This window comes from Ictalurus punctatus, chromosome 9 (genome assembly GCF_001660625.3).
Source record: "Ictalurus punctatus breed USDA103 chromosome 9, Coco_2.0, whole genome shotgun sequence".
Taxonomy (NCBI): Eukaryota; Metazoa; Chordata; class Actinopteri; order Siluriformes; family Ictaluridae; genus Ictalurus; species Ictalurus punctatus.
This window is the reverse complement of record NC_030424.2, coordinates 19,264,739-19,322,408: the sequence shown is the minus strand read 5'-3', so window position 1 is coordinate 19,322,408 and position 57,670 is coordinate 19,264,739. Positions and strand designations below refer to the sequence as shown.

The following is a 57,670-nucleotide window of genomic DNA, read 5'->3' as shown; positions in this document are numbered from 1 at the left end:
TAAATCCTGTGACCTAATTAGGATTTATGCTGATTTATCAGGTTGGTATGGACCTGAGACGCGCACTCGAAAGATTGTAGACTGTGTAGGGTGATTATTATTGTTCTATCACTCAGTTTGATGTACAATTGTAGTTACATTTTCATATTAGACAATAGTTTAGTGCATCTATGGCTTGTTATCTGTTATTTTTTATTTTCTTTATTTTTCATGGTTCATGCAACACATTAACTGAGGAGATTACATTGTGTGATTGCTGTACACACATGCTGGATATGCCAATAAAGTAGATTTTGAATTTAAAGATTCATTAAGTGTAATTGGTGCTCTTGGTTAGTACATATTAAATAAAAATAAATTAGACTAATTAGACTCATTTTAGTTCCTCTCCAGATAACTGTCTCAAGTGTCACGTTGATTTCTTTCACATGAGTAAATAGCACATCTTGTCTGTTTTATGATTTTAGCTTAATTTTTTTTGTGTGCAAATGCAGTGTGTTGTCTATCGAAAACGATTCATTTTGCACCTTTGGCACCATTACTAAGCCTGAAAGTCATGTTAGGAACTGGGCAAATGAATACTTCCAGAAGATAAAGGCCTAAATAACCCTTTGGAAACTTGTTTCTGTCATTTATAGACATATTAGAAATAAGAAGATATTACAAATTAAGCATACCTTTTACCAAGTCTTAACAAGTATAAAGTTTATCTCAATTATGCCATAATTAAATAACCAGTTATTTTCCCCCAAATGATTACGTAATAGCTTTTTACCATGGTAAAGTTGGTTTAATATTAGATTCACTGTACAGTCTAACCCATTGCACGCATAAATTTATTCATTTTGGATGTTAATAAATCATGGCTTTATTTTATATGTATGATGTTGGATCCCTTGAGAAGCTGTTCCCTTTACAACAGACAGCCCTTGGGCTCTAAACTCTGTATCAGATTAGTGAAATGCGTGTCTGACAGAGCTTCAAAGCACATGTTCCCACGAGTCTCACAAATGCCTGCTTGAGTTTGTAATACAGTGGAAAATAATAAATGAAGTCTGAAAAATGGTCTCTTCTTATTATCATTTGAAAGTATTTTATGCTACTTCTGATCATTTATGTAATGTTTATTTATTGTTTTCTTTTTTCACTTAAATGAATTAACATTGACAGCTTTTTCTTCTAGCATTACCACTGAGCATGCCATAAAAGAGATATTTTAAGTACAATGTACAAAATCTTGGTATTACAAAACAGGTCTGAAATGTTGCTCTGACGTGTAATTAGGAGCACAGTAGCTGTGTTTAATGGAGGTAGCGGAGGGTCACTTTATTTTAAGGTGCAGAGGTTGTACCGGCTTTACAAGAGCTTACAGTAAGCCACTTTCTGTCAGTGTAGGAGTGACTTAACAGCAGCTAGACACACAAAAGAGAGCTACATTTAAAAGTACCAACAAACACAATGATATCTATTTAAATGTGTATGATTGTGGATATTAAACATTAATGGCAGTATTACTGTGATAACTAGGACTCTGCTAAAATCTGTTGCTATATTCTAACATAATCCTTTAGTATGTTGTAGAAATGTATATTCACCCCAAACTTAGTCCAAGCTTCTCTATGGAAACAGAAGTCTTATATTTATCTGCATGTAATGCTGTACACAAAACTCATAGTGAATGTACAGGTTGGAACAGAATTTCATGCCAGTTATGTTGCTTCTCTTCACCAGCAGCTAATGTACTTGCATTAATGTCACAGTGTTTTTCTTAACTGTGTGTGAATTTGAGAGAGTGGGTGTATGTTTAAAGGGTGAATGTCTGTCCTGGCAACCAGCTGCACTTAATTATCCATCGTAATAACACACGCTAAAGAAAGAAAAGCACAGAACATGCAGTTCTATTCATTTGAGAATACTTTTTTTTTTACTCACAGTTTTTCCTCACTGCCTAATCTGCTTGTTATTCTTTACACAATCTGGGCCTTCCTGGCATGTATCTAACGCTCGCCTAGACTTCAGAAATCTCAAGATGATTAAAGAAGCTTTGTACTCTATCCTTAGCTTCCAAAGGACATGCTTAATGTCTGCATCTTTAGTGGCAGGATTTTGAACATACACTACTGTGATGCTTACTGCACTTCAGCCAGCTAGATGCTACCTGAAACATTGTTTGTATTAAATTTGTTTTAGTTTTCTAAATATTTGAATTATTATAACATCAGTTTGGATCATGTGTCCTTTGAGTGTGAGTATATTTTCTATTTCTTTGTTTATAATAGTAGATGCTGATTCCATGCTGTTTATATCTGGGAGACATTTAGAAATTAGATTTGGTGTTAATTCGTGTTAGAAAAAAAATATTTTAGCCTAACCAATGACTTTTTCTGGTTTTATTCTGACAGACAGGGACATCAAGTGTAGGTAGATCTGAAGACTAAAAATAAGCACATTTTGGGTTGGGTAATCTATGGTTAATTGTTTTTAATATTATGATGACAATACAAACAATATGATATTACATATATACCCACATTTACATAACAGCTAAAAATCACCAAAACATCAGAAAGTCATCAATAGTTGCTTATTCATATTTACTGGCAGATATTCATCCTTCCCATCCTAATGCAATATAAGTGGCTTGATGAAATAAATACATGTTTCTCATTGCAATTAAATTATTATCAGCTTTGAAGATTAAACTGTGTTAGTAACAAGAGAATCATTTTCACTCTTTCACAATGAATAATTACATAACCATGAATTCTGTAATCCTTAAAACATTAGAGATCTTTTTATCAGTAAATACAGGCTTGTTTAAGACTAAGTGTAGAAACACTACACATTCTGAATCATATGGTGACTTACTTGTTTGGCCTGGGGTGCTGTTGTTTTTGTTGACAAAAACAAGTAGACTATTACTGATCCAGTATGGTTAAATTTATTATCTAACCATACAGGACGTTTCATTAAATCTTACAGTATATGCTATCTTATAGACACTAGATAGATTATTTATTTGTTTATTATATTTCTCTTAAATGCATCATGTAGTTATGTAATAGAATTTGTCTATTGTATGCAATGATTGCAAATTAAACTTTGTATTTTGTGATATTTTAAAGATAATGCACTGTAGACTGATCCTTTATTAAGAAGCATTTTGCAGTGTAAATGATACAGCATATCTCTCTCCAACAGTTTCGAGCAACTAGGAAGAATGCAGAGTGCAGGCTTCTCCAATGCAAGCTACCAGATTAGGAATGATTCCTTGTCTCATTTCTCCAGTGTGACCACTGCCACCCCAGCCAAGAGAATCACTTTCTACAAGAGTGGAGACACCCAGTTCAATGGTATCACGATGCCCATTAATAAGCGAAGTTTCAAATGCTTTGATGCCTTGCTGGATGACCTTTCTCAGAAAATGCCTTTGCCATTTGGTGTGCGGACGATAACTACACCAAGAGGAGCTCACGCTATTCAGAGTCTGGAGCAGTTACAGGATGGGGCCTGCTACCTGTGCTCTGATCGCCACTACGTTAAGCCAATCGATATGGAGGCTGCAGGGAAACGACCTGCTGTCTGGCATCACAATTATCCACTTAACACCCCAAGAAAGCCTTCCCGACCTGAAGAGCCACCTGCAAGATATTCTGGCCATCACTACCATCGACAACCAAAGAGGATTGTGCTGGTAAAAAACTATGATCCTGCAGTGAGAAGGTCCATTGTTTTGAGCAGAAAGAGGGCTCGAAGCCTTCGTGCCTTTATGGATGAGGTTTCAGAACTCATGCAGTGCAATGTCAGGAAGCTCTACACCTTGGAAGGACGAAAGGTCAGCCACTATTTCTGCTCTTGAGCCATAGTTTGCATTGGTAAAACTTCATGGAGCATAGAGTTTCTTGTTACATATAGATGCAGAGAGGTTATAACCAAAAATTGCCATCTTTAGTATGATCTGACCAGAATATTATGAAATGCTCTACTAGTCAAAAAGTCATGATTAGATTTTAAATATGCTTAGTTTTGAACCTTTTCTAATGTTTTTTTCTCACAATTAACTACCAGTCATTAGATTTTTTATTAAATATTTACTGTTATAAGATAACAATCAGGTTAGCTAAAGGGAATATGTTTCAAATGATAACCCAGATGGTGCTTATAGAATGAAAGAAATAACATGCAGAGTTTAAAGCTTAAAAAGTATATTTTTATTTATACCACCTATGTGCGGACTTTATATCTGGATTCCCACAGATTGATAGTATGCAGAGCCTGATGCAATGTCCCAGTGTGCTAGTGTGTGTGGGCCGAGAACCCTTCAAGCCCCTACTTCTGGAGAATCTGAGAAAGAACTCAGAGGAGAAGTTGCCTGGGATAGGTGCAAGGTCACACTCCAGCATCTTCAGTGAGGGCCATGATGGCAAGAAAAATGGTATTTCATGGAGATATATAAATTAATAATGTTTTTGAAAGAAGACAGTGCTCATTTATTTGAGGAGGATTTCTATTTTCGGTTCCATGTTTCTAACAATAATATAAAATCAAATCAAATCTTCATGTATTAATATGTTTCTTGCTTTGATTCTTGCTTGATTTATTAATATGATTTACATTCATACATAAACTAACAAATTGTACTGAATAAGTAGATATCGGTAACAAAGGATGAGACAATAAACTGTTTATTTGTTTCAAAATAAATTGTTCATTATGATTTATCATATTGTATTTACAGTGAACTTTGGACTTGAGACCAAGAAAAGTATCATCCATCCAAGGTCAGATTCAAGTAACAAATCTACAAGGTTCTCCCTATCATCAGAAAAATCTTACCCAAATGGATCAGGCATGACACCAAGGCAACTGGGTTGTGTTACAAAGGAAGTTTTAATGAATGATGACGTTGAAAAAAGGGTTTTCGTCAACAAAGATGGCAGTCTGTCTGTAGAAATGAAAGTTCGGTTCCGCCTAGTCAATGATGAAACTCTTCAGTGGTCCACTGAAATCAAGAAGTTGCCAACATCTACAAATGAATGTAGTTCTCTAGAGGAGGGAGACCCTCATTGTTTTCAAGGGAAAGTTGTATACTCTGAACCGGAGTCCAACACTGAATGTGAGGCTGAAGAGGCCTGTTCACCAAAATGTCATCAAGTGGACTTTATAGGATCCCACTGTCACAATTGCCGCAACCATAGTCAAGGGTATGACATTTGGAAAAACCCCTTACACAAGGATGATGGAACCAGTGGAACCAGGAGTTCCTCTAATTCTGCGGGATCATCCGACAAAATTATGCACCAAAAAGCATCTGTGGACAGTGTGTATACAGTTTCCAGGTCGAGTGAGGAATATACTGAACATGTTGTAAAGAAGGCATCTTGCTTCCACCAGACTATTGAGGAGGGGGACACAAGGATTGAATATTGCTCAATAAGTCGTTGTTGCAGTCGGAATGAGGTGTCAACCAGCACCACAAAGTGTAATATACCCAGTGACACATCTGAGAGTAATACTGGGAAAATATATCACCATAATGATAATAGAAAAACAGATTGTGTGGAATTGGATCATTTGAGCAAAGTCACAAAAGCAGCAGATTTGATTTCTGCTATCAGCAATTCATCCATCATCCAGTCATTCAAAAATGATGAGGGTGATGATTATGAAGACCTTTCCCCAAGAATTGCAAGAGCATCTCAATGGTGTTCTGAACAGGATAAACAGTTTACATGTGTACACTGCAATGGCAGTCAACGGTTGCACAATTTACAATCATCCTCCATACCACCTAAAGTCTCAAGCTGCTCTGCAGATGCAGTAAAATCCAAAATGTACAAGAGCATGTATGCAGCACCAGAAGTGCCCCAGGAGGGTCATGCAGACACTGATAGTAGGGACAGTGCCAGATCTTCAGTTTCAAATGTGTCCTCAAGGTCTCAATGCTGCTGCTGCAGCCAATGCATAGAAGCAATAACAGGCTTGATGGAATCTGATATGAAGAATGGTTTAAAAGAAGAGGTTCTGAATTCAATGTCTGATGACAGCAAAGTGTCTAATAAATCTCAAGCAAGAGCAAATTCACCAAGAAGAGCGATATCAGATGGTGGTGCTCAGAAAGCATGCAAGGAGGAAACAAAGAGTGGGAATAAATCTATAACTGCCATGTCGACAAACACATGTTTCTCAGTGATGTCCACAGTATGCCCTTGTTGTGGTGGCTGTGGAAGATTATCAACACTACCAGCAAATATTCAGGATATGCCAGTCCAGGTAGCTGAGGAAGATAGTGAAGTTAAGTCACTTCACGAGAGATCATCTAAGGCACGTGGGTCTGAGAGATCTAACAAATGCACACATTGTGAACCACAAAGAGATTATGCTATTTCAAACATACTTGAGAATACTGAACCTGTTCAAAATAATATAGCTGAGGAAGAGGTCAGGCATGCCAGCTCCCAAAGTGCATTGTTTGATTTATCAAATAATTCTGCCGCTTCAAAACAATCCAATAATTCAAACCAGCATGCATGTGGGAGATCATCTATTGCAGAAATGATTTCTGAAAATGCTGGAGTGGAGGATGTAGAAGGAAGGACCCAAAGTGCCAGGTCAATTAAATCAATTAGAACAGAAAAGTCAAACAGTGACATACCAGATGTAGTAACAATATCTGGACTAAAGAATCAAATTGATGAGGAAATTGGGGTTTTGTATATGGCCAAGGAAAATATACCAGAAATAGAGAATGTAATGCAAGCTTCTGATATGGACACTAAAGAAAGAGTCCCTAGCTCAATGTCAATTAAAACACACTCTTCTAAAGATTCTGACAAGTCCCACAAATCAAACAACATTCAAGACACTGCAACTGCCTCACCAGCAGTTTCTACAAGCCGTATTACAGACACACCTCATGAAAAAATACATTCACATAGGTCAACAACTGAACTGTCCAAGAGTGCCAAAGTTTCTGTGAAATCAAATGCATGCTCAGAGAGAGATTTAGAGTCATTGTTGAATCCCAATGATATGACTGCAGGGCAAGACACTAGACAAACAACAGATGATGCAAAGTGTAATGCACAGAAATCCTTACTAGTGACCTCTCCATCACCAAAGTCACCAATTACGATCGGAAATAATAATCAGGCATTAAGTGTAAAATCTGGTCATTCTAAAGCATCTTCAAAATCAACAAGATCTAACAAACGCCACTACACTTCAAGCAGATGTGTTCAAAGAGTGGCAAATAGTCCCTCAGGAAAATGCAAATGTACAATGTCTCCCACTCCAGCCTCGCATTTCCTGCTAGATGAACCATTAAGTCCAACATCAACAGCTTCTGTTTCTCTTGGACTTTGTGCAGAAGAGAGGTCTGAGGACCTCAATGAACGATCCATGAGCAACATATCACAAATCTTTGATGAACCTAGATGTTTGTCAGAGAAATATTCCCCTGAACCCTCTGCACTAGATCATGCTGTTCACAACTCAGTAATAACAGAAACAAAAGAGAGGGTCAAAACAACTGTGTCTATAAGTTCTTCAGTTTGGGATAAGTCAAAATTGTCTAATGATATGCAAGATTCATGCAAGAATCCTGAAGATATCTTTGGAACTGAATCTGAATGTATCATATCAGCCAAATCAAAGACAGAAAGCAAGGTAGTGGCCAAGCTTTTACAGAATGATTGTGATCATAGAGTTCCATCTGCATTGTCAGTGTCATCAGAGAAATCACAGCAGAACTCACTCAGTAAAAACACTGCAACCATAAAAATGTATACACATGGTACTCAAGCAATCAATACAAATACAAATAAGGGTGAGACAAACAAAGCTTTAACCATATCTGGAAGTTCTTCAAAATCCAGTCAAAATAAAATAACCTCGGGCAAGGCTTACACCCACGGAGCTGCTACATCGGATCAATGTACTACACAGAGCAAGGAAAGATCCTTCTCAAACCTTGAACCAAAAGAAGCCAGGAAAACTGATTCTAACAATGCTGAAAGTGTTATTTCTTTAAAAACATCCAAATCAGACAAGAAACCTCCAGCCAGGAATAAATATGTCACTAAGTCTGAATTGTCAGAAAACTGCACCACTCCAGATTCTAAAGGTGATAGTGTTTTGCCTCACAGTCCAGATCTATTAAGGGAAAATGATATCGATGCAAAACCAGACAGTAGAGGATCAAGATCAAACACATCAGACAAAAACTGTGTCCTTGAAGGGATGCAGCATATTGACAGTAACTGTAAAATAACCAGCTTTAAACAAAAGAAAATTAGCAGCACATCACAGGAAAGAACTGAGGATCATTCTAAGGAAGCACTGATGCCATCTTGTTTACCTAATGCATCTCCTACAGATGTTGTAAAGGACTGGCTTAAAAATATACCAATTGATGGTCCTATGTATGAAATGGAGGAAGAATTCAGTGAGCAACATGATGAAACTCTCCTTCAAATACCTGCTGTGAAAGAAGAAGGATATTTTCCAAATGAAATTGAAGAACAGTCTGAAAAGTCAATGACAATGAAAGAATCTCAAGAAGTATGTGGGTCTGAAGGTGCAGATCCTGTTACAGAAGATAAAAATACCATCTGTGATGTAACACTAGCATGTAATGAGACATTTCAAACAATTGCAGCCAACAGTGATTGCAATCATCTCAGCCCAAAATTAACTAAGAGAGAGGGTTTAACAAATAATTGTCAGTCCTCGATCCAGGTCATGAAGGTCCTCTTAAGCCCCAAATTGGACAGATGCAATAGTTTGCCTGAAGTTTCACCAACATATGGGAGAAAATTAAGCACATCAGCCAAAGGACTACTAGACTGCCTTGCTAATTTACAAGTGATTGACCCAGATCCAAAGATATATGACAAATATAGTGAAATTATAAGCACTCTCCAGTCACTATGGATTAACAGGCCCTCTGAAACTGTGCAAGATAAGCATGAAATAAAAGTTCATTCAGCAGAGGATGAATTTAACCCGAGGTCGTCCTCAGGGGTAGATGTAAGCAGTGGTTCCATAGGGTCTGGTAAAGGAAGCATCAGTGGTGGGCTTGAAAAATCAGAAGCAACACAAGGCAGAACAACATTAATTGCTGAACAGAAGTCCTTCCCACAGATTCAAGGAGATGCACCTACTGGGGGTGGATGTGACTCTTTATCTGCTACACCAGAAAACATACATACTTCACCTGTCTCTTCAGATCCTGTAACTCCAGACATTGCTGAGAGGGTCCGATGCAGTCCCGAACATGAAAAACTAAAGAAGGAAGCACAAAAAGATGAAGGCCTTAAAGCCACAGACGGTGTCCTTCAGGCTAATGAACATATAAAAGATCTTAAGGAAATAGCTTCAACATTCTCCATGAGGACCTCTGAGAATAATGGAGATGTTAAATCAGTGTCTGATAAAGAACAAAATCAACCAGAAAATATCAACTCAAGAACACTACCATCAGATCAGAAAGGTCAGTTAACTAAGAGAATTTCACAAGACCCAGATCCAGTCTGGGTTTTGAGCTTGTTAAAGAAACTGGAAACACAATTTATGTCTCACTATGCAAATGCAATAGCAGAGTTCAAAGTACGGTGGGATTTAGATGACAACGAGACACTTGATATAATGATCAGTGAACTTAAAGAAGAGGTTCATAAACGGATTCAGTCTACTATAAAACGAGAGCTCCAAAAAATCCAAAGTCGAGCTGGTAGAACACCAAGACCACCAATAAGCATGCTTTCTAGAGATTCTACAGTCCAAACTGAGCAACGGCGAAGACGTCTTAAAGGTATGCAGAATAAACTTTATAACCTTTCAAGAAGTGAAGACATAAACACTGCTTCAGGTACTGAATTCAGTGACCAGCGCAGTGAAGATGAATATTGTCCATGTGACACATGTGTGAAAAAGAAGATGGCATCAAGAGTTGTCCAGTGTACTAAAGCTTTGAACGTGGCTCCAGTTCTTAAGGATTTTGATCTTAGGCAAATCTTGCAAGCAAAGAAGGATCCCCATGTTGCTATGCCAGTACAGTTCAAACTGAATGAACAAAAAGATCAGATTAAGGGTACTGATAGTAGCCTTGACCAAGATAAAAATAATTTAGAAGTGGTTAATGAGGAGGCCAAAGTACATGTTATAAAAAGCCAAATAGGCGAAGATGATATTCTTATGGAGGAGGAGACTAAGGATGAAATCATAACAGAGCATGGGATTCAGGCCTGTGACAATGAAGATAAAGATGTAGGGATAATAAATAATGGAGGATGGAGAAAACTGAAGGAAGGACCATCTGATGATGAAGATGATGGGCAGCCAGCAGAAGAGAAAATGTTTGATAATAACACTGATGGAGCAGATGATGACGGAAGCAAACCAGAGAGGGAAAGACATGAAGTGACAGAGGATTTGGAGTACAAGAGCACAGGTAACAAGGACACTGAAGTAATGAATAGAGAAGATGAAGAGGCAGAAGAGGCAACAGTGGGAGATACAACAGCAGATGAAGAGGTAGCAATGGAAAAAGATCCAGCTGATGAAGTAGATGCAGAAAGAAAAGAAACAGAAAGCAGTGAAATTGAAGAGGGAGAAGGGAATCCAGTGGAGGAAAAGGAATCAAATGATGAAAGAGCTGAAGAGGCGGTGTCTGAAGGGGAAACAAATAAAGAGAGTGGAACTGGGGATGCTGAAGAGGAAAGAGACGAGACTGAAGAGAATGCAGAGATACCAGAAGAAGGTGAGGAAACAGAAAATAGAACAGGAGAAGAAACACAATCAGCCAAAGAAGGCAAGACATCCAGCGATGAATCAGGAGAAGCTGAGAATAGTAATGCGACAAGTGATGAGCGAACACATGATGATGTGCCTGCTGCTGCAGCTGACGCTGAGCCTAGAAAAAATGAAATAGGTGAAATCATAGAAAGTGAGAAAACAGAGGAAGATGGTACCACAAGAAAGAGTAAAGCTAATATGTCCACTGAAAATAGTGCAGATGAAAATCAAAGTGAATCTCCTGAGGCAGAAAATGAGGTTGAAAAGGAATCACATGAGAGCAAAGATAGGATATATATTCAGAAGCCAAGCAAAAAGAAAGATGGTAAATATGTAGCAGGACAGCTGGTCTCTGAGGAGGATGATGGTGACCAGGCAGACATGGATGATTGTGGAACTGATGAAAAGAGTCAAACTGACATGAGAGCAGAGAGTATTGAGAACCAAGCAGAGGATCCTGATCTTCCAAGTCCAATCTGTGGTGACGATTCTGACTGTAAACTTATTAGCCAGATAACAAAAACATCAATTGAATCCCAAACAGGATCACTGGAATACTCCAAAGATATGACAGTGAAAGAAAAGCTAAGGGACATTGTGAGTTTTATGGAAAGTTTGAATGATCAAGATTCATAGTTATTTATGAAATGTTTGAATAAATTATGAGGACACCAATGTGTTTCACCTAAGGGAATAAAACAGTAAGGGTCACTAAACAAAGAATGTTCAGAGAAATCCAAGTTAAAGTGGATGAACTGGAGTTTTAATCTATCACCTGACTTTAATTTATGCACTTTATTTTTTCAATGATATTTCTGCATTGAGACAATTGATTGAGATATTGGTTTCTGAAATGAAGTCAGAATACCTTAAAATGAAAATAATTGCTAAAACACATATTGTATATCCTTCTATTCGAATACATTTGAATTCCAATACTTACAGCATGTAGTAAGAAGTTATTAAAACTGAAACAGTTTAAAGGATTTTTTAATGAATGATTATAAAAATGCAAACAATATACAAACAATTTAAAGCAGACAAAATAAATTTATTATACAGTGTATTTTACAGCATAGAATACATATATACACTAAATTTCATAGACTTCTTTACTGTACATACTTTACTGACACATTGTTACTATCACATATTTAGCAGGGTGTTAAAATGTTTAAAGATTTACTTCATATGTGAATATATTCACATAAATATTTGTGTGTAAAAGGCAAGTGCATGAAAAAGTCAAGCGAGAATGATTATGGTTGTTGTTATTGTTAATAATGATAACAATACAATGGCACAATACAGTGCCACTACACTGAGAAGTTTGAGTACAAAAGGCAATTGGAAAACCATTAATGTGTGTTCTTTAATGATTTGTGTTTTATTTGTGGATAATATATTCTGATGCTGCTTCATGGTTGGCTTGGTACTGCATTTTACACCTTTAAGCCCCTTTAAGTGCATGGTACTTAAAGCATTTGACGTTTTGATGTAGTCTATTGTTACTGTACTGTATGTTTAATAAAATATAAAAATCATTTTACCTTTGCTGTAAACCTTACACCAAAGCAAATACTTTATACTTCAAGTGATTGTATACACGCAGGCTGCTCAGCTATGTATTGTTATGGGTTATTTGAAATTCTTAATGATGTTTTATTATATGTGCATCAAGATAGATGCGAGGCATGTGGCTTATGTTGAGGTCAGCAGCCAAACTAGTACTTGTGTCATGATAATCCCATCACCTATATAGTGTGAGTATCTTTAGATGGGAGAAAGGATGGTAACACTTTACAATAAGGGTACAAAATAAGCATATATTAATGAGTGAACTAATGCGTTCATGATGATCAATTAATACATGAGCTGTAATATTATTATTATTACATATAATAATAATAATAATAATAATAATAACAATAACAATAATAATAATTATTGTTATTATTATTATTATTATTATTATTATTATTATTACAAGTGTTTAATTAGCATATGCATTAATAGCTGTGATCTGAAAACCAATTAGCACATCATTCAAATTAATTTTAACCAGACTGTTACAACAGATTGTTGCATTCAGGTCATTAATTTAGCCAGTTTACTGTAGGCTAGGCTGAATTCAGATCATTTGGCACAATGTAAGTGCTGATGACAGGAAGCTGGTCAAATAGCATAACCTTATGCAATCACAGCAAAAATAGTTGTTGTCAATAAACCTTTAATAAATTGTCTCAGTAATTATTAACAAATACGTAAAGTGCTTTCCTAAATTTACACGTGAGAAAAATGTGGCATTGTGTATAAAACTATATATAAATTTGTTGGTAAATCGAAAATACAAAAAGGTCACAAATTACCATGAATTTACCAGACAGTCTAAAATTTGGGCTAGCCTACATTGTCAGTAGTTTCTGGTTTGTTTCTTTTGGCACAGCTACTAGCTGTTTACATGATCCGTAAAAGATTCTTGGTCTTTTTTGTGTGTGTGCCGTTATAACTAAAACAGACATCACTGCCAATGTATTAGTCATCCTCGATAGTCCGCTGTTTCAATGTGAACACAAAAATATTGATTCAAAAGGGAAATTGAAGACAAAAGCACATCTTGCATTTTTGCTTTAAAGAGAATGCTGGATGATCAAAAAGACTTTCTGTAGAAATACATTAGCATCACAACAGCTAATATCAATGTAGCAGCATTTTGTTTGAATAAATTTGTAGGTTTTATTTTTTTTACTGTATATATCATGTAGTATATATCTGTATGTCTGTATATATCATCAGCAAAGTTCTAATCAAGCACCACAGCGGGTTCAGGGATCAGAGTAGTTAACCTTTCCTGAAGTTCCATGAACGTGGGCCTTTCATCAGGGTCGGAATGCCAGCATAGCAACATGATATCATACAATGTTACTGGGCAGTCTTCTGGTTGTGGCATCCTGTAACCCCTCTGAATGGCCTGAACACAAGCTACATTGTCACGGTCTAAATTCAGAAAAGAAAGATGCACAGGGATAAACACAATCAGTAATAATTAATTAATAGTCCTCAATGCATTCTAATTCATTCTTTTCTGTTTACCTGGGTATGGATCATTTCCGTATGTGATCATTTCAGTCAAGAGGATCCCAAAAGACCAGACATCACACTTTTTTGTGTAGTCCTTTCCAGCGAAGATCTCAGGTGCCATCCATTTTACTGGGACTTTAACTATTATTCGGCGAACATTTACATAAATGCTTTCTTCAGTCTTTGAATTGTAATGATTACATTACTTTTTTATTTTTGATTGTCATACTTACTTGAAGATAATTGTTTCTCTTGGGACAAAGTATACTGAGCTAGTCCAAAATCTGCTATCTTGCAGGACAACATTTCAGTGAGTAGAATGTTATCAGCTCTCAAGTCTCTGTGAACAATGTTCTTGCTCTCCAAGTATGCCATCCCTTCTGTAATCTTAACATATGAGTGAACAATGAAGAAACATTAAACCTTATATCTAATTTCTTAAAATGGTTTGATGGTACCAAATGTATATTTTCTTTGTAAACATTATATATCTTGAAATTTAATAAACTAAATTATGATCCTTATTAATCAATATACCTGCACTGCAAAGTCCACCATGAGAGCAAACTCAATATTTCTCAACTCTTTGTGAACTGAAAGACAATGAAATGGATATAAACAATGTTTATATAAATCTTGAGTTTTATTTCATCATTTTGTTCACTGAAATTAACAGCATTACCACATTATTACACTCACTGATGAGATATTTCTTCAAGCTTCCATTTCTCATGAGCTCGGTGATAATACAGAAGGGCTCATGAACAGTGCACACAGCATATAGCCTGAGCAGGTGCTTATGCCGAAGCTCCTTCATGATCTTTATCTCTGTCTGAATATCTGGGCTGATGACTGTGAGAAAGGTCCAAAGTTGCTAACATGACATTTGATAATGAAGTATTTCAGGTGTAAAACAGATATATCACAAACACACCCTTTTTAGGATGGAACTGAAAATTGTAACGTGTCTGTGATGATCTTTTTACCTCGAAACTCTTTAATAGCCACGTCTATTACATTGTTCCATACCCCGTGCCACACTTCTCCAAATTCCCCACTGCCAAGCTTCTTCACTTTGGTCAGAGAGCTTCGGTCGATTTCCCATTGTTCCTCATAAGAGAGGCTGGGAAGGGATGGTTTGTCCAGCTAAAAATAAAGCATTATATAAAGGGAGTACATGGCATGGCATTTACCCTATTAAATGTGAAAGATAACACTTTATATTTTTGAAATACCTACCATAACACAAGGGAGGTTAAGGCGTGCACAAAGTCCATCCTGATCCTTGGAATATGATTGCACTAACTCAGGAAGGGTCTGAAATGTTTTCCGATTAACAAGGTAAAATCGTTTGTCAGATTCTCTTTCCCTAATTCTGTAATGCCGTGCATAGGGCCCATTCTTTACTGAAAACGAGACAAAGGATATGGGTTTTTTATTTAAGTTATTATTATTTTATTTTTTTTCAGATTGTAGGAAATTGTGATTACCTGAAAGGTAGTAGCAATTATTCTCTGTACTTCTCCACACAAGAAATGCACCCTCACTGTTTTCTGGTCTCAGCAAACATCTTTTGGCCTCAGTGCGCTTTGTGATGTTTTCAAAATACCATCTGTACATAAAATGCTTTTAGTTTGGGCGCAGTTATATTATCAGTACACCTTGACTTTCCCTAACACACAAAACACCTCTCAGGAGCAGTAGGAACTCGAGAAACCAGATCAGTGGCTACATTTCCTCCATGTTGAGTCACAGGACATTTACACATTATTCAGGCTTCCTACATAACTACAGGATAAATAGCAACAGGATTCTTTGCTGCAGCATGAGTCTGTACAAGGAAAGTACAAGTGCCTGTTGCACTCCATTCCAAGCTTTTAGCAAGAAAGTTAGCAATGTAGAATGTTAGTAATGTAGAAAGGTTTTCAAATACAGCTGACATATATATAAAATTTTTACTTGTATTTACCTAAAAAGTACTATGGAGTATAAACATAATTATATTACGCATTATGTAATTTATGGAACCCCACCCCCCAGTCAGTGTAAATACTCACGACTGTGCCTCCAAACTACCCACTGGTTTGAGAAAATCTCTCGGTACGTAGAGCTGTTCTTCAATAAATCCTTTCTTGGCACCCTTCACTGTGAATCTCTTTGCATACACCCAGTGTTGTCCTTCCTCCGTCACCTCCAAGAGATCACCCACTTTGAGCTTCTGATCACTCAGTGAATTACAAGCATATTCAGTGATCGATATGAACATTTGTTTGTTGATAACTGTATCTTTTTCCTCTGAACACAGCAAACGGCAACACTTACAGGAGCAGGCACTGTTGCCCATCTTTACCTACTATATTTAAGGACACCATCCCTGCTAGAGTAAACTGTAGTAGTGGACTGAAAGGCTAAGGGCGTCTTAAAATAACATGTAAGTAGTAGCAAAACTGGTTTGTTTAGATACTGACGTAGTTAAAAAGAAAAAAATCTTTATAGTCACCCATGTCTAAAATTCCTCTGATTATGTCTATGTTTTGGTAGTAAATTAACCTATTGTGAGGGGGAAAGATTTTACATACATACTTATATTTCATTGATTTAAATGAATCATTTAATTATACAACATACAGTCCTGTTAAGGAAAATGTCACCATTATTCCATAATTCTATTCCTTTTTTTGCTTATTTATTTCAGTGGGCTTTTTCTTTTTCTTTTCTTTGTTTGTGTAACTGTGTCTTTAATGATTTTATAGTCAAGTTCACAATGCAAGATACATCAGGCAAAGAGATTTCCTATAGAGTATAGACAAATACCAGGAAATAAATGGTAAAAGGAACAAATTGCTGTTGTTGATTGCTGTCAAATGTTCTATACATTAAGGGAAAACAAACAATCAATGTCATTACTCTTAGAATTGGTCAGTAAGGATATTTTTTTGATGGATGTAATTTTCTTCTAGTATTAAACTCGATTTTAATTTCTTCAAATAACATAAATGTAATCTCACTTAACAAAGTTGAAATATGAGTAAATCCCTTTAGCAACCACTTTGGAATTGAGAAGCATGTTGCTGCAGTCTTAAGTGCTCCTATATTAAAGCAACCTCTGGCAGGCAGCCACTGCATCCCGAATCACAGAATAAGCATCTAGGTAGGACTTGGCCTCAGCGATGGTGCCTCTAGACTGTAACATCACCAATGCAATGGGAACAACCTATCATAACAACAAATTCACAACATAGACAACACAGTCCTTTTAATATATACATATTGTATATACTGTATTAATATCTTCAGTTTTAGTGTAGTTATTAATAGGACAGAATTGAAACTGATGTAATGTGTTTTGCCACCATATGACAGCAGTGCTATTACAAATACTTCATCACACAAACACACACACACACACACACACACACACACACACACACACACACACACACATATATATATATTAGTCTGTCACATTTGCATGCATCCATATGCAACAGTCTGTGAACAAGCTCTTACACTGCCCCTTTCATTAGCCACCAGTGTGTGTTGTGTGACATTAGTCGAGCTCATCCCGTCACTCAGCTCTTCTATGCCATAGATAGCTCTTAGCAGAGCTGTCTCACAATATGCCTGGGTGCTGCCCGTGAACCTCTGAAGGTAAAGACATTGAATAAATTATACATTTAATTCATTATTTAAATCTGAAGCCAGGGTCATGTTGTCTTTGCAGTGCAATTACCCTGAACCAATGATGAATTAAAAGTCATTAATGAATTGTTCATTGGCCACATATGAAAAAACTAGGGCTGTTTGCAAACAGCACTCATTATAATATAGTTTCTTACCAATCCATGCTTACTAAATTATAATAAGGGGCAAGAGCATACAGGCTCTAATCAGACCTCGGCAGGTACCTTTCTGCTGAACATGTTGTTTGTGTATTGCACTAAGTAAAAATTACCTTTAATATATGAATGGCTCTTCTGTAGAGTTTGCTGTTAGTTACTCTGAGGTCTATCATGTAATTCATGTACACTTTGCCAGTAAGGACATGAGCCCCTGTGCTGATCGCATTGAGGCACCATTTAGTGGAAAGCTCGCAGTGCTGTTTCTGTATCAGAAAGAAAATAGCACAATTCAATGTATACCACTTACTTATATAATGTTTATAAGATGGGTAAATTGTGACCATAATGGGATGAATGTGGTCAGTACCAATACTCAGATGGGATGTGGCATTCAAATGATGTTTGACTGGTATGTTTGATGCCCAATGTGTGCCAATAAAACCCCAATAATTCCCCACACTATTACAATAAAATAATATAATAATACTCAAATCAATGTGTTGTGCATTCAGAGATGCTTTTCTGCTTGCCATGGTTGCAAACAGTTAACATAGCCTTCCTGTCAGTTTGAATCAGTCTGGCCATTCTCCTCTCACCTCTCTCATCAACAAGGCATTTCTGCACACAGAACCACTGCAGGAGATTTTCTGAAATACTCAAACCAGCTCATCTGGTACCAACAACCATGCCTCAGTCAAAGTCTAAGAATGCTGTTTAATATGACCATTAACTGAAGCTTGTTACATGTATCTGCATGATGGTATGCATTGTGATGCCACCACATGATTGGCTGATTGGATTTCATAAATGATCCGGAGTACATGAGTTCCAGTTAAAGTAGCTGGTGAGTGTATATTTCTATATATTTATATATCTGTCTTAGCTTACCATTAGGACAGGGTTGTACTTATGCAATGATGAGGGCCACTTAATAGTGAGGACTGCCATAAACTGACTTCTCATTCTATCCTGAAAGGTAGATATATTTTCACATCATTCATAAAAAAATTATCTCAAAACTATTATATAAAACATAATAGTATCTTAACATTATGACATATTTTTTTCAAAACACACATTTTACTCACAGGATCACTGAGTCCCGTAAGCTCATGGGCGATTGCATGAAGGTTTGAAGTGTGTTGTCTCACACTCTTGGCCAGTGCTGACACCTCATTCAGGTCATCTATGAAGGTATTTCAGCATCATGTGCACTGATAGAATGTGATAGTGCCAACACTACAGTGATCAGATTTGGCTCTAAATACTGCTTACCATTCTCGCTATAGAGAAATATCACTGTGTCATTGTCACTCAGATTGGGTAAAATGGTGTGGACAAAATCCTTGTGGTCAATAATGAAATGTGGTCCCTAGATAATGAGGATAGAAACAGAGAAAGAAAGGCAGAGATAGAAACAGAGATATAGACAGAGAGAGAGAGAAAATGAGAAAGCAAGGAACAAAGGAGCTTGACATTAACACAGGCAGTCTGTTTCATAGATGCTACCATTCATTATTCTACATGAATGCAAAGCCTTTCACTTACTAGAGATGACAGATCTCCCTCTTTGTTGTTCATCTCACTGAAGCCATTGCTAACAAAGCCTCTGATATCTTCAAAGCCTGGAAAAATACAAAATGCAGCTTTGGTTGAGTTTATATCATTAATATTACAATAGCCTGAATACTCTTCACACTTTAGAATGTATTTCTATATTATCATTAGTGATACCTGCTCCAAATGTTGGAATGCATTCACTAGCATCAATAATCCCGATAATGCCAAGAGTCTGCCATCCAAGGTAATACACATGCCCTTTCCGTCGGAGACTGTTTTTACAAATCATATATTATTCTTGTTTTATTTTTTATCCCATCAATTCTGAGAAGCCTTGGTTATTGTGGCCCATTGCAATACGTGCACAGAAATAGCAGGGTGAAAATAACAATGAAAGTAATGGTCTGGACTTTATATTCTGTATTGCACTCTCCAATGCAATCTACAGTATATAGCGTATAGGTGATAAAATTAGTGGTGTTGTTCATCTGAAAGCTGGACACAACTGGCATTGCTCAAGCAATTTATGTAAATACAACTTTCAAAATCATGAGATAAATCAACAACCTACCTTACTGCTGCTTTTTCAACCAGTGCTGCCAGTTCTTTCGTGTGTGAGTAAGTGATCTGATGAACTTTCTCAAACTTATTGAGTGAGTGCAGTATACCACTGGTAAAAGCAACATATACAGTAAGTGTTAATATATAAAAGGAAAGCTACTCTAGTATATATTCACAAAAGGAAAACACTCTTTGAAGACATACTTGAAGGTTATTGCTTTATTATTACATGCAGCTTCGTGGCCTGCCAAAAGAATAGTTTCCAGAATTACTTTTGTGGCGCTTCCTCCTTTCATTCTTGAAGATCCACTGATTGCCTCTGGCTTTGAGAAAAAAAATGCAGCAGAGATTATTATATATATTATTATATATGATATGCTCAAGGAACTGTCTGGTCTTCATAGATTACTCAGTATACAAATGCTGTATACTAGCATTTTAATGTCTTTTAAAGATGGAACCTATTTTAGTGAGGTAGAAAAGTTTATACCCCTACTGCTGGATTGAGCACGTAGGCCTTTTTCTGTTTCTGCAATTCATTCATTCTCTCTGCAATCTCCTTGAAGTGAAATGAACAGTTCTGAATTGGTTCAGTCCTATCAACATAACAGCAGAAATTTAAGATATTCTATTGTAATAACACATTTTTATTTTCCCTTCTAAGTTTATTAGTAAAAAAATAAACTCCTATTATGGTTTTATCTTCACTACCGTGCCATGTCCACAGGGTTAAATCCAATCAGCACTGGAGTAATGATCTTCAGATTCCTCAGACAAAAGTCAAGTTGGCCAGCAACAAATGGTGCCTTCAGAGTAAGAAAATATCACATAAGCGTTGTCAGTAAAGCATGATAATGAGCTTGGAGTGAAAAATTCAAATTCATTGCACAAATGAATGAAACTACTAGGGTGTTCATACAGACAAGCCACAGGATATTCCAATGAAGAGGACGTGCTTCTTTCCTACACAAGCCTGTTCATGTAAACAAAACAAAAGGGCTAAAACATGTTTGCTCCGGTAAATATGTTACATACTACAGTATCATTTCCTTGTTCAATGTTTTGGTCTTGTGCCACTGTAGCATGGCATGGGAGTGATTTACTGTACTGCAACAGGAAGCAAATGCTTACTTTTTGCTTCAATCTTTCCTTTCTCTGCCCTAGTATTCACCTTGTCCAGTGTGAGAGCTCCCAGAAATGGATCATCCTCTGGAGACTCCTGTGATGTTAGCAGGGCTCTTAAAAAAAAAACAGCTGCTGAAATACTGCAGTGTCATTTTCTATTGACATCCAGTGTAACAATTGAGCAGCCAGTGTTTACTCACTTGTCACCTCCAGCAATGATATATGAATAGATTTGCTTTTGATGATGAGAAGCAAGCCACCTATTAAGGGATGTCTAAAACCCAACCAGTGAGAGAAAATAAACATGACATGACACCACAAGTGAAATATAATAATGTGCAGAAATTCAGTAATGTGAAGGAAATTCTTCGGTAATTAGTTTTTACCGCCAAGAGAAATGCAATACGGCCTGAAGTCCCACAGCCACTCAGGACAATCAGACTGTCTTCTGGATCCTAATGTAATAAACCTTTTAAATTGCTTCCCCATTCTTATCTCACATTCTTATAATATACACTCACCAGCCACTTTATTAGGAACAGATGTACACCTGTCCATTTTTGCAATTGTACAAACAGCCAATCATGTGGAAGCAGCGCAATGCATAACATCATGCAGATACGTGTCAAGAGCTTCAGTTACTGTTCACATCAAACATCAAAATGGGGGGAGATGGGATTTCAGATGCCAGACGGGTTGGTTTGAATATTTCAAAACTTTGATCTCCTTGGATCCAGTGAGTGGTAGTTCTGCAGGTGGATATGCCTCATTGATGAGAGAGGTCAAAGAAGAATGGCAAGACAGGAAGACTATGGTAACTCAAATAACCACCTTTTGCAACCACGGTGAACAGAAAAGCATGTCACAATGCACCGCACAACATGTTGAACTTAGCGGTGGTTGGGCTACAACCACAGAAGACCACACTGGGTTCCACTCCTGTCAACCAAGAACTGATATCTGAGGCTACAGTGGGCACAGACTCAAAGAAACTGGACAGTTGAAGGTTGAAATTATTATTATTATTAATTTATTTATATATTTTATATTATTTATTTATTTATTTATTTATTTATTTTTACATTTTTTCCTTATAAAGTGGCTGGCGAGTGTATGTATAATAATTTTTCAGATACTTCTAACACAAAAGAAGTAACTTTGTATACACATTTCTGGTATCTACGATATAAACATACACATACCTTAAGAATCACTTCAACCCTCTTGGACACCTCAACTATTGTCTGCACCACAGATGAGCTGCACAGTGTCTATAAACATTAACAGCTTAGTGTTGATATACATCATTATTACATACAGAACACCTATAACACTATAGACATGTTTCAACAGAAACCTGATACATGGGATTTCCATGTGATGTTCTTTCAAATATTTCTGCATCACACTTTTGCAGCATTTGTACTATTTCTTCAGGGTTTGCTCTATCAATGTCTCTGGTGATTGGATTAGATTTCTCTGTGACTGGCAGGTAGGGCTCATAACTGGGTTGCTATTGGGGAAAGACAAAACAATCCACAACAACTAAGACATTACAGTGTAAGAATATCTGATTAAGCTAAATAAATAAATAAATAAATAAAACAGTTATGCAGGCTGCTAGAAAAAACATAACAGTGATTATCTACTTCCTACCATTCCTACCATACACTCTATCCTCTTACCTGCCAGTGTTGCATATCCTTTATTGTTTAATCAAATTTAGGTCCTTTTGTCTTTTATCTCGTAATCTACAGGAGCTCCTTCTGAATGTATTTCATGCATGCTAGTGTTATGCACTCAGCAGTACAGTTTGCTCAGGAATCATGCAGTGTAACTCACACTAGGCAGAAGGTAAAACGAGGGCTCATGTAAATGGACTTTGATATTGGGTGTAAACGTGTTTCTTTGCAGAACAGGCTGTAGCCTGCTGCTCAAAACAGGTAAAAACTAACTCAGACATTTAAGTAAAACAAACATTTAAATGGTTAGACCATGATCATTATAGGCACATTAATATCAAGCTCAAATACCATACACTTCAATTCTGTACATTTGACCTGTGTGTAAAACAATATATTAGTCTACTGGGCTGCTGTCGGGCAAAAAAAAACCAAAACAACACTGGCCTGCTAGCAGCTTCCTGCAGTAGCCAGTTATCATTTTACTCATAGGCAACAAAGCAATCCACTGCTAATTTGCTGCTTTGTTAAATCAATAATCCAGGACTTGTGCAACCTTGTATTGCAGTTTATGGCAACAAACTGCTACCTTTGCTCCCCAGTTATAAAAATTATTATGGATTTGGTCTAGAAGCAATATTTGCATAGACAATTAAGCATTCAATATCAGCCCAATGCTCATTTATGAGTATTGTCCAAAGGGGAAATGTAAATAATTAAACAAATAAGGAAAAGCGTCATTCCATTTAGTTCCATTTAACACCAAACTTGACAAGCAACCTATTTTTCAGTCATAATTTAGGTTACAACTATTAGGTTGAATGGTAATAATAATAGAAATAGAATCTTTCAAAATAGGCTCTTTCCACAGAAACCATCACAGAAATTCTAATGGTTTCCACTACAAATACCATTACAAACCATCAGCTAACCATTAAAACTATTACCGTTCCTTAACGGTATACACTAGACATAATATGCCACCAACAGAGGGAAAATTACCAGTAGAGACCCACGGGGACCATTACAGTTTCCATTAAAAACAATACAATTCCCATTATAACCATTAAAACCATTACAAATTCTATGATGGTTTCTGTTTTTTTTGTTTGTTTGTTTGTTTTTTGTTTTTGTTCAGTAGGGATGGTCTGTCTATCGCTGGCAAGTGGTCAGCTATCCAAGAGCCACTTTTCGACCTTGGCAGGTTTTCAAGCTTTGGGCTGGCATCCTGTTACCATGGTTAAACAAAACATGGTTAAACAAAAGCTGGTTTGCTGGGAATTTATTACGTCTCTCCGTGGTATAAAGCTAGGCAAATGTCGTTTTTAAATGGCAAAAACGTGCTTTAATGTCGGCACTGGAATGGACTAGGCTGTTATCTTGCAAATGGATTTTTTTTTTTTATCTTGGTCATAAAAGCTTGATTAACTCTATAGGTTGCTGTAGGAATAAAGCTTGATAATATAAGCTACAACACATTCCCTGATACCTATAAAGTAACGAAGCATATTCAATTCGTTTGAAACGGATTGGTTTGAAAGAGTCGATTCAGTGATTCTCTGTGCCTATCACTATTCAGAAGGCGAGAGCGCATAGACAGCCCACCACCACCTGTAGGTCATGCGCTTGTGTCGCAGCAGCGCAGATTTATTGGTATTCTTAAAGCGTAGCGACAAAGTGAGGACGCAAACATGAGCCATCTCTGCGCTGGACGCAATTCTGGACATACGTGTATGTTTCTTTTACCAGACATGTCCGGTATGAGTTCGATGAACTGGTGAGATTTGACAGATTTTGCTGTTTAGCTATAAGTATACGCTTCCGCGTAATTACGCATTTTAGCGCGTCGCTTATCATTAAAACAGTAGTATAATCTGTTTGCTTTAATGGTTACGGTGTAATTTATATAGGTGTTACACTGCTATACGATACTGGAGTGTAACAAATCGCTCTTACAACCGACGGATTGCATGCTGAAGGCGATGCTGGGGGCGAAAATGGTGGCGAGTTAAGTTCGTGTTAAATCTGTGAACGCAGACGCAGGAGTTCAGTTTTGACTGTGAAGTTTTGGCACCACTGATGTGACTGGAAGTGCCGACAAGTTGATGGGATTTTAACATTTTGGGCAACTTCAAGGAAGATATGAGTGCTCTCCTCCCTGCTCTCAGCTCTCTCCTGCTCCTGTTCTGCTGCCACATCTGCCTTAGCCAAGCAAGTGAGTGAATAGAGCATCTCATCACTGAGATCTCATCATCATCATCATCATCTTCATCATCATCATCTTCATCCTCATGTCAGAGTCCTGCGGTACAGGCTGGTCCTCCATGACTGATTTACACGCCACGGATCTTGCTCCAAATGCAGTGTTTGCTTTTGATGTTGTTTATTGGGTCAGCGGACTGAATTGAAAAGCCAGCACAAGCACACATTAGGGAAATTGTGTTTCCCCTGCTAGATTTAATAAGGACCTGGTGGGACTTAGGAAGGCCTGTTGTAGATCAAGTCAGTGAGAACTGAGTGGTAACCGGAGGGAATGGTGCATGATCTGGATATGTTAAATGTGTATGCATGTGGCTGCACAATATATCATTCACTGATAACGTTACTTGACCAGTACTGATAGACTGCAGTAAGTCCTCTAACCAGTCACAACATTCCAGTTTTATTGTGTGCTGCAAGCATGCTGACCAAAGATGCACACCGTTAGATGTTTCAGTAGATCACAGCAGTAGATCTTCTAAACAAATAAAATTTATTTGTACAAATAATTCCTCGAGGTTAACCATTTCATGAAGGATTTACCAGTTTCTTTTCAATATGGTGCAAGGTGTAACATTTGTAATAATAATTACTGTATACAAGGTTTTTTTCCCCCATAACACGCGACCCCATGTCACTCTGTATGATTAAAATAGCTGTTGTCTCGGCTATTTGCAAGCAAGAATTTGTTTCGTTATTTAAATAATTCTAATTTATTTCATTTAATTGTTCATATTAAATGCACCAGACCTCCAGACTAATCGATATAATATATGCAAATTGAAAAATATCTGCTGTCAAGCTTATTGCAGAGTATGTTTTTGGCTCAGATAGCACCGTATGATTCAGCTGTCTATAAGGTACATACAGTGTGTTGCCAAGTACATTGTGTCTGTATAATAAATGAGAAGGATCTTCTGGCCTCCATTTAAGTCTTGAACTAGGCATAAAATTCAAGCAGTAACTCATACTTAATTAGCCTCACAGCTGTTATCCTAATTTCTTTTCTCAATTCATGGAATTCATGGAACCATGCCCATACTGACTTCCAGCAATTTAATTTTTGCAGAGCATAACATAATCATTATTAATGCTTCTTTTTTCTTTTTCATTTTTTTTTGTTATGTAATACCATTATATCACTTTAGAGCTGGCAGTAATTGAGTTGTAACTAATTTTTCACAATCTGACTGTATTCATCTTTTACATTTTTACTTAATAAAAAATCTGTTGCAAACTGTGACATTTCTTTTTAAAATACAAACACAGTAATAGGTTACATGAATGCATTACTTCTAACTAAAGTTCTAATATATCTGTATGTGTGCTGAGGTTACAGGGATGAGCCAAGTTCAAGACAAGATAAGATAATACTTTATTAATCCCCAAATGGAGAAATTAGGGTGTCACAGCTGCAGCCAAAAAAAGACAAAAAGAAAAGAAAGAAGAGTTAAAAGAGATAGTAATGAGAACAATACAGGGATGTATAAAGAGTATATACAGGATGTTTAAATATGTATAGACATAAGCGCAAATTCTATATGCATTATATATATCTATATATATTATATATATATATATATATATATATATATATATATATATATATATATACATATATATATATATATATACACACACACATACATTTGAGCAGTATATACAGCAGACAACAATGTACAGTCCAACTATGCAAGGAACCCATGTACATATCGCATATGTACAATACTATATACATATTGCAGCTGTATGGTATGATCAGTGTGGACATATAAGAAAAGCTTTGAAGCAGTGATGTGATTTGTGAGCAGTGCAAAAAGTACAGTATGGTACCCATATGAAAACAGTGTAGTAATATATTTGTAGTGTAGTCAAAAGTAAGGTCAAGGGATAGGGTGGCTAAGTATTGTACAGCCTGATCTCTGTCGGCACAAAGGAACATCTGAACCGTTCCGACTTGCACCTGGGGGAGATGAGCCTGTGGCTGAAGGTGCTCTCCATCTGCCATAGCTCAGCATACAGTGGATGAAGAGGATTTCCCAAAATGGACCTGATTTTGTTTCTTATTCTCTTCTTCACCACTGTCTCCAGATTGTCCAGTTTGTGACCAACAACAGAGCTGGACTTCTTCACTCTCTTGTTGAGCTTGTCAGCCTCCCCAGCCTTAATTCCACCTCCCTAGCACGTCACAGCAAAGAACAGGGCACTGGCTACTACAGACTGATAGAGCATCTGCAGTAGCTAGCTGCTCACGTCAAACGACCTGAGGCACCTTAGAAAGAACAGTCTGCTCTGTCCCTTCTGGTAGAGAGCTTCAGTGTTTTCCGATCAGTCCGCTTGCTGTTGATGTGCACTCCCAGGAACTTGTACGAGTCCACCATCTCTATTTTCTCCCCCTGGATGATAATAGGTGTTGGGGGCTTTCTGTATCGGCGGAAGTCCACAATCAGTTCTTTGGTCTTGCCGATGTTGAGCTGTATGTGGTTATCCTCAGACCATCTGACAAAGCTCTCCACTACGCCTCTGTACTCCTCCTCCTTATCTTCACTGATGCAGCCCACGATGGAGGAGTCATCAGAGAATCTCTGGAGGTGGCATGCACCAGAGTTGTAGCTAAAGTCAGACGTGTATATGGTGAATAGAAAGGGTGAAAGCACAGTTCCTTGAGGTGCGCCAGTGTTGCACATCACCACATCTGACAGGCTGCCCTGCAGTCGGACGTACTGTGGTCTGCTGGTGAGATAGTCCATGATCCAGGCCACCATGTCGTGGTCTACCCGCATGCCCCAGAGCTTTTCTGCAAGCAGGGGGCCCGGATGGTGTTAAATGCACTTGAAAAATCGAAAAACATGATTCTCAATGTGCTTCCTGGCCTTTCCAGGTGTGAGTAAGCCCTATGCAGTAGGTAGATGATCACATCGTCCACGCTGATTTGGGTCCGGTATGCAAACTACAGTGGATCAAGGGAGTCACTTACGATCAGCTTCAGGTGCCTCAGGACCAGTCTCTCAAAGGTCTTCATGACATCTGACATCAGCACCACAGGTCTGTAGTCATTTGAGGTACTGGGATGACTTTTCTTGGGCACCGGAACAATGCAGGAGGCCTTCCACAGTTGGGGCACCTTTTTCAGCCTTAGAGAAAGATTGAAGAAGTGTTGAAACACACCTGTAGCTGTGTGGTACACACCTTGAGCAACCTGGGGTTGATGTTGTCTGGGCCCATAGATTTGTTGAGTGATTATAAAGATGATGGATTATAGCGATATTTGTCAACTAGCCTCTAATCCTCCCAACTATAGAAGAGAATGAAACTCAGAGTCAGAATACATGAGCATAATAACCCAGAAGAGAATTACAACTAACTACAGAAACTCATACATATTCATTCATTTATCTTTAGTAACCGCTTTGTCCTGATCAGGTTCACAGGAGCACTGGGCAATAATACACACTTGATTGGACATTGGACAGCAGTCTATAATTCTCTCACACACACACACACACACACACACACACACACACACACACACACACACACACACACACACACACACATACCTAGGGGCAATTTAGAGTAGCCATTCCACCACCAAACACAGTCCAGGCACAGAAACTCCACATAGACAGTAACCCAAACTTAGTCAAAGCTACCCGATGTGCCATACTGTCACCCTTGTAAACATTCATAAATGTAAAAAAAAAAATTGGCTGTTTATTCACAGTTAATAACAGCTGTTTAGCCAAACACAAACTCAGCAGGACATGGAAATCCATAAAAACACTTTACAGCGTTATGCACCATAATCACATATAACCTTTATTCATTTAAAAGAACATTACCAAATGAAGAGTATCACAGTACACAGCTATCACAGAGTACCAGGATTTATACCTTAATTTATTGAGCTTGTTGGAGGTAATCTTTCAAAGGTAGACTTGCATTGTTTTATGTTTTTACACAAGATGCACTATATGGCCAACATGAACATCCCATTCCAGATTTAGTCCCCCCATTGCTCTTATAATAACCTCCACTCTTCATGGAAAGGCTTTCCACTATATTTTGGAGTGTGGCTGTGGGAATTGTGCTCATTCAGCCACAAGAGCATTAGTGAGGTCGGATACTAATGTCAGGTGTGAAGGCCTGGGGTGGAGTCAGTATCCCAGTTCATCCCAAATGTGTTCAATGGGGTTGAGGTCAGGGCTTTGTACAGGTCACTTGAGCTTCCACCCCAACCGTAGCAAACCATGTCTTCATGGACCTCACTTTGTGCACAGGGGCATTGTCATGCTGGAACAGGTTTAGGCCTCTTAGTTCCAGTGAAGGGAAATTTAATGCTACAGCATACAAAGACATTCTATACAGTTGTGTGCATCTGTCTTTGTGGAAACAGTTTGGGGAAGGCCCACCTATTGGCCTGATAGTGAAGCATCCACAAACCTTTGGCCATATCGCTGTTGTGATTTTTTTAACTCACCATACTTTTATTTATTATTTTTTATTGAGTTTATATAGTTACTAAGTTGTTCATTCAGTTCAATGGGTTTCATTTAAACCCCAATAAATCAAATACAAGGAGGCCTATAAATAATGTCAACTTGAATCTGAACTGAATCTGAACTAAATCTGTTCTGTGAGAGGGAAGTTCAGGAGTAAAAAGCTCTGTGCCTTCAATACGTACTCAAACTATCATTGTACACATTCAAATAATTAGCTTAATATTTTGAATAGTTGGACTATGTTCATAAAAAAATTATTCAGCTTCCACAAAACAAAGTAAAGGGGTCCACGGATATTTATTTATTTATTTATTTTACAGTTGAAGGGGTCCCTGGCTTCAAAAACATTGAGAACCACAGATACATCACATTTAATTGACAAGTGTCAGCCAACGTGCTGCCCAGTGCGATCAAGTAATTAGAAATAAAATAAAATAAAACATTAATAAATGAATTGAACAAAAAAAGGGAATAAATGACAAAACCACCAAAGACAAGACAGGATAAATCAGATGACTACAGATTCTAGAGGCCTCAAATGCCTAGACAAATAAAAATGTTTTTGAGTTGGATTTTAAATGTCAGATGTGGGCGATGCTTTTATAAAATTGTTAAGCTGTTCCATAATCTCACGGCTAAAGAACAGCTTCTATTCTCGAGCTGCCAGGCTGCCCACTTCCACCCACTCCTCCACAGTGTGAGTGCTAACCTGGATACAACACAGCCATACACAGCCCAAAATTCATCAGAACTATTCATGCATGTTATACATATTGCACTACCACATCAACTCAATGATACATTTGCACAGTTACACTAGCCAACTGAACATAGTATGTTGTATTTAATGACTTATAGCCTGGACATGCATTAAGAAATTACCAAAAGGGGCCTGGGAACATTACTACACCTTTAACCACCTGTAAAATACACTATATGCCTAAGCTTTATTCATCATTAATGTTAACTAATTTACACAACACGCATTTCATTATGCTTACTTACAGTACATCAAGCAGCAAATCTAGAGAATTGTGATTTTCATTAAACTCCAGCTAGTCTTAAGTATTAGTTTTTTGTATGTAGTTAAACTTGAGAATTTTAATTGTTTTAATCCGGTTATATTGACTATCATATAATTTTTATACATTTGGATTTAAACTTAAAAAACAGTATAGTGCTGAAAAATATTTACTGTGGAAATCATTCAGATAGACTAAAAATGTTTGTGTGTAATTATTCATAGAGCATTCATTTTATTGTATAATGTTAATTTAATAACAGTGTATGATTAAATTTTGATCTTCTGCATTTTTGAGGAGATTGGTATGCAGTTAGCTTTTTAGTGATCTTGATCAATGATTTGCATTCATGACTATTCACAGATCGTCCTGCTGCTCCTGTCAATGTCTCTGTCAGTCACCTGAGAGCAAACTCAGCCACCGTATCCTGGAATGTCCAAGAGGGGGAGGCTGTAATTGGCTACGCCATCTCCCAGCAGGTTCTGCAAAGTTATTAAAATGATGCATAGCCCTAACGGAATCCATCATATCAGTTGAGAAAACCGTGCAGTTTATGGCTTCATTAACTATACAGCCACTCCTCTCCAATAAACCTTCTATTTAGGAAAATAAGTTTCATGTCTTTGTGTGTGTTTGATCTTGTATGTTTTGTCCTGTAGAGACAAGATGGCCTTATGCAGCGCTTCATCAGGGAAATTAACACCACCAGTCGTGCTTGTGTGCTATGGGACCTAGATGAAAACACAGACTATATTATTCAGGTGCAATCTATCGGGCTGCATGGGGAGAGCCAAGCCAGCAAGAGGGTTCATTTTCGAACCCTTGAAAAATCAGACCACTTCCAGTCTAACATGGTGGCTCAAGGTATTCTGAGACATTTTTTTTTAATCATTTCGACATACACACCCCAATAGTGAAAAGCGTTTCTTAAGATTTTTTCCAACATTAAAATGTAAGTGTTTGGCTCAATTCAATCCAAAAAATATGATGTTTCTTTTTCCAAATAACTGTTTTATATTGCAGAGATTGTATTTTGGCGATTTTGACCTAAAACTAATTGATTTTTAAATTAATTACATTTCTATCAAATCAAAAGTCCAACAATATGTCCATTACTAACTAATGATTGGCTTTGGATGTTCACTAATGAATGATGGATGTTCACAGTTCACTGATGTGTGTGTGTGTGTGTGTGTGTGTGTGTGTGTGTGTGTGTGTGTGTGTGTGTGTGTGTGTGTGTGTAGGTGACCCCTCAGTAGAAGGTCTTGATATTTCCAGGCACCTTCAGACCGGAGAGATGTTAATCATTACGACTGTGCTACTAATGTGGGCAGGTGACTATTCAAAAACAACAAATTTTAAAATACATAATAAAAAGTCCAGCACCCACAGCACACACTAGCCATAACGTTATATGATAATATGATTCATTTTATACTACTGTATTAGTATTGATGTGTTCATTTTTTTTTGTTGCTCAGAATGAAATTAAATTGCCATGCAGGCATTAAGAGCACATTTAGAGCTTGTGCTTGGTTTTGAATATAGCTCTTTTGGCCAGATGCCAGTGCTTAAGGGCAAAGGGATCTGATCCGCTTTCTAATCGGATGTATTTGTCTTGGTGCAGCGGTGATTGCTCTCTTCTGTAGGCAGTACGAGATCATCAAAGACAATGACTCAAACAACCACAGTAAGGAGAAAACCAAACCCCTCTCTGTGCACAGCACTCCTGATTACCATAATGGAGGGCTTCTAGGGAATAAGGTGAGCCCAATACTGCTGAAACAGATGGCTTTAATTTAATCACTGCAGTGTACAGACTCATGAGTCATGGACTCAAAAACAGTGACTTTTCAATTGTCAGTCACATTTATTTTATATGCAGCACTTGTGCAAAATAAAAAGAATATAGATGATAAACAATAATCATATATTAAAAACAAGATGATCATTTTTGTTTTATTTCATTACATCTATTGGTAGTTTGGCATTCTGTAGAGCTTTCCCTATAATTTTTGTGCTTTCTCTGCAACTGAGATTGTCCTGCGTATTTTGTTTTTTCCAGAGGACACCATCAGCAGTTAGCATCATTAAGGTCTGACCAGCACATCGATGCAGGAACTGGTCGATCTGCTCCTAGAGAGATCCACTAACTCATTGTTCAATAGTAATAACATCCAGCTCTGTGTAATACACTGTATTTCTGTACTACATTACAGTATGAAATAAGCAGTAGGACAATGTAAATGTAGTAGCATAGCAGTAGAAGAAGATTGATACAAATTAAACATCAATTACAATTTGTTTAATCATGATTAACAGGTTTAATTTATCAGTGAAAGAGGCATAACATAATCAGTGTTATGTCCTGGAATAAATATTAAATATTGAAATCTGTTCATAATGAACAAATATAAATTGTCTTTACTTCTGCTACCTATCCTCTATGCATATAAAAAATATGAAACCTGCAGTTAGTAGTAACTTTAATTGTGCAGAAATGAACTTATTTCCATAGCATCCCGAATAGGTTAAAATAAGATACAATTTTATTATCTTTACCAAAAAAAAGCTATTGACATGTTACACTTTTACTACACTTCTGCACTGCCAACAAAAATACCTTAAAAAATATATTTCTCACATAGTATTACCTACTACTTGATATACAGTATGACAACTTTATAACACGTCTGCTACGGCAATCTCCAGGTTTATAGATATAACTTGAGCTCAGTCTTGGACGAGAATAAATCTAGAAAGCCCACCTCTTAATGTTTAGCTGCACTGAAAAATAGCATTGTATTTCTGTTCTTTTGGGAGGTAGTGTGTAACCATAGTCCTACATTATATTACAAAATGTGTTGTATCTAATGAACATATGGACAACACATTAGAGACGCTGTTTTGATAGTATATGTTTGACAGTTGGAAAATAACGTTACAGTTGGCATTTTGAGAATGTTATTGATAGAGGAATATAGTAGAATCATGTTTAAACTGTTACAGTAGGGCACTAAGTCAGGATGCTTTCATTATCCCATAACATACAGCATTATAATACATAAGAGAATTCAATCAACTGTTGGCATAAACATTTATAATTTTATATCTACATAGTAGCCGACATTACTGCAAATGTGTCAAATTTGGATTACATTAAAAAAAAAAAACAACTATCAACTCTGAACTCTGCTTGCCTGTTTGACTGTACTCTGAATAAAATACAAATATGTCTTATGGTATCCTACTAGTAATTTACATATATGCAGACACAAACATCCATCCATTTATAGCTTTTCTGTAGTGCTTATCCTACACAGAGTTGTGGGGGAGCCAGGAGTCTATCCCAGGGAACTCGGGAACACCCTGGATTGGGTGCAACCCATCGCAGGAGACATTTGCACACGCATTCACACACAATGGACGATTTGGAAATAATGCATGGAGTACATGAATAACTGGAGTACTTGGAGGAAACCCCTGAGGAACGGCGAGAACATGCAGGTTCTGTGCATACAGGGCTGAGGCAGGAATCGAACCACCAACCCCTGTGGTGGGAGGCAAGTGTGCTAACCACTAAGCCAGCCATTTACAAAAACATTAATCATGATAATAAGTGTACATATTAATTGCTAATTATGAATAAGCTTTTCTGTGCACAAAAGACTACATGAACTTAAATATAGAACTGAAAAGATATAGCCACTAATGGGAAATAAGGCCCTATGTTTCTTGAGTTTTAAGATGTCAACTATAATTTTTAGACATAGCTTGTATTGTGGTGGAATTTAAGAAACTACAGATAGCTATGGGTTTACAACATTTGACCATAGTGATTTTAACTTTATGGTTTAAAACTGCAGTTGGGAAATCATATACCACAGAAGCTGAAACCAAAAACAAACTTTAACAAGTCAAAGTAATGAGAACACATTTTTGTGTAAAACACATCACTGTGTAAAAACAATTCACATGTCTGAAATATTTACAGTACTGTAGAATACTAAAGAAAAACTACTGAGACCCAGTGTTGCATAAATTCAATTCAATTTGATTTATATAGCACTTTTAACAACAGACATTGTCATAAAGTAATTTTACAGCAGTGGTTATGCAGATTTATATTTTGATCCCTTATGAGCAAGCCACAGGTGTCCGAGGCAAGAAAAAAACACTCTCTGAGAGGACATGAATAAGAAATCTTGATAGGAACCAGAATCAAAAGGGAACCCATCCTCTTTTCAGTGACACCAGATAGAGGGGTTATACATAAATACACGACACCTATTTCATACTACATGTGGAAAGGATGTCCAATACCAACATATTGTGAATAGGAGTCCTGAGATAAGCACAGGGCAGTTGTTTACAGCAGCAGTTCTTAAATTTCAAGTCTACATTACATAGGAGAGATTATAATCTGGAGCAATAGTGAGATTTGGGCATAAATTTGTTTTTGGAAAGCGTAAATCTTTAGGATATCCAAGTCAGACCATCCACAGCAATAAATACCAAATATAAAATATTAAAATATATATTGAACATAATTGAAATGTATAAAATATAAATAAGAAAGACGCTTATTTGGAAGATCAATTATCTTGTCAAATTTTGTCCAAGACAGAGTTATGGTATCAGTAGGAAGCAGTCATGTGAGATTCAAAAATCAGACTATTCCCGCTACAAACTTTACTGTGATATAGTTCAGAGTGTTGACTGATTCCAGTTACTTTTACATCCAAATTTAACACGGCGAAGATGTAAATAAAGCGTTTAAACCACTGCTGCATTTTTTTCACGAGGCTGATTGAACGATAAGGTTTTGATATTGTTCTTGATGGTTATGTTAACGTCCACTAGATGGCGCCTGCGCAACGGTCACAATGTTGGCGCATGCGCAAACAGTAGTATAGACGCTATAGTAGAAACGCTTGCAATGCATTGTTGTTAACATGAACTATTTCCTAATAGTAGGGCTGTGGATAGCTAAGCTAGCTGTTTGTCAAGCAGTACTAAAAGACTGTCAGCCGCTGGACAGGATTACTAACACCGATTGTCTTGTATTTCTCTCTCTGATATTTTAAATATTACAATTATCACCCTGACGCTTTTAACGTTATTCAACGGTGAACAGCTGAGCTAATGCTAGTGAGCTAGCTCCCAAGTTAGGCTACAGGCTATTTAGTTAGCTCTTTAGCTAGTTTGCTAATTTAGCAGGTCACTATCTCATGGAGTGGTGTTGAGAAATACACTTTTGTTATGCTGATGCGTTGTTGTGGTCTGTGGGACACATTATGAACTTCTCGCCCGCGTTAGGTCGATAACGGTTGGTCAAAAGTTTTCTCACTACAAATGTAAGTGTGTTAACGTGGTCCATTGGGCTGTTTATTTATCTACTTTGTTTGTTTGTTTGAGGTATCTAACGCTGGTTGACAGTTGAATAGAAAAGCTACCTAGATGGACAGACGTGTTTCCTTTTTAATTCTCAGTGGTACATAGTCTGTCAGCATTAGCTAATGAGGAAACCCGGATTAGAAACTGCGTATATGGTTTGATTAGGCGGTCTTTTATAATGTCCAAACAAGATCGTTTAGTTCGTATTCTATATGAAACCGTTTTAAGCCCAGTATGATTAATGTAACTGTGATCTGCTGCCGATTAAGATATGCTCAGTGAAGTTGAGAAAGAAATTTGAATGAGTTGATTAAACGGCTAGTCTTGGCTTTGTGTGGATCTGGAAGAGGAAGATGACAGTGTAGGAGGGGTGATGATTGAGAGTCGACCAGAAGAATCCTCGGAGACTGCTAGAAAATGCCCAGAAGAAAACAATCAAATCCACAGCCTGTCAAATGTAAGTTTTACTTTTACGTGTATGTGTGTGTGTATGTGTGTGTGTGTGTGTGTGTGTTGCTAGCTTGGTGAGTTTATCTGCAGGACAAAGTTCTGTCAAAAGTGGGACTGCAAACACACACACAGACCATGTCTTTCTGAATTATAGCTTGTCATCCTTTTATTTACAAATCCCACTTCTGTTATTTTATTAATATGCAATATTAGTCTTAAAATGCATATGTCGTATTGTCCCAACCCCACAACTATCTTGAAATGTTCTCTGCCTGTCTTTTCTTCTTCCGTTTCATTCTTTCCTAGCTTCATTTCCTTTTGAAATTAGTAGTTCTCTGTACCCCTCCCTGTCTTTATCTGTGTCCTTTCTACGGTTCCTTCCTCACTTTCCTCCTCCCTTTTCCTCTGTCGGTGCTGACTTCTCACCGCACTGTTAAGAAAACCTTTCTGTTATAGCCGGTCTTTTAGTTCCTGCCACTTCACTTGTTCCTTGAATAAAAGAACAGGCTTCGTGGCTCTGGACCGTTTTACATTTGATAGTACATTTTATCGGGAATGTAACACTCTTAGTAATTTGTTATTGTTTTTTATTTAGTGGGGCCTGAAGGTGATGCTGTTGGTGTTGGGAATCCAGAGAGTTTGGTTCTGGAGAGTGATTTCCTCCTTGAACAGGATTTTGGAGAGAATGACTACAGGATCATAGGATTTGACCATAGAGACTCTGGTTGTAATTTTAAATGTCACAGTATTTTAGTATACTTCAGTCTAAAAAAAAAAACAAATACACAACGTAGTACTTCCCATCCCTTTTCCAAAGGCTCATGAAACACATGTTCCGGCATTTCTTTTCAGATTCAGTAACTGCTGATATGGGAATTCCAGCATACGCCTTCAGCGACGAGGACTGCTCCAGTTACAACCGCCTCAGCATGGAAAGTGACTTTGAGGACCCCCGAGACACCGAAAGCGAACAGGAGGAGATGGGCGGAGACTCAGCCTTTGCCCCGTACCTCTCCTGCAGGCAGTGTGGCCAGCTCCTTGGTGATCCCCTTAGCGGGGCCCTAGACGTAGCAGGACTCTACTGCCTTCAGTGTGGTGGTGAAGAGAGAGGAGTAGAACAGAAACATGAACAGGGAAAGGAGGGTGTGTCTGCTCAGGGCTCCCAGCACAAAGGGCACAGGGCGAAGTCTACCCCGAACTCCTACAAAACCTACTCTTGTAAACTGTGCAGCTTTACCTCACGCTACTCCAACCACCTGAAGCGGCACATGAAAACACACAACGGCGAGAAGCCGTACCAGTGCCAGTACTGCGCGTACGCGTCAGTTCAGCTGGTTAACTTACAGAGACACGTGCGCACGCACACTGGGGAGAAGCCATACAAATGTGACTACTGTACATTCGCTTGCAACTCCCTAGGCAACCTAAAGAGGCATCGGCGCATGCACACTCAGGAGAAGCCCAACAAGTGTAGCCAGTGTGAATACCGTGCAAGTAGCAGCCACACCCTAAATCGACATATGATGGTACATAAGACGGATACATCCACAGCCGTGGTGGAAGGTATATGTATGTTCAGACAATGAACATATGAATTGAATTGTTAAATAGAAATGATTTGCAATTAAAACTATTGTAGATAGTTCTGAATTCTCTGCCTAAGAGTTAGTAATTGCATGTTTGTAGTTAGACAAAGAGGAACCACACATTGCACAGCATGCATTTAAACAGTAAGCATTTAAAATGTAAAGGGAAGTAAGCACAATCAAGTTCCTTAAACTGAACTTCCCCACAGAGAGGAAGAGGTTTATTCTGCCTCTGCCTCACAAAAAAAACCCTGCTTTTTCTGTGTGTCTTTTGCAGAGAGTGTAGGGTCTGATCTGAATCTGCACCTTAGTGCTGATCCAGACTTCCTGCAAAGTATTGGGAGCCTGCATGCTGATCGTCACCCTCCCAGTTTGCTGGAGGCTGAAGCACTAGGCCAGGAGTCGGAGCCTATGGCTGAGCTGCTTTTCCCCTTCGCATGTCGTGTATGTGGCTTGGCACTGGATGACGAGGAAGGCGAGGCCATGCACATCTGCAGCAAGTGCACTCTGGACATGCTAGCTAAGAGCTCTCCATCTAGCCCCGAGAAAGGTGACAAGCTTTTCTCATGCACTTCATGCCCCTTCATCACACAGTACCCCAACCACCTGGTGCGGCACATGAAGACTCACAGCGGGGAAAAGCCTTACAAATGTCCGCAGTGCAACTACGCCTCGGCCCACTTCGACAACCTGAAAAGGCACCACCGCGTGCACACGGGTGAGAAGCCCTACAAGTGCCACCTGTGCGACTACGCTTGCGGAAATCTGGCTAACCTGAAGCGACATGAACGCATCCACTCGGGTGCCAAGCCTTTCCAGTGTACCGTGTGCAGCTACAGCTGTAACCAGAGCATGAATCTGAAGCGCCACATGCTGCGCCACACTGGTGAGAAACCACTTAAGTGCCAGGAGTGTGCATACACCACGGGTCACTGGGACAACTACAAACGGCACCAAAAAAAGCACGGCCACTCCCCTGAAGAGTGGCTGAAGATGCCATTGCCAGAGAAGGAGGAGGAGGAAGAAGAAGGCGAGATGTAGCGTTGTGGGGTTTTTTTTTTTTTTTTATATGTAATTTTTTTATGGAGCTCTTTTCTCATGCTCTTAATACCTAGCAGACGTTGCCTTACTGTTTTAATATTGCAAAGGTGCATATGGCATTAGTGTCATACTATGTTTGACCCCCTAATTCAAATTGAATGCAGGTAATAGTAATGACAGTTATAAGACCACTATGAAATAATTTTATCAGCATCCTGAACAACAGAGAAGCAAGAATATCACTGCAAGCAGGCATGGGAGTTGGCTTTAAAGTTTAAGCTATGTTTGTTCTGTAGCACAAACCATTCATATCCGGTGTGTGGAAAGCGTTAGGCTTTTAAATTTAGACAGGGAACTGGAGAATTGTGGTTATACATCTGTTACTATAAAGCTGGTCTGATTAAGCTGACTTTAAGGCTGAAGTTTTAATAACATCTCCATTCGTATCAATTTTATCTGATTGAGTGAAAGAGAATTGCAATAAAGCCAATGAGTCATCTTTTTCTAGGTTGATACTATTTTTATTTCAAATTCTATATTGTGGATTTGATTACACTGAAAACCTCTGGTTGCTGCTAAATTATGTAGGATGTACAAATATGTAGGTGCTTTTCTGGATTTTACTGTAAAACAATTGTCAGCTGCCCCTGCACCAATGCTGCACTGATTGTGTGTGTGTGTGTGAGCGCACAGGGGTCTTCTGGGCCCTTAACACTCACTTTATTTCCGTGGGAAATGTGTGTGTGTTTGTGTGACTTTTTCTAAGTGACTTTGAAACAGTTTTTTTATTATTATTATTTAAGTTGTGTGGTGCCTACTGTGAAATTTCATATTTCATGACAAATAAACCCAAGAAAAGGGCTAAAGTTTGTTTGGAGAGGACCTCAATAGGGGGGAAAAAAGGAAAGAGACCACATCTGCTATTATTATTTTATTGACACATTCACAGACAGCACATTTCTCTGATTGTAGGTGTCTTAATGGTTGTGACGCTATGCTTTTTGTACAATATATTTTTTTTAAATAGTAAAATATATTTTGTACAGAAAGAGCACGACATTTATAAAACGGCCAAGATCATTAGTCATTCAGTGAAATCAGGGATTAAGTCAACATATTTTATGCACAATTATGGACGTGATGTTTGCTATATAAATATATATTGTCAAAATGATTATTTGTGTACTGTATGTTATTTTTGTGGTTTTCATTTGCTTTATTGTTGTGGGGACTTGTCAAGTGACCTTTGGCTTTGTAATAAAACAAGAGTTTTTTTTTTATTATTTAAAGGACATGTCTTGATATTTCTTTACGCTGAAAATATAGAAGGAATATTGGAGCTTCTCTCTAAGCATTTGAGGCCACTTGCCTCTAGAGATCAGTATAGAGCTTGTAAAAAAATGCCAAGCATTATTATTACTTCTATTATAAGGCTCTCTTCATTTTTAGAGAACTGAAACAGGTGTGAGTAGTACATGTGAACACACTGCTCTATAGATTGTGGATGAGAAACAGTACTTTTCAGTAACCCTACACAGAGCTGTGTTGCTGGCTGAAATCACGGCGCAGTAGCTGGTTGAAGGGGACCAAACCTCACTAAGACTCCTGACTTGGTTCCAGTTTACCAGCCACTAAGACGTGCTGCCCAGCAAAACATGTGGATGTGCTGCATTTCACACTTAATGCATTGAGGCAATGTGTGGAGAACCACATTCTTATTCGGTGATAATCTAATATCAGTACTATACACTCCCACAGAAGAACTGAATAATTTGATATAATAAATGAAATCTACTTCCATTGTATTAAGCTTATAAATATTTGTTGTTATATAAATTTGTTGACCCCACTAAGCAGAAAAGGATCCCCATGGACACCCCAGTCATAAAAAGTCTACAAGGATGTGTTGTGGTAACTGGCTTGAGAGTGGTTGGAAAATACGAAGGACTCTTTATCCCAAAGTTAGGGCTCCATCTGCTGTACAGAAGGTTTGTTGGTCTGCTTTATACTTTCATTGCATGTTTCCAAAAAACTCTTTTATTTTTTTATTTTATTTTATTTTTGTAATTTTTTTTTTTTTAATACTTCATTTGCTACCAAGACATTGAGAGTGTAAATAGAAGTGCCATTATGTCCTTATGGAAACAGCACACCCAAATTAGCTTCGTCGCACCTGTCCCTCTATTTATAAGAGTCAACACTTTAATGCACCTGTGCTCTGTCACTCAGCCTGTACCATCACTGGCTGAATAAGATGCTAGTCTACTAGCACAGCATGCATGTCATGCAGGGAACATATATACACATATAATATGATCTCCATGTGATGTCCATGTACTCTGTGACTTTGACGTATCCTGTCCACCGGTAATATGCATTTAATCATTTAGTCATAATTATACATGTGAAAAAGAAAGATGGATAAAAGAAGAAAATGGTTACACATTGAAGATAATTATTTACTCACTCTTTAATATATCAGAATGCCAGTGAATAAAATAATCGTTTACTTATTGACTCAAACTTGGCTTTTTTTATTTTGCATTCTTGGTACCTTGTTTTGTAAGGATGTATATGATGATGATGACAGTCCCCCTGAAACCACACACTTCCTTACATTCCATAGCTGAATGCAGTATATGGGGATATAAGGAAGTATGTTATCTCAGAGAGTAAATATGAATTCCTTTATCTGCCACATTGCCTCCAATTTATGGTGTAAAATATAGCATACAGATATCTACTAAGACAAAAAAAAGTATTTGCTTTCATAATTTAAGAATATTTATGATATTATAAACAAGTTTGACATTTAAGGAGAATTGGACACTTTATCGCCTAGCAAGTTAACATTAACTGACCTGGTAGAAATAGTTCTGTTCATTTTCATGCACACCAGAATATAAACACATTGTGAAGCAATTGGTCTCTCCTTCCCATTCTCACCACCAAAAGAAATCAATTGATTATTTCCTAGAAACCCTTAATGAGCTGAAATTGCCACTCTTATGCAGCAGTTATGAATCCAACTTCATGGTTCCCTGGAAACACGTTAAGACAAGCATAAGCCTCTGCACATTACTTGCCCAACCCTTGAAAGCTGGTCCCTCACTCGTAGTGGAGTTTGTCCACCTTGGCCTGTCCCTCTGTCCCCTGTGCTGCTCTCCCGTCCATATCCTCCTCCTCTGCAGTCGTACGCTGGACTGTATCCAGGCCAGGCTTGGCTTCTCAGCCTTTTCTATGAGCCGCCCTCCCCCTTGCTGTTGGCCTTCCACCTGTCAGTGTCCTTTAGAGGCCTGGGGCTCTCCTGCACCTCCTGTTCCCAGGCCTCAGCACTCTGACAGGGCCAGGCAGCCTGTGAAATCACACCTCTCAGCTGTTCACACTACACTCGAGACACCCTATACCCACTGCTCATTCTTCCACTGAATGTCAATGGCTCCTTAAAAAGGGAGTACTTTTGGGGGCAGGGATGACTGCGAGACAACTGCAAGGACTTTTTTTATTGGGACAGTAGAGCAGAAAAAAGGTTCCAGCAGCACAGCTGACTGTGGAGTTTGTAATTTTAGGTATGTCATATACAGGGACACATAGTCCAAATGTACCTTGTCTTCTCTGACCAAAAATGATCACTAAGCCTTAATCACATTTGATCACAACTGCATCTCAGGCATAAAGAGCCTGCAGTGAATTAATCACTTTTGTTGTAATGGCTTTTGATTTTTGAGATCAGCAGCAGTCAAGGTTTTGAACAATATACAGTGGGGTAGAAAATAGAGTATGGAAACATAGTAAGCAAAGCATGATTAGTATTCACCAGTGAGGCAAAAGCTGTCATGGTTAACATAACAGCATTTGGTCCATGGATTGGATTAAGTTCTTGTTTGACTGATCAACTGCATGTGAGCATGAAAACAGAATGCCCCTGATGAGCTCATATACATTTCCCTTTTTCCATTTCAGTGGCTGCGGGATCACAAATAGGGATCCCTTCCATGGCTGAAGCTGGAAACAGGACAGCACAGGGAAATGTGAACAGGGAAGCAAACACTTCATGGCCACTAAGGTCAACACCTGTGTTCTCAACTCAACCAGAGAGGCAGGGTAGTTATGAGACAAGCTCATACATATAAACACTGATAGTGAAGGACAACGATTGACACTATGTCAGTTCTACATGGGGTATGACAATCTGCCTGCTTTATTCTGTGTGTGCTTTATTTTGGCAGAGTGCCAGACACATGGTCTAGAAATAACTGATGAAGATCTGATTATGGCACTGACTCTGGGATACATCCCTCACTAAAGTATTTTTCCTTAACAATATTCATCTTCCTTAGTCAATAAATGCATTATATATATATATATATATATATATATATATATATATATATATATATATATATATATATAATGTATATATATGCTTCAAAACTGTCATCAATTCACAACTTTGTAAAGGACACACTTTAAAACACGACTTAAATTTGACTATGGACAATATACTAAGGGATTTTCAATCACAATATAACCTGCTCAACCTGATGAGTGTTTAAATGGCATGCTACAGAATGTAACTCATAATGGGGTCTACCAGCTTATTTTTAGATTGCTAAACACACTTCTGGTGGTGTAATAACTTTGTCCTCCATTCAAGAACTCCTTTATCTCCTTGTCATTACAACTACAGCTTACAATATATTCCTGTCCATTCAGTTATTCAGTTTAGCCTCTAATGGTGTGCATATGTTTTGTAAAATCACAAACGAATTCTTGACAATGTCTTTGTTTCAGATCATTTCTTTCATTTTTACAAAATTACATAATGAAATATCTAAGCATAAACAACAATACTTAGTGTTATTCCATAAAATCAATGTTCACTTGAGTTCAGTTAAAGAATCAGTTTGTATGAAATAATGGCTTATGCAAACAATGACTACTTAATTGCTTAATTGTACATTTATGCCCACTGTGTGACTCGGTACTACATCACGGCTTTGGCACAGAAAAGACTGATTCACAAACCCCTGCTGACTCATAAAGTCCTCAGCATTAAAAGAGGTGAAGTCCTAGTGTGTGCTTGCCAGTTGCCAAGCTTGAGGTGGATACAGCTGTTCACTAAGGGCCACACGACCAGTCTCTTAAAGGCCTGCCATTGTGTATCTTCCTATCCCAGAGGTCAAAGGTACTGTAATCAACAGCTAAAAAAAACAGGTGGTGATTCTGACTGAATGTAGCATGTGCTGTATTTCTACAGCAATTTACAAACTATATGGGATGTACTCATCGCCATGTGTGGCTTGGCTTTATAGCTGATGAAGAGTATAATCAATATTCCTTCACAGGGACAATGCTGAATGGGAGTACTTAAGAAATTCTCCTACCTGCCTGTGTTATTATTGTGAAACCATTAGTGTTGAGCCTTATAGCACAGAATCTCATCATAGGAATAAACCTATTATGCACACACATTGGAACACTCTCATTAAAGGACAGATGGGCACACCATTCATTATTGTTATATTTTTCAATCAAGTGTCTCAATTCAGTAATCATGCTGAGTTCTGTCATCACTTTGTGTAATTTGTACTTTGATTGGACAATATTTGTTGTGTGAATCTGCAGTCTGGACTAGAAATATTTTTGCCCCAGTGTCTACTTCATAACATTCTGTGATTATTTTTGTTTTTTTGTTTTTTAAAATTGATTTATATTGATTGTTTTTTCACTTACGACCATTGGTGGTGCTGTTGTTTTTGGTTGCAGAAAAAAGTCAAAAGTAATGCACTTTAAGCCATCAACAGCAAATCAGACGATGTAGATCTCAGAAAGTTAGCATTATTTTAACGTATTTTTTTCTTCAAAGAGAAGGATAGCTTAGCCCTGCTAATCCATTTTCATCAGCCATTCATGCTCCTGAATTATCTTTAATAAGTTGGACCCATAAATGTGTGCCCACTTTCAGTCCAATAACTAAATAAATAGAGGGCTTCACAGGGTTCAGCAAAATGAGGCAACATACAGTGTACTGAATATGCACAGAAAATCAGAAACTTATTCTGGCCACTGTGCTCCAAGGTAGGTCATGGGTGATTAAAGTTGAATTTCAACAAATAAGTTTATACAGTAACATGCCACAGTGCCTTGGGGACTAGCAAAATGCTAAAGGTATTTCGAGTCAAAAGGGAATCGACAGCTGACAGTTCTCTCTGGAGACATGAACAATAGACAGATCCAACTTTTCACAGACTGTCATGTATCTACCACAGGGAATCAGCTTAGAACATAGTGTTTGGAGACACTAGTTTTTTGAAGTTATTGATTAACAGTTGACAGGGCATAACAAAACCCCATTTTTAAATTGACACCGTTGCTTGCTCCCTCTTCCCTTACCACAGTTGAAAAGGCAGCTGGTGGTCTGCTTCGCACATACACACACACGCGCGCTCATACACACATTCACACACGAACCGAGGGCCTACACATGGTCCACACAGCAGGTGGAGTACGACCTGAGAACTTGCCTCCTCCAGCAATGTCACCTCTCTTCAAGGCCAGGCTTTTCAGCTGGGATACTGCCCATGTCTCATGTGCCCCATCGTTTAAGTTCCTGCGAGCTTGGCAGGGCAAGGAAGCAGCTATGCACATTTAGCACATTATCTAAATCTCTGGCATGCCATTCAAGGCCTACTGTGGTCTTCCCTGAATGTTTCATGACAGTTGTGAAGGCATTTGTTTTAAAACTCACATACATCATGCTTTGTGTGTCTGTTGAGAGATGAGAAAATTCGTGAAATATTAGATATTTTATACATATTTTATATAAGTATATAAAGCATACAAATAGCTAACATAAGGTCAGTCATTGGAGCCTCCAGGAATATTTCACCTAATCAATCTGAAACCCTAAAGCAGACTAATATAAATCAAAATAGTAGAAATTGTCCAAAAGTGTTCTCCATCTGAGAACAAGTGAAGTAATCCTGTCACTGAAAATGTTGATGACTTTGAGAGATCAATTCAATTCAACTATAGTTGAATAGCACTTTTAACAGTGGACACTGTCGCAAAGCAGCTGTACAGAAATCTGGATATAATTTTTTTATTTAAATTGTATCCCTAATGAGTAAGCCAGAGGCAACCACGGCAAGGAAAATCTCCCCAAGGCAACCAGAGGAAGAAACCTTGAGAGGAACCAGACTCGAAAGGGAATCCATCCTCATCTGTGTGACACTGGATAGTGTGATTATAAATCATTTCACTTTTGTAACTGTATACTATAAAGTCAAGCAGTGCTAAGTGTGTTCAAAGGAACCTGAGTATAAGCATCATTAGAGTTTTAAGTTTCTTGTATCAAACTGAAGTTATCAACCGTTCAGTGATTGAGACAACACACTTTCTTTGAGCAGACATTCTCACAGATATACTGTTAACAGCTGATACTGCTAAGGAAGCCCATGTATTTTTGTAACATCTTCAGGACGTTAGGCAACAAACTGCATATTGTTCCACTGTGCTCTACACATGCTCTGTCTCCTTCATCTTACCCTGTTTACCCACCCTTGGTTTGTAGGCTGTTCTAAGCAGTGGGAGGCCTACAGAATATTCCTACTGACTCCAAAACACTAATGCTTGTTACAATACCCAATACACAATAATCTTTCTGAAGTGATTGCTGTGTTTTGATATTGTCTGTTCAATTTTATGGCACATGAGTCACAAATTTTAGCTCTTACTATTCAGAGAGAACTTTGGCCAGTGTTTCATTTAATCTTATCTTCAAGAAGCCTTGTGGATGATTTGCATAGAGGTTTTTACCCACATGAATTCAACAAGCAGATGTTTCCTGATGAAATGAGAAGTTTAAGAAGACAAGAAGAGAAAGCGATACATATCTAGGGTCACTAGTTTCATGTGCTCTGGTATAGCTGCTATTCTCATAACCTTTGTCAGGTAAATATCTATACGATCTATGTTTTCTTAATTTTCTGCATTAATCACCTTGTTAAACTATTGTAAATGAATATATACCACCAATATTTCAGACTTTCTTAATTTCAGCAGCTTACCATAAACATCTAAGTTAAGGCAAAACGTACTCAGTGATGCATTCACGAAACAACAGATTAAGGCCATTAAGCCGTAGTTCCTGAGTGTCCCTCTTAAGAAACTATATAGTATTATTCGGTGTATGCTTTAAAAATTTATTATGTCTAGGATTCACATGAACGATCAGTGATGTTCAGTATTTGACAGTGGGTGGTGGGGAAACACCCTTTTGACTAATAAGAGCTGTTTTCTATGCTTCAGTACCTAAGTGCACCAGGAAAGTGCTTCTCTTCATCAGTAGCATTTGCCTCTGTAAAGAAATCAACCTCTTCAATGGGTCTGGTAAGCTACATTTTCAATATTAATGTAACTGTGGCTCACATTTCCTGGAAAGCGTCTCTAAATATGCATGATGAGATGTGTATATGTTTCAATTAAAAAGAATATAATGATTGATAATGTAAGTTTGATTTGTAAAGGTATATAAGGTTTTGTTTGCAAAAGTTTGTGTGTGTATGTGTGTGTATATATATCTATATCTATCTATCTATCTATCTATCTATATATATATATATATATATATATATATATATATATATATATATATATATATATATATATATATATACATACACACACACACACACACACACACACACACTACCGGTTAAAAGTTTGAAGACACTTGACTGAAATGTTTCTCATGATCTTTAAAACCTTTTGATGTGAAGGTGTATAGACAAAATCTAATATTAATTTCTTTCATTAGAAAACTAACATTTTATATACAAAAAACTATATTTTTTTTTAATGGATGACTTGGAGCAAAATATTCTGAAAAGCAGCCAATAAATGTCCAGCATTCGTGGGAACTGCTTTAATATGGTTTAAAAACCATCACAGAGAGATTCCTCAAGAAACTGGTTGAGAAAATGCCAATAATACATTCTTGGAAATTCTAGGCAAAAAGTGTGTCTACTTTGAAGATGCTAAAATACTAAATTATTTTAATCCAGAGTTTTTATGACTTTATGTACATATACCTTTACCTTTTATGTATATACATATGTTTATATGTATGCATATAAATGTAAGCATATAAATGTGTATACACACACAAACACACACATATATATATGTGTGTGTGTGTGTGTGTGTGTGTGTGTGTGTGTGAGTGTGTGTGTAACATATTTATAAAAGGTATATGTACACAATGTCATATAAACTCTGGATATTTATATATATATATATATATTTATACGAGAAAATGTACTTCTTATTTATCCTAATACCTTTCACATATAATATTGCTATTAGATTACTTAACTGACAATTATATAATAATTAATTCAATCCAGTAAGCCAGTTTAACTAATTCTGAGGAAAATGTTAAAGACACGCACCATATACACAGTAGGATGTAAAAGGTTTTCTGCAGAATAGGTATAATTTCTGTGTGAAATTGATCAGTTCACTGGTTTTCAGCATAATTCACACCCAAAGCTCTACCCTGGAGATATTCTTGAATTTCCTCGAAACAAGTACTTCTCCCAGTTTGGAGTTTACTATGGAGAAAGAGATGGTGTTCCCTATGTGGCACATTTAACATGCAGGGGTATGTTGTGGATATTATTTATACATACTGTATGTTGATAATTGGTTTATACAGCATTCTTAAAAAGAACCTTTCCATTTTAGACTCGGAGACAAAGTTTGTCCTCTTTGGTCGGGCTTTGAACGCCGCTATAAAGCTGGACCCAGTTGACGTAGTTGGGAAAAAATACAAAGTGAATAATTACCTGGATGAGAAGCACCCACCTCGAGACTTCTACTCCCACATCAAGGCAGAGATTGAAGAAGCCATGACTAAGCCCGTCACCTATGATATCCTGTTCCACAACAGTGAACATCAGGCAACACTCTTACGCTATGGAGTCAAAAAGTCAGAGCAAGTGAGAAATCAATTTTTCACTAATCATACAACGAATTAATCAGACTCATTGTTTTGCACTGTTACAATTTTGACATGTTTGTGTCTATGTTAAAAAAATCCCAACAAGCATTAAGTTTTCAGATTTTGTATTCTAGATGTAAAACTATACTGTTAAACAAATCATAGTTACAGTACTATGCAGGGACAATAATACTAATGAGTAGCAATATATTAACACCCAAATAACTACTAATAACTGTGAAATAATGTTGGGAAATTACTAGTTAAGTGATAATAATGTAATGCTTTGGCAGTTTATTATGAACTAAGCTATAATGACCAAGTCTTATATATGTCCTGGAAAAATGATTAATTACGAATCACATCAGTCTTACCTACTTTGGCCTAGAAATGAGACTCTTGCTATAACACTAGTGTCTTGTAAAATAGATCATTCTGTTCTGCGTGAGTATGTGCACAAGTGTCTGTGTTCCTTCTCAATAATCACCAACCACAAAGACATGGCTCACATAAATACATCACTGTATATCATACGTGCCTTACTGACATAGTTACTGAGATATCTTTTTCAAATATTACCCAGATGAGTTCTCCAGGACCTATATAAGACTTGATAATTATTGCTTAGTTCATAATTAACTACCAAACCATTATTTTATTATTACTTAGTGAGTAATTACCCGGTATTAATGCGTTATTGAACAGTATTGCTCCATAGGGTTTCCCAAATCTGTACCAATTACAGTTTATATGGTCAGATGTCTTACAGTAAATCTACAGATTTATATCAGGACATACTGCTAGACTATAATTAGGAATAAAGGAGGCCTTTCTTGTTTAATTGTGGTGTCATGTGGTTTTCAGATTGACAAAGTCTACGCAAAGATAGCTCAAACCTGGCGTGAACCATTTGTGAAGAAGAAATTTTGATTCAAGATCTCCAAATCTCCACTTGAGGGCAGAAAAGAGACAGTCAAAATTGTACAACAGAAGCATGGCATAAAATCAAAGTTAACATGTGATTCATTCTGTATTGTGTGTTTGGAGAAATCGTCCATGCTGTGGTACTGGCGAAGAGAGGAGAATTTGCCATTAGGACAAGGAATAGCAGCTTTCATAAAATGCCTGAAAAGGAAAATTGGTAATACGAATAACAGTACTTCAGTTTTCATATTCTGTTTTTAGTTGGAATAATATTTCTGTCCTAAGCCACCAGTTTACAGAACTACTATTTCACTATATTGTTTTTCCACCTTTCCACTCAATGCTGAAGTGAAACATTTCCCTTGCTCCAAACTCTCATCACAGTAAGCTATCATACACTGAGTTATTGGTCTGACATGGAAAACCCTTTTAAAGAAATATTTCAGATATATTTCATCAATAACCAGACAGAATTATTTCCAGTCCTTCTCTTTTGACATGTGAGTTATATCAGACTTTATGTAATTTGTACCCTTAGTACGGGGAAACCTCTACTCTTTCCATAATCTGAGGAGCCCTATTTTCTTTTTATGTCTTTAAATGTCTTTATGTCTTTACATAATGTTCTTTACGGAATTATATTCATAAGCTACATGTATATTAGAATATAGTTTGTACTCCACAATGCCAGCATAATATTCTTTTGGAATGTAATTTTTCTAAAGTTTTTGCTTTGTTTTTCGGCAATTTATACTGGGCAGACTTGGTAAATATTTTAATATGAGCAAAAGTTGGAACTGCAGTGTTTGCATTATCAGCAGTAAGAGAGATGTGCAGTAAGAGTAAGCAAATAGGCAACAAGAGAGATTGGCTAAATGTATTAGTCCTGATTAAACTGTTGTTCATCACCAACACTCAAGTGTAAAACTTTCTGACACTTAACTGAATAACTGTTCTGTGGTTCTGATTTCAACATTACCATTAAAGTTCACACATTAAGTTCTTACACTTTATTCATTTAAAATTCATCCAAAGTGATGCAAGCCAATTAAGAAACTGTTAAAGAAGTCTAATAGCATCCAGACAAAAATAATAGCTAATGTCTAAGCATTATTCAAAATATATAGAAAATTGTCCACAACTAATAAATGTGCAGTTAATCTGTCAGCATGTGACTCATTCTACAATACTATAATATTTCACTAGTATTTTCAAGATGACCAAGGTGTTCTGAAGAAAAAGCTAGCCCAACACCTTATTGCTGTTATCAAAATATTGATTACTATGCCCCTCATTTTAACCAGGTAAAGGACTTCTAGAGGAGGTTGGAATCAAGAGCTGTGTAATTTAGACCATGGATTCCAAACAGCAGGAAACAGGCAATAGATTTAAAGCAGTGACATTCAGACACTGAGTGATTATTGATCTCTCTGGTTTGTGATGTGGTCTCGCTTAGAGCTGCATAAGTCACAGGAGGTTTAAAGGTGATGTATGGCCTGATTATTTTGTAACATTAACATTTCATGTTTGCCTTTGTATTGCTTTCATTCTACTTCCTGGTTTCTCCAGTTCCACCCTGAGCTCCATCTTGGATCTTCTCCACATCCACTGACTGTTGTTTGCATCTGTGTCTGATTTGTTAATACCTTTTCTTTATTTATACATTCTACATTGTCTTGCTGCAGCTTGTTGACTCTAAATTTCATCCCAATTCTTTATTTTGTTTGTTTTGTGAAGTTTTTCACTTTTTTCAGCCTCTGACCAACTCCTGGCCGCCGTCATGGCCGCCTTTGATGCCTTATTAATGGTTTATGTTGAGAGTTTTTCTTTGTAGCTGTCTCTGCCTGACACCACAAACCAGAACGATCAATAATCTCACAATTCCTACTCTAACTCCTGGTGCTACCTTTCCCTGCCTCAGCACCTGGTCTTCCCAAATTATCCTATGGTGTGGTGTGTTTAAGCTCAATCACGGGGCCTGTTCCATTCCTGGTACCTCATCTCAGCCTCTCTTCCATCCCTTGTCTTAGTCACAGTGTCTAGGCCAGATTTTCTCAGCAGCAAGTATTTACAAGTGTTAAGCAAGACATACGCACCCTATAAAGACAAATGCTGCATCCCAATTCACGTTCTAGCTATCCTAAACAGTATCTGAGATTAGAATTAGTGTGTCCCAAATCATTGTATATTGAAATGAGTATTCCTAAGGTACCCAGATTGTCTACAATTTCTGGTAGATTTTCAAAGTGTTGATCCATGGACACTTTTTAATCTAATATTGCCCACAACTCCTTGTGCGAGGGAGGAGGAATTTTGTAATGGAGTGCTTCACCGAATTCAAGGATGCACATTAGAGAGGTGTACATGAAACGTGGAGAAATAAATCAAGGGAATGGTGAATTTAATTATATAGTATAAATTATATAAGGAACAATGAATTAAGAAAAGCTGCAACAAGGAGTGTGTTTACGGTGAAAGTGTGCGTAACTAGGTAACAACCTTCTGTTACATGACGTTTTAGTATATGTCCCAGCACTTGCATACTCTTTTGCTCCAAAAAGTGTGTACTCTTTCTTCACAAAAAGAGTACATACTGTACTTTTTAGTACAAGTATAAGTAGGCGAATTGAGACACAGCTGTTGCTGAGCAGAGCGCTGACCTAGGGTCCTTACATGGATGTGAAGTGCCCATAGGCTCCTGTGCATTTAAATGCTTTGAGGCATTCTGCAGAATATGGAGCAGGGTTGTGTATGAGGTAAACATATACACCAGGAAAACACAAATTTGCTAAGTTTTCTGCCACACATCACAGCCTTTTATTGACTTTGTTGATATGCTGTTTATTCTCCTTTAAAGTAAGGGGAGTGATTTTAACCATCATTCAATTTTGGTCCCAAATATGGTGACTACAAGAGCAAAATCAGGTGTCTGAGTTTACAAAGCTCTGCATGATCGTACTATATAATACCTGAGTAAACTCAGTCTATTATGATCTGCCATATCTGTTTCAAGAACAAAATGTTTTTATCAGTGGGTACAATAATGAAAATTACAGCAGAGGACAGCTTTTTTTCCCATACAAAAAGCCCCCCAGCTTTGAACTATCCTGTCTGTCTCTGAGAAGTCTATGCTGAAAACCAGCTTGTTTAATCTGGCATTTTGTTAACCGTTTTTACCCAAATAAAGGTGCAAATTAGGGCTGTTAATGCTAACCCTGGCACTCATACATATTCAGTATGGATAGCATTGGTGAGAATGGTTGCTGACATCTCAAGGTGTCCTCATGCCTGTACTACCTCCAGGTTGTTTTTTTTAGTTATGCTGTCATAACTAGACCTGTTGGAGGCCCTACTTGTTCTGTGATTATCATACACCATGTTGTGCATGCTTCCGTCATACGTAACAATCTGTTAAACCTGTCTTTTGAGTGTAATACTGCTGCAGGATACTGATACACTCCCTCTGTTGTGACTGCTCCTGTTTCTTTGAATGCAGTTCTTTGCACATACAGTTCAAATTCCTGCTGCAATTAATTCTCACCTGGATGCTCCAGAGACCTGTACTTCCCATGGCTGCTATCATAATTATAAGGTGTTGTGTGTGACCTGAACCTGTTTAATGCTATGGTCATGTTAACAATCTTTCTCACAATATTCCCAGATCATATATTTTATTAATTCATTCATCTTCAGTAACAGCTTTATCCTTATCAGGGCCATTGTTGATCCAGAGCCTATCCCAGCAACACTGGCCATGAGACTATGGACTACACCTTGACCGTCACAGATTCCTAGATCAGCCATTCTACGTATATATATTTTAAAGTACTTTTAGAAGTTAGAAGGTGAACTTAATGTTCACTATTCCTCTGTATGACCCAAGTACTGTTAAATAAGCTCAATAGCAAAAATCTTTTTATATGGTAAGGATTCTGAGTCTGGCGTCTCTTGAAGCTTCCTCCTTATGCCAGAAATGTAACTGAATCTGTCATTAGTCTTGCCGGGTCTCGTTTGTCTATATACATATGTCCCTTTGTTTCAAATGCATTATTGCATGTTGCTTGTGCTAAGTTTCTTAAAGCGTCTTTTTCTGATTCCCTGTTCCTTATTATTCTTGTTGTTTTGTTACTCGTTTTGACCTCTGACCTTCAATATGGATTTGCCCAATCTGACCCTGTCTCTGTGCATTGAACCCTTCAGTGGATATTAATAGTGATTTTTGGAAAGTCCCCTAATAAAAGAATACACACATACATACTACTTCTGGCTCCCATTGCTTGCAGTTTTTTGAAGAAGTGGATACACACACAATAAATAGCAACATTTTAGAAATAAAAACTACAGTTGAATTACTTACTGAATTGTGATTGCCGGTTACATATGCTAACATGTGCAGTATAGAAACATGCGTTAAAAACAAACATAACTCATAAGAAAACCACAAAACTTTGACATGCTACTTAATCTGAATTTGTTAGCAATAACAAAATATTAGCATAAAATTCCCTAACAGTGCCCTGTTTTACTGATGTTTCTGGCTTGAGATGGTTCAGGAGCTTATTCCATTTCAAAAGTTGCTCCAACTAAATAGGCACTTTATCATAATTTGCATAATTTGCTTAACTATGCTAAATCTCATTGCCATGTTGCAATTTAGGAAAGTTAATTGGTTTAGACACAGTCACTGTGCCAGTATATTTATAAGCCATCCTCTCTAATGAGTCTTCAGTAATGCAGCTGTCCTACTGTATTAAGTGTGACACTTCACAAAGCAGTAATTTTAGACCTATACAAAAACAAGTCTTCTCATCAACGCGCTTTATATTTTTATGCCCTGACCTGATCACCACTGATGGCATCAGAGGAAACAGTAAAACCCTCAGTCAATCAAAGACACAAACCAAGTTATCAGCCTGGTTTTTCTAGCTCATCTACCTTGTTTGTGTAAAAGCTAGGCCTAAATTGTAGATTTGCATACCTTTTTGAAAGTAAATCTTATTTAACATACATAAGAGATTATTTCCAATAAAGAGAGAGGGAAAAATCGCAACAGTAGAAGAAGAATTTCACCAGATGATGCTTTAAATTCTGTATGTAATTCAGTGGGTCAATTTATTTGTTTGTTTGTTTATATATATTTATGGAATCATGATAATAAGTTCATACATTGAGACTTGTTTGAGAATTTTCTAACAGAAATTTTTTTTTTATTTCATAAACACCAATTGAAAGACGTGTGAAAATGAAATTCAAATAGTAAACCATTCTAGATATGCACTTGTGCTTCTATGCTTCTTCATGTTTAAATAATAAAGTGTTTTTTCCCTGACACTGAAAAAAAAAGTCATTATATTCAGTCTGTATACAGCTCAAAGGCATAAAGCAATTGGTAGTCATGAGGGGAGATGTGAAATATAGAGTAGGGGCTACCAGAGATATCCAATAATGCAAAAAAATAAACAATTATTGTCTTACCAGAGAACCTAATTTAATCCTTGATGAAAAATCAGTTCGATGTTTAGTGTTTGGTAGGATTGTTGTAGTGTCTGCTCTATGATTGTGACACTAACTTTATTTATTTGTTTGTTTGTTTGTTTGTTTGTTTTAAAAATAGCAATAACCAACTGGATTTAATTAGGTGTATGCCTAGCAAGACCTCCCAGCAGTTGCAATGAGGAATTATAAAATTATACATATTAAGTCTCAACTAATGGTTTATAGACATATTATTTCGTCAATAACATTTTGCTGTTTGATTTCTATAATTATATCATTATCAAGTTATACTGGCCCAAGAAGCTGATTCACACAAGTGATTTTATTCAACCCATGTCCTACTTCCAAAAAGGGGCAATGGTTTCTCTCAAAGCACATTTACACATAAAACATAAAGAGGGAACCCATCATGCGAACACTGATGATATTACTTTTTATCCTTGCCTGAGTGAGTAACGAAGTATCATGCACCTCCCTGTATGGTAGCAGTAGGTCTGTCCTTACATGGATTTCTCAGCTAAATTGTCTTGGTACAGGATATGGTAAACATACATAAATTACTTTTGCTTTAAAAAGTTTTGGACTATGATTATGTTGTGAAAATACAGGAGGTATTTATTCATTCATTCATCTTAAGTAACCACTTTATCCTTGTCAGGGTCTCTGGATCCACCACAGGAGGTATGTTGATTGAAATTCTCAAGCTTGCTATAACAGACAGCATCTCTGATAATTGTATGTGCTACATTACACAATTAAATAATCAATTTATTAACTTGTGTTCATAATATTCAGTTATAGAGCATAAATTCATTGATTCATTCATTTGTTCATGTTTAGTACTGCATTATCCTGATCAGGGCTGTGTTAGACATGGACTGTATACTAAGAACACTGGAATTCACCCTGAATAGGACACTAAACCACTGCAGGGAAGCATGCACACACACATTTGCACACTCATTCACACCTGTGGGCAATTTAGAGTAGATAATATTAATTATATTATATAATATATATAATATTAAATTTGTAATATTCAATGATATGGAATTTAAATATCCAGCTGGATGTGAAAAAACATTGAAAATTGTGTCCTTATTAAAATGATTATGACATATACAGTCACCTCTGAAAGCATTAAAATGGCAAGGGCAATTCTTTTGTTTTTGCTATATACATTTGGGTTTGAGAAGAGAAGATGAGACGATAGATCAAAATTTCAGCTTTCAATTCTTATTTACATCTAGATGTGTTAAACAACTTAGAACATGGCACCTATGATGACAGACCACGCAATTTTTTTTTAACAAAAGAATAGGAACAGACAGTCTTAAAATACAGCCATGTGGAAAAAATAAATATAAAATATAAATATAAAAAATAAATATTTTTTGACATATTTGGACAAGCAAACATTTGATCCTCTTTGAAAAAGTGCCTATTAATAAAGTTGATACACTCTATCAAATTACACATACAATTGGCATTTTGTAGTCATTTCAATTAACATTAACAAAAAACAGATCAGTCACATGGAAAAAGTAAGTACATCCCTACATTTATCACACCTTCATATCCATAAAATTAGAATCAGGTGTTCGAAATTTGGTGCCAATGATTAGAACCTGCTTACGGACTGCAGGAGGAACTGGAGGTCTTATTTATACCTCTCTCATATCTAGTGTGTGGTGTTCCCTTTGCCATGGTGGTGTGTGGTGTCATAATATGTATGTATGGTTGCACTACTTGTATTGTTCTCTGCTTGATATATCGCTTTGCTTGTATTTTCTCATTTGTAAGTCACTTTGAATAAAAGCGTCTGCTAAATGAATAAATGTAATGTAAACGTAAATAATGTCAAGATCTAAAGAGTTCTATAAGGCCTTCAGAAAAAAGGTTGTGGATGCCTATGAGTATGGCAAGGGATTTAAAAAGATCTCCAAATTATCATCCCACTGTAAATAAAATCATCTACAAGTGCCACAGATTTCAAACGACTGACAATTTGTCCAGAACTGACCTTCCCTGCAAATTCAGCCCATGAGCGGACCGTCTGATGCAGAAAGAAGTCTCCAAGAACCCCAAAATTGAATCACAGGATCTGCTAGTAAGTTTTGCAACTGTTGATGTCAAAGTGCATGCTTCTACAATCAGAAGGAGAGAGTGCACAAATTGGACCTGCGTGGGAGGCATGCCAGGAAAAAGCCTTTGCAAGACTACAGTTTGCCAATGACCATATAGTCAAAGACCGGGCCTTTTGGAATAATGTGCTCATGACAGACAAATAAAAGATAGAGTTGTTTGAAATTGGTCTCTGTAAGCAGATAAACATGTTG

At 37.3% G+C, this 57,670-nt stretch overlaps 6 protein-coding genes across 10 annotated transcripts; 4 read left to right on the top strand and 2 right to left on the bottom strand.

Moving 5' to 3' along the window:
* Positions 1–3,218: 3,218 nt before the first annotated feature.
* Positions 3,219–11,798, top strand: rp1l1a (rp1 like 1a). Its single transcript, XM_047157748.2, has 3 exons — positions 3,219–3,835; positions 4,258–4,435; positions 4,739–11,798. Exons 1-3 carry the CDS (start codon positions 3,221–3,223, stop codon positions 11,431–11,433), a joined length of 7,488 nt encoding a protein of 2,495 aa, XP_047013704.2. The 5' UTR covers positions 3,219–3,220; the 3' UTR covers positions 11,434–11,798.
* On the bottom strand, positions 11,772–16,231 carry si:ch73-340m8.2 (tyrosine-protein kinase SRK3). Its single transcript, XM_017476645.3, has 9 exons — positions 15,936–16,231; positions 15,369–15,490; positions 15,118–15,284; positions 14,865–15,024; positions 14,578–14,730; positions 14,416–14,471; positions 14,112–14,265; positions 13,891–14,019; positions 11,772–13,794 (listed from the first exon to the last, which is right to left on the bottom strand). The coding sequence occupies exons 1-9, from the start codon at positions 16,220–16,222 to the stop codon at positions 13,601–13,603; spliced, it is 1,422 nt and encodes a 473-aa protein (XP_017332134.1). The 5' UTR covers positions 16,223–16,231; the 3' UTR covers positions 11,772–13,600.
* Positions 16,232–16,951: 720 nt separating this feature from the next.
* Positions 16,952–22,828, bottom strand: gckr (glucokinase (hexokinase 4) regulator). 2 transcript variants are annotated; one of them, XM_047157749.2, is made up of 19 exons: positions 22,652–22,828; positions 22,324–22,479; positions 22,169–22,237; positions 21,353–21,421; positions 21,167–21,240; positions 21,013–21,079; positions 20,761–20,814; positions 20,553–20,647; positions 20,332–20,401; positions 20,046–20,164; positions 19,852–19,950; positions 19,455–19,552; positions 19,269–19,345; positions 18,996–19,092; positions 18,809–18,906; positions 18,609–18,689; positions 17,834–17,983; positions 17,389–17,523; positions 16,952–17,092 (listed from the first exon to the last, which is right to left on the bottom strand). In XM_047157749.2, the coding sequence occupies exons 1-19, from the start codon at positions 22,664–22,666 to the stop codon at positions 16,973–16,975; spliced, it is 1,743 nt and encodes a 580-aa protein (XP_047013705.1). In that variant the 5' UTR covers positions 22,667–22,828; the 3' UTR covers positions 16,952–16,972. The 2 variants fall into 2 exon arrangements, with proteins under 2 accessions (XP_047013705.1, XP_017332133.1); XM_017476644.3 differs by having other exon boundaries at positions 20,332–20,437; positions 22,652–22,827.
* Positions 22,829–24,243: 1,415 nt separating this feature from the next.
* On the top strand, positions 24,244–33,662 carry fndc4b (fibronectin type III domain containing 4b). Of its 2 annotated transcripts, none has more exons than XM_017475442.3 (7): positions 24,244–24,379; positions 24,686–24,863; positions 30,795–30,910; positions 31,091–31,295; positions 31,676–31,765; positions 32,059–32,195; positions 32,497–33,662. In XM_017475442.3, the coding sequence occupies exons 2-7, from the start codon at positions 24,791–24,793 to the stop codon at positions 32,530–32,532; spliced, it is 657 nt and encodes a 218-aa protein (XP_017330931.1). In that variant the 5' UTR covers positions 24,244–24,379; positions 24,686–24,790; the 3' UTR covers positions 32,533–33,662. The 2 variants fall into 2 exon arrangements, with proteins under 2 accessions (XP_017330931.1, XP_053538502.1); XM_053682527.1 differs by having other exon boundaries at positions 24,244–24,425; positions 24,559–24,863.
* A 1,684-nt stretch (positions 33,663–35,346) lies between these two features.
* On the top strand, positions 35,347–40,194 carry LOC108270311 (zinc finger protein 513). The gene is made up of 4 exons (XM_017476872.3): positions 35,347–36,285; positions 36,874–37,002; positions 37,131–37,841; positions 38,142–40,194. The coding sequence occupies exons 1-4, from the start codon at positions 36,246–36,248 to the stop codon at positions 38,903–38,905; spliced, it is 1,644 nt and encodes a 547-aa protein (XP_017332361.1). The 5' UTR covers positions 35,347–36,245; the 3' UTR covers positions 38,906–40,194.
* Positions 40,195–43,990: 3,796 nt separating this feature from the next.
* On the top strand, positions 43,991–54,095 carry plaat1l (phospholipase A and acyltransferase 1-like). 3 transcript variants are annotated; one of them, XM_047157747.2, is made up of 5 exons: positions 43,991–44,093; positions 47,219–47,299; positions 48,443–48,572; positions 48,656–48,909; positions 49,776–54,095. In XM_047157747.2, exons 2-5 carry the CDS (start codon positions 47,291–47,293, stop codon positions 49,839–49,841), a joined length of 459 nt encoding a protein of 152 aa, XP_047013703.1. In that variant the 5' UTR covers positions 43,991–44,093; positions 47,219–47,290; the 3' UTR covers positions 49,842–54,095. The 3 variants fall into 3 exon arrangements, with proteins under 3 accessions (XP_047013703.1, XP_017332706.1, XP_017332705.1); XM_017477217.3 differs by lacking the exon at positions 43,991–44,093 and adding an exon at positions 46,712–46,861; XM_017477216.3 differs by lacking the exon at positions 43,991–44,093 and having other exon boundaries at positions 47,132–47,299.
* The last annotated feature ends 3,575 nt before the right edge of the window (positions 54,096–57,670 follow it).

Excerpts from the sequence above, each read along its gene's own strand:
- rp1l1a (XM_047157748.2), top strand. The coding sequence starts at position 3,221 with ATGCAGAGTGCAGGCTTCTCCAATGCAAGCTACCAGATTAGGAATGAT. Across the intron at positions 3,836-4,257 it reads ACACCTTGGAAGGACGAAAG|ATTGATAGTATGCAGAGCCT; the intron begins GTCAGCCACTAT and ends GGATTCCCACAG. Across the intron at positions 4,436-4,738 it reads CCATGATGGCAAGAAAAATG|TGAACTTTGGACTTGAGACC; the intron begins GTATTTCATGGA and ends TTGTATTTACAG.
- LOC108270311 (XM_017476872.3), top strand. The coding sequence starts at position 36,246 with ATGCCCAGAAGAAAACAATCAAATCCACAGCCTGTCAAAT. Across the intron at positions 36,286-36,873 it reads AAATCCACAGCCTGTCAAAT|TGGGGCCTGAAGGTGATGCT; the intron begins GTAAGTTTTACT and ends TTTTTTATTTAG. Across the intron at positions 37,842-38,141 it reads ATCCACAGCCGTGGTGGAAG|AGAGTGTAGGGTCTGATCTG; the intron begins GTATATGTATGT and ends TGTCTTTTGCAG.
- plaat1l (XM_017477216.3), top strand. The coding sequence starts at position 47,210 with ATGCTTCAGTACCTAAGTGCACCAGGAAAGTGCTTCTCTTCATCAGTA. Across the intron at positions 47,300-48,442 it reads CAACCTCTTCAATGGGTCTG|CATAATTCACACCCAAAGCT; the intron begins GTAAGCTACATT and ends ACTGGTTTTCAG. Across the intron at positions 48,910-49,775 it reads GAGTCAAAAAGTCAGAGCAA|ATTGACAAAGTCTACGCAAA; the intron begins GTGAGAAATCAA and ends TGTGGTTTTCAG.
- gckr (XM_017476644.3), bottom strand. Across the intron at positions 21,422-22,168 it reads GGGTTGAAGTGATTCTTAAG|GATCCAGAAGACAGTCTGAT; the intron begins GTATGTGTATGT and ends TTATTACATTAG. Across the intron at positions 18,907-18,995 it reads ATTTCTCTATAGCGAGAATG|ATGACCTGAATGAGGTGTCA; the intron begins GTAAGCAGTATT and ends ATACCTTCATAG.
- si:ch73-340m8.2 (XM_017476645.3), bottom strand. The coding sequence starts at position 16,222 with ATGGGCAACAGTGCCTGCTCCTGTAAGTGTTGCCGTTTGCTGTGTTCA. Across the intron at positions 15,491-15,935 it reads GGTAGTTTGGAGGCACAGTC|ATGGTATTTTGAAAACATCA; the intron begins GTGAGTATTTAC and ends TTTTATGTACAG. Across the intron at positions 14,266-14,415 it reads TGGTGGACTTTGCAGTGCAG|ATTACAGAAGGGATGGCATA; the intron begins GTATATTGATTA and ends TCATATGTTAAG.
- fndc4b (XM_017475442.3), top strand. The coding sequence starts at position 24,791 with ATGAGTGCTCTCCTCCCTGCTCTCAGCTCTCTCCTGCTCCTGTTCTGC. Across the intron at positions 30,911-31,090 it reads GCTACGCCATCTCCCAGCAG|AGACAAGATGGCCTTATGCA; the intron begins GTTCTGCAAAGT and ends TTTGTCCTGTAG. Across the intron at positions 31,296-31,675 it reads GTCTAACATGGTGGCTCAAG|GTGACCCCTCAGTAGAAGGT; the intron begins GTATTCTGAGAC and ends GTGTGTGTGTAG.